Source organism: Magnolia sinica, chromosome 6, assembly GCF_029962835.1.
Source record: "Magnolia sinica isolate HGM2019 chromosome 6, MsV1, whole genome shotgun sequence".
In the NCBI taxonomy this organism is placed as follows: Eukaryota; Viridiplantae; Streptophyta; class Magnoliopsida; order Magnoliales; family Magnoliaceae; genus Magnolia; species Magnolia sinica.
The window spans coordinates 93,301,652-93,373,740 of NC_080578.1; the positions used below are offsets into that span (position 1 = coordinate 93,301,652).

The 72,089-nt window shown below is 40.9% G+C and overlaps 1 protein-coding gene across 1 annotated transcript; it reads right to left on the reverse strand.

The window, feature by feature from the left end:
• Positions 1 to 14,369: 14,369 nt before the first annotated feature.
• On the reverse strand, positions 14,370 to 43,931 carry LOC131249101 (deSI-like protein At4g17486). The gene is made up of 4 exons (XM_058249666.1): positions 43,633 to 43,931; positions 38,411 to 38,672; positions 18,140 to 18,207; positions 14,370 to 14,869 (listed from the first exon to the last, which is right to left on the reverse strand). Exons 1-4 carry the CDS (start codon positions 43,765 to 43,767, stop codon positions 14,576 to 14,578), a joined length of 759 nt encoding a protein of 252 aa, XP_058105649.1. The 5' UTR covers positions 43,768 to 43,931; the 3' UTR covers positions 14,370 to 14,575.
• Between the last annotated feature and the right edge of the window lie 28,158 nt (positions 43,932 to 72,089).

Consider the following 72,089-nt stretch of genomic DNA (forward strand, 5'->3'; position numbering starts at 1 on the left):
GACGGCCCAACCAACGAGACCGCCCTTACTAATCTCAGATTCCTGACCAACCCAGAGAATGGGTTACATTTAATAATATTCTAAGCAACCAAGAGTTCATCTTCAAGTACAATTGGAATAAAGCATACAATACTTCAAAGCATACAATTTCAAGATATTAAAACGAATGCAACTACTCTTGACGGCATAAATTAGACATGTGTGTGCGTGATGTTGGACTACCTAGGAAGCAAAATATCACACATCATCCATAGTGCAAGAATTTTCAATCATGCATACAATGGGGAAGAACATGCAAAGGAAGTTAGATGCAAGAATGAACATGCAATACAAATCTCATGCCCGAACAATTTGAAAAGAAACAACCAAACATCAATTCATCATCTCATGCATGTTGAATATACTTATCATATAGATTGCTAACCAGGTTTTTCTTTAGATTGCGCATGCATATCAATCTAGCATCTAAAATCATTAAATTTATCCTAAAATTGGTACTTGGCCACCTAGGGATAATGGTCTACACCTACGGATCGTCGAGAGCTTACAGAATCGACCTATGGTTGCCAAACTCGTGGGTCGATTTATAGAGATCCTGAGTCAAATGTACTTGCATTTTAAAATACATGCAAGGCCTAACTTAACACAATGGGTTTCTAAAGAAGAAGAGTTGTTACCTATGCAATCGGCGGAGAGTTGTTCTTGTGGTTGTATGTGAGGGATTTCTTAAGGAAGAGAGAAGGAGTTGCAAGACTCTATCTCCCTTGGGCCCCACCTTCAATTACGGCCCACCTTCTCTCCCTTCTTCTCTCTCTCCTTTCTCTCTCTCTTCTCTCTTCACTCTCTCCTCTCCTTAATTACTGAATTTTTTGTGGGAGTGAGTGAGAGAGAGAGTTAGAGGGTTTTATTCCCTAGATTTGGGTCAAATGGCCTTGAGTTATATTATTTCCCCTTAAATGGCCCTATAGGACCCCTTTTTAGCTGTTGGGGCTGATCTGATACCCCCTGGCCATCAAATTTGTAGGGTAGGTGCCCCATAGCCCAATGAAGGGTCGTGCAAAATTTGAAGGCAAACGGATGCGGGGTTTTATCGTATGGTTCCGATTTGTGATCAACGGTCACCGCTCCACTTTCTGGCCGTTAGGGCTGCCCTGATACCCTCCCTGGCCACCAAATTTATAGGATAGGTGCCCCATGGCCCGATGAAGGGCCGTATAAAGTTTGAAGGCAAACAAATGCGGAGTTTTACCTCAATGGGCCAATTTACGATCAACGGTCACCGTTCCTCGATCGGGGTTCAGATTTTGTGGATGGGTGCAAAGAAATGTTTTCGGCCTTCGATGCAAATTTAGAAGAAATCCAATGGCTAAAATGCCTCATTTCTCTGTTTCAACAAATGGTCATTGATTTAAAATCTTAAACTTAAGGCTAAGGCTGGGGCGAGTCTCACTTGGCAAGTGTCAGTAGGACAGCATGGTTCATCCATTTCTGGGCATCCTCTAGGTCTGGCATCCGTGTGGGACCACAAGCCCAGCAAGACCCAGGGCCTGGTAAAGTTTTGGGATTTTTAGTCCTTCCTCGGGCGATACACGGCCCATACAGACAATCGCCAAGTATAGTGGGGCCATCTGGCTCTACGGCCCGTGGTCAGCCCGGTCACAATTTGATTTATTCGTGTCAATGGCTTAATTTGAAATTAATTAATCCATATTAGACCCACACATGTGATCAATTCATTTGGTCTTAGGTCAGTTCGCACGTGAGCGCCACAAGACACTGTTCCCTTTTTGGACGGGGCGTTACAAAAAATCTCTAGAAAATTTTATATACGTGGGAACTTCTCATGAGGTCGAGCTGTGTGGGCCCCACCGTGATGTATGTCGAACATCTACCCCATCAGCTAGATGCACCATTCCATGGTGGGCCTTGGTCTTAAAAATCAATTCAATCCATGACTTGTATGGGCCACACCACAGACAAAAGTTGAGAGGGGTTACTCTCCCATTAAAACATTCATAATCATTTTTTGGGCCCACCGAGATATGGTTCACAAATTCAGCCCATCCATTATGTGTATCCCATTTGGATGAGGGGTCAGACCAAGTTTCAGACGCATCCAAATTTCAGGTGAGCCCCACCAAGTGCTTTTATATGTTTTAGGCATGTCTTCACATGATTTTAGATGGTATGGCCCACTGGAGTTCCGGTTGATTTTTGGCATATCCCATAATTTAAAGGGGACCCATCAAATGCACGGTGTTGATGTTCGACATACATCATGGTGGGTCCCACACAGCTCGACCTCATGGGGAGTTCCCATGAGCTTGATCGGATAGAACCTTTTCCATACACACACACACACACATTGGTGGGGATGCAAGAGAATACAATAGTGAATAGAAAGCTTATATTACACTAATAACAAACGTTATAACTCTTGAGCCCATGTATATGTTCACAATTTCTTTTTTCCAGGGACTCGATTTCCTACCAAAGCCTTCACCCTACCTTTCTGTGAAGCACGTGGGGCCCACTGTTGATGCTTGTAAGAAAACCATCCTGTTGATCTGTTTTGTTTGTGAGAAATCCATCCCGTTCATCTGTTTTGTCGGATCAGTTTACGACATGGTCCCAAAAATGATGCAAATCCAAAATTCAAGTGGGCCGCATGATAGAGGACTGAACTTCCACCATTGAAACATTTGTGGGTCCACATAAGTTTTGGATCAAGCTCATTTTTTTGTTTTCAGTTCATCCCAGTAGGAATGACCTTATGAACGGTATGGATGGCATATAAACATCACAGTGGACCCCATGGAGATTTCAACGGTAGGCATTTACCTACCCATTTTTTTCATGTGGTGCAGCTCACTTAGTTCTGGATTTACGTCAGTTTGGGGCCATGTTCTAACATGATCTGGAAAAATGGACAGACCGGGTAGATTTTTCATAAACATCACGGTGGGCCCCACCTAGTGGCTTTCAAGGAATCCGCCCAATACTCTGGCGGTGTATGATGCTTGGTACGTAGGCACCCAGAAATTATATATATACATAGCATACATTAACCTAGATTCAACCTACAAATTTGTGGGTCCACTGTCGTTTAACTCACAGCCCCAAAATCAGATTTCTTTAACAATTCTAACCTCTGATCCATAGGACATTGTTTGTTGAAACATGGCCGTCGGATTCTTCTCATTTTTACCGTCCAATCAATGTCCACCAATCCAAATGACCAAATCCTCATAAAAAAATTTCATGATACATCTAGACTAGGATCTGTAATTTGGACAGTTAAATTTGAATCATTTGCCACGTGAGTAATTTTAAAGTAATTTCTAGGTGCCTGTGTGTATCATCCATCACACTGCCAGAGTATCAAAGCTTTTCTCTTTCTATTTTATATGATCAGCCCCATGTGAGGGTTTCTTGGGTTTTGCAGCTTCCGTACCACCCCCCATCCACCATGTGTGGCCCACCTGATCACTCTACAAGACCATGAATTTTGTGGAAATTGGAGTGGGCCCCACCCTTTGGGAGTTTGGATGTCAGTAACTCATCTTCAAATAGTCCTAAGCAATTCAAACTAAAACATTGTTCTTATTACATATATAAAGTGGGCCATTCATACATTTTGTCATCATTCTAACTTCAATTTTAGAAAGCTATTATTACTACACATATCTTCCTCTTGTGGAAATACCTTTGGATTTTCCCGGACTTTTTTTCTTTTCAACAGAAATGCTGTTGTGAAGCAAGCAACACGAGTTCTACAACATGCACGTGTGGCGAAACACGGAAGACGATCATGAAAATTGATATGGTGGGCCACCATGTGATGGGACATGGTAGCAAATCATGCAACCATTTTGACAGTTTTGATAATAATTTCATTGTTGTGAAATGTCCATTGAATGTAGAACATTGGACTAGTAGAACTATCCACTTGGGGCCCACCAGGCAAATTCCATGATTTTTGGGACACGCCCAATTCGCAAGATGGCCCACCAAATCAACAGTCCTGATACATCTATACATGTCCCACTCCCATCTAGAAATGAAGATATTCTTGCACAAAAGATCAATGCGAATACAGCCGTCGAAATGATACACGCTTCCCATCTGCTGTCCCACCTGAAGATGATCGACGTGGGAGAACGCCCATCATGCTTCGGACGGTCGTTGATCCAATCAAGCTCCATTTCTTGCAGTGTCGCTTCCCACCGTTGGTTAGGAGATACTGGTAGCTTGAATCAGCATCTGAGCCGACCATTGTAAAAACAAACAGAGAATAGGAGTGTTTTGAGTGTGATAGAAAGATGGATGAATGTGGGCCGTATATTTATACTGTTGAGATGTGTGGGAAGAAGTTTCAAGGAAAATGCATGTGATTGAGATGTAGATGTGATTTGAATTAAAGAAATGAAGGGATTAGATTGGAAGTGGAGAAGGGAGATGGGCCTTTCCCCTCTTCAGGAGACATGACAGGGTGGGGCTGTTTTATGTTCATGCATCTGAAAATCATGCAGCGTATTGTTATAAGGGGACAAAAGATCCGTACTTGAAGATTGTCGGCCGTACCCTTTCAGGGTCACGGAGGGCTGGTTTTAGGGCGTGCAGAGCACGTGTGGGCCAGGTCTGATGATCGGAGCCGTTCGCTGATGTGGGTCCGGTTTATATTGAATGCAGTGCTAGAATTGTGCCAGAGAGGCCACCATGATGTATATGTAGTATATCCAAGCCGTTCATACGTTTTTCCAGCTCATTTTAAAGTTTGAATCCAAAAATGAAGTTGGTATAAATAGAAGGTGGACCACACTATAGGAAACAGTGGTGATTGAACGGCCACCATATATTTTTCCTAGGGCCACTGAAATGTTTATTTTCCATCCAACCTATTGATAAGGTCACAGAGACCTGGATGAAGGGGAAAAACAAATATCAGCTTGATCCAGAACTTTTGTCACCCACAAGAAGTTTTTAATGGTCAATCACCATTGTTTCCTTAGTGTGGTCCACCTGAGATTTGGATCTGCTTCATTTTTTGTGCCATGCCCTAAAATGATATGGAAACAGGGGTTATGGGGCCCACCATAATGTATGTATTATATCCACGCCGTCGGCCAATTTTTTTTCGGATCATTTTAGGCTATGAGGCCAACAATAAGGGAGATCTAAGGATCAAGTGGGCCACACAGTGGGGATTGAACGATCACCGTTAAAAACTTATTGAGAACCGTAGAAGTTTTGATCCAGCTGATATTTTTGTTTTCCCTTCATCTATCATCTATGTAACCTTAGGAACAGTTTGGATGGAAAATAAACATGACGTGGGGCCTAGGAAGGTTTCAACGGTAAGTGTTATTATCACCACTGCTTCCTTTGGTGTAGTACACTTGAGAGTTGGATCTGCCTCATTTTTGTGCCGATAATCTAAGATGATCTGGTAAAATGGATGGACGGTGTGGATAAAATCCATACATTACTGTGGGCCCCACAGAGTCCCTGCCTTACTGAGTCCGTCCAGCGGGGGCAGGACGAAATCCGCTTCCGCACAATTCACAAACCAAAATGGACCGCGTGTGCAAGAAAATTAAGTGAACACGCTAGACATGTACGAACATGGAACGACTCGTGCGAGATCCAAACCATCCATCTAAACTTATGCACTATATGTATTTCATGTTCCAAGAATCAGTTTGATTTACTAATAAATTGGGCTCCAGTTTGTAAAATAAATTTATGGCTCTGTAATAGCTTGGCTGAAGTTTTCTAACCCATCCATCTGTTTTTAATATTGGATCCCAATCTGTCTGTTTCAGATTTTCGTATAAAAAAAAATTTTAAAAGGATGGATTGGATCTTACACCTATATGTCATGCTATCACATACATGAAGTGTACACTAAATCTATTGAACACGCGAGTACGCTTATTAGGTGTCACTCAGTTAACACCAGCGTTACCATTTGGGGCCCACCTTTATGAATTTTATTTTATATCCACGCCGTCCATCAGTTGTTTCAGATCATTTTATTATATGATTCGAAAAATTAAAAAGATCTAAATCTCAGATGGTCCACACCACTGGAAACAGTTGTGAATGACCATTAAAAACTTTTTGTGGGCCACAAGTTTTGGAGAAAGTAGATATTTGTATTTTCCATCCATCCAGTTCTGTTTGATCTTATCAAAAGGTTGGATGGAAAATAAACGTTAAGGTGAAACCTAGGAAGTTTTTACTGGTGGCCGTTCAATCACTTCTATCTCCTGTAGTATGGTACATGAGATTTTTATCTGCTTAATTTTTTGGTATCACGTCTAAAATGGGCTCTAAAAAAGGATGGACGGTGTGGATATACGAAAAATCATACAGGCAGGCCCCACGGTAAGGGTTACACCCACTATAAGGTGTTACTAGCCGAGTAACACCTAATCCACTCCCTTGTTTCTTATATTGTGGCCCACCTGATGAAAAGATCAGATCTGACACGTGTGTTTGCATGTGGATGTACGTGGATGGATGCATGTGGGCTGAGCAATGCTTTACATAAAACTACGTTTCTGTCTTTCTGATGCAGCAGCACATGCTCACGACGTCAAGTTGCTCTTTTCCCAAAGAAAGGGAGGCATCTGATCATGCAGCCAGCCAATGTTGACAGTAGTCACCCTGCCAGGCTCCTCAACACACGTACCATCCACACGTGTCTGCATGCATGCGCACACACGTATGATATACCACGCCAACTTCTCACTTTGACAAGCTCGCCGCTGTTCTGCCTACGGACGGGAAGTTCCTGCGCTGGAAACCTAGGTGGGCCCACCGTGATGTTTGTGAGAAATCTACCCCGTCCATCCATTTTATGAGATCATTTTAGGAGTTGAGACAAAAAATGAGAAGGATCCAAGACTCAAGTGGGCCTCACTAAAGGAAAAAGTGGGTAGGGAAATTCCTACCGATGAAATCTCCCTACTGTCAGTCAATCTGGACCGTTTATCAAGGACCCTACCTCGGACAGAAACAGCACTGGGTAAAGAGTTCATATTTACCTTCTGTAAGTCTGTTAACCAGAAGGTAAGCCCCATTCGTGGTGGTTCTTGCGAGTATGCATTGTGCCACGTGGCAAACATTGGGTGGTGGAAGACTCTTCTGATAGACAAGGCCGATCTAACCGTCCAATTTGTGGGCCCTGCAGTGAATGGGACATAAGCCAATGGTAGATGAGGACCATCTTATGCATCGTGACCATTCATTCGGTGCACAAGGGATGGACCGTAATGCAGAAATTCACATCAATCATACGGTCCAAAAGTCCATTCTGGCCATCTACAGATCCTTGAATTTTTTTTTTTTTTAATTAATTAACTTATAATTTCACGTAATGACCATTAGCAGACAATGTTAGTTCATACACGCGTGATACCAGTGAAGAACCGCACAAGTCTGATTAATCATGTAACGTCCCGTCCAACTAGAACAGTGTACTGAGGCGTCCACGTAGGATTTGCCTCAAGACCGTTCCTTTAAACTGCTCATGGGTTGGTGCCACAACTAAATTAAGTTAGGATTAGCCCATTAGAGTAGACCAGTCAGGTTGTGATTGGGCCAAGTGCGGGCCGTCAAGCCAAATGACCATTTACACTTGGCAGCAGCCCGTGCGGGCTATACCGCGACATGGGAAGGTCAAAAAATTATAAAAATTTAGAAAATCATAGATCTCACTGGGCTTGTGGTACATCGCGGGCCACGAACCCAGTGGACACCCAGAACTGAATTATCCAAACCATTCTCGCGGCACTTGCCAAATGCAACTCACCCAAGGCCATTATGGAAATCTGACACTTGTCAATGGAGCGGGGATTCCAGGCGTATCAGCTGTCGGATTCCTTCCAAATTTACGGTAGAGGTCTAATGTGATTGCCTGGGCCCGCCCACAAAGTTTGGGCCCCAATCGTGGCACGGTAACCGTTGATTGCAAATCGGAACCGTGCGACCAAACCCCATATTCGATCGTCCCCAAATTTTGCATGGCCCTTCAATTGGCCATGGAGCACCTATCCTATAAGTTTCATGCCCAGAGGGCCACCAAAAATGCCCCAATTTTCCAAACGAGATCTACACCGCTCGTTGGTGGGCCACTAGTTTCAAAACTATAAAATAATGCCCGTCTCACTAGGCTTGACGTCCATCGCGGGGATCGGACCTGGGTACCATCCAGAACCGCTTAACTTGAGCCAAAAGATGAGTGCATGAGAAGCGCAAATACCCTAAAGAAAGGAGTTGGAACTTAAGTGAATTGAGTCGTCCACTCTTATGCAAAGTTGAGGATTTCGGACCGTCTGTTTGCGACCAAACTTCGCATGTGGATTAATGATATTTTCTTGCTCATATCCGTATAGCCGTGACCCTGATCGATCATCGGTGACCGTTGAACAAACTTCTAATCATATCCGTCGATTGACGCATCCAAATAGCGGGCCGATTGTGTCTGTGCGTAGATCATCACTAGGGCTACCTATCCAACGATGGGTATCGACTCCTATACCCTATAGTGGGCTCTAGATCTTGAAAAACCCTCCCATAGGTTTAGTATAGTAAAAACCCAACACTTGGGGCCATTTCCACCAAATCTGGCATTATAAAAGGGCCTCATTTGGGCTCTCTCTCTCCCCATACGATTTTGCCCTAGAGAAGGAAAGAGAGAAGAGAGAAAAAGGAGAAGAGAAAGAGGAGAAAAGAGGAGAAAGAGAGAGGAAGAAGAAAGGAAAGGAGTGTGTGGTAGGAGGTAAGGCCCAAGGAAGCTTGGGGCCTTAGAGAAATACCTTTCCTTTCCCATATCCACAACTACAAGCCACTTCTATCCGAATGGGGAGGTAAGCACCCATCATTTTTGGTAATCTTTGGGTTTGAGCTAGGAAATGCATGTAATCCTAACATGCCAGTGCATTGTCTTAAGATTCCAGCCAATCAACATCGAGTTCAGCGCTTCTAGGTCGTTTTCCAATATCTCAACGATCTATAGGTGCAGACTATTATCCTTGGGTGGCCTAGCACCAATTATAGTTGGAGTTTAATGATTTTGTTTGCTTGGTATGTTGTATGGAAGAATCTAGAGGAACCTAGGGATGACATATTGTTGGAATTATATGAATTGCATGTTTATTTCTCTTTGATGTTAATCTTGCTTCTCTCATGATCTAGTGTATGGATGATTACATGCTCATGTTTGGTTGATTTCTTCTTCTCATATGTGTTGCTTCATCTTGTGTATGATTCTTTTGCTCTTATGTATTTGATCCCTTGAGGTGTAGGAAGTGCTTAACTTCCTCACCAACCCACACCACACACATACACCTTATTCATGATATTAATAGTTTGCTTGCTAGAGAAATTTGAATTGTATGTTGGGCAACATGAGAATATGGTGTTGAATATGTTTGATGTTACATTGGTAGTTGGCATGCTATGAATCACTATTCCTACCCTTGGGTTGGTCAGGAACATGAGGAGAGCGAAGGTGGTTCCGTTGGTAGGACCACCTTGAGGCTAAACCCATGGGTTTGGACGAGTACGTGTGGGCGGCAGTAGTTAGGCTACATGGGTCGCTTGTACCCGATGTCGTTCCGCCACATACTTGCCTGGGCTCGTGCGGTTTAGTCCACTGGCTGACCCACCTAGTTTGTTAACCTTGTTTGCTCACATATGTATGGAAACTGGAACACCCTACCACCGTTGTAGCCCATCGATACCGGATGGAATATTGATCCACAGTCTCGTGAGCCGGGCATGGTGGAATGGGACACTGTGTCCGAGCTGTCGGCCTATGCTGGGGTGACGCGCCTCCCCGTAGTGACCGCGAGCGATCCCACATTCAACGCCCCACATGTACTTGAAGTCGGGGATGGGGAAAACCCGACGAGGTCAAGGATCGCGGGGTCGCTTCACACATTGGGGGCTTTGGCCTCGCAACTAGTTCGGGGCATTTGATATGTGGGGTGTATCGGATTCCCAATCTCCTGGATGAATGGACTTAACTAAGAACTCGGTTAACATCATCATTGCACGGCATTAGCTAGGTTGGGGACTCGACAATCGAGGTCGCTCTGAGGGAGTGTTGACATATGCGATCGTTAGACGGAGTCGCCTAGGAGAGTTGTGGTGAGGGCATACATCATATCATCCACCATCCATGTACATTAATAAGATTAGTTAGGTATTTGTGAATGATTGTTTTTCATTAAATTCATATTCTAACTGCTGCTTGATGTAACTTAACATTAATAGCACCCATCGAGTTGATCACTCACTCCCACTGGGATGGTGTTTTAAAACACCAACCAAACCCGCTTCATAGATGCAGTGATACAGATTTCGTAGAGCCTGGTAATGCGAGTCTCGAGGAGGAGGACGAGTTCCCTTATTTCCAGGTTGATGAGCGGGACCCCGTCGGATCAGTAGATGGGTCGTTGGATCGCGGAGCAGCGGCTAGCTCTATTCTTTTTAGACATGCTATTCTTTTGTGATTTTGTTGGGCGTCACCTGGTGCCCGTTTGTATTCTTTTGGTCATGTATATATAAGACAAGGCCGATCTAACCGTCCAATTTGTGGGCCCTGTAGTGAATGGGACATAAGCCAATGGTAGATGAGGACCATCTTATGCATCGTGACCATTCATTCGGTGCACAAGGGATGGACCGTAATGCAGAAATTCACATCAATCATACGGTCCAAAAGTCCATTCTGGCCATCTACAGATCACGGTGAGGGACACGGCTTCGGTGGATCTGGGGAACCACCAAGCTGGGTGGTTCCGGGACTGTGGGGCCCACAGTATGGGATGTCGTTCATCTGTTGGCCCAAAAAATGAAGCAGATCCAAATCTCAAGTGGAACACACTGCAGGAAACGGTGGTTATTAAACTCCTACCATTGAAAACTTCCTGGGGCCCACAAAAGTTTTGGATCAAACTGATATTTGTGTATTCAATTTCGTACGTGTGACCTTACCAACAGGTTGGATGGCAAATAAACATTACGGTGGGACATTAGAATTTTTCAATGGTAGACGTTCAATCATTTGTTTCATGTGGTGTAGTCCATATGAGATCTGGATATGCTTCGTTTTTCCTATAATTTCTTTAAATGATCTGGAAGAATGGATGGACGGCGTGGATATAAAACACATAAATCAAGGTGGGCCATACAGTCCCTGAACCACCGAGCTCCGTGGTTCACCATACGCGGCTTCGGTGTATCCCTGACTGTGGGGCTACCATGATGCAGATTTATAATATCCACGCCGTCCATCCGTTTTTCAAGATCATTTTAATGTATCGAAAAAAAAAAAGGTGAGAAAGATCTAAGTCTCAGGTAGACCACACCACAGGAAAAGGTGATGATTGAACGCTTACCATTGAAAACTTATCGGGAGCAGCAAAAGTTTTCGATTAAGCCGATATTTGTGTTTTCCCTTCATCCAGGTCAAACTTAGGAACAATTTGGATGACTGATATACATTACAGTGGGCCTTAAGAAGTTTTTAATGGTGGGTATTCAATCACGACTGTTTTTTGTTGTGTGGTTCATGTGAGATTTAGATCCGCCCCATCTATAGGATCTAGAAAAACCGGATGGACGGCATAGATATAAGATATATACATCACGATGGGGCCCACAATCAGTGATCCACAGAAGCCGTTCTTCCGGCTTGTGCACCATGGGAGTGAAACGGACGCGAAATGCTGCAACCGCCGAACGCCGGTCGGAAGCTAGGTGGTGTCACCATGATTTTGTGAGAAATCCAACCCGTCCATCCATTTTTCTAGCTCATGTTTGGATACGATTCCAAAAATAAGGTAGATCAAAAACTCAAGTGGGCCACACGACAGGAAAAGGTGGGGGAGGGAAATGCCTACCAATGAAATATTCTTGGAGTCCACTTAATGTTTGTGCGACATCCAAACCGTACATAAGGACATTCCCACTGAGATGAACTGAAACACAAAAATATTATGTTAATGCAAAACTTACGTAGCACACAAATATCTAAATGGTGATGGGCATTCAATTCCCACTTTTCCTATGGGTGTGGCGCAGTTGATTTCTTAGAGAGCTTGAAAACGTATGGACGGGGACCGGGGTTGATATTTTACAAACATGAGGCTTGACGGGGTCAAGTGGAAAGGCCTGACTTCAAGGATAGAAGATGGAGGTGTGTTGGTCCACACGTGCAGGCTTAGCAACCGTCAATTAGCCAGCTGCCAAGAATGGTTGACTCAAATACCAAGACATTTATATTTATAATCCCACCTTCCCTAGGAGCTACGGATATGGCATAGGTGTCCATTATTGCCTACCCTATTGAATAAAAATAAGGGAGAAATACCACCGAATGTCTCCAAGAGCCAGCCAAATCGTTACTTAAAACTAACATATCTGCCTGCCTGTCAAAACTCAATACCAGGGAAACCCACCTCTCGATTCCTTGAACCACACCCCGTACACAGGTTTGGCCCCATCGCCTTGTGGGGTCCAGATATATTTCTACTTGTGAAATTTTTTCTACGACTTGTGTTGTGTTTGTGAAATCTATTCCATCTGTCATTTGAGTGAGCTAAGGTATGTGTTTTATCCAACGCGGTCCATCCATTTGTATGAGCCCAATAAATAAGGCAGATTCAAATCTAATGTGGACCACACCACAGGAGACAGCTGTGATTGGAAAGTTTTGGGATGAAGCTGATATTTGTGTTTTCTGTTCAAGCCCTTCTAGTACACCCATTGTCGGTTCACACTTTCACTGTTAGCCACCCCCACTAAGAATCGATCCAAGACTTCAAGTGTTGAAACGAGGCATCGTTCACTCAGTCTACCACTTGAGCTATGGATCAGGGTGTAGTAGGCCCGAGGTTTTTTTTAATGACAGGACGTTCAATCACAACCGTTTTCTTGTCATGTGGTCATCTGTCTCATTTTTAAGATCATGCTCTAAAATGATCTGGAAAAATAGATGGACGGCATGGATAAAACACATACATCAGGATGGGACCCATAGAGCAATGTCCCCATCCAAGCTGTCGTAGAAAATGTCCCCCGGAGGAAATCATCATCAATAAAATTCCGCGACTGGCGCACGAGCGGGGATTGGGTACGACCCCCACCAGGACGAAGCTATATACAGACGGTCCTACATGGGGCTCTGTGGGGCCCACCATAAATGCATGTGTTTTATCCAGGCCGTTCGTTCATTTTTACAAATCATTGTAGGTGATGTGCCCAAAAACGAGACAGATCAAATACTCAAGTGGACCACACCACAGGAGATAGTGGGGAATGAATGCCAACCACTGAAAACTCCTGGGGGCCACAAGTTTTGGATCAAGCTAATGTTTATATTTTCACTTCGTCTAGTTCTATGCGATCATATGAACACGTTGGATCGCAAATAAACATCAACATGGGCCCTAGGAAGGTTTCAACAGTGCGGTCATTATCACCACTGCTTCATGTGGTGTGGCCCACTCAAGCCTTCGATATCAGCCTCCTTTTTAGGATCATGCAGCTTGGATAAAAGACATCATGATGGGCCCCACAGCCCCTGACAGGAATGTCCGTCTTAGCTAAGTCCTGGTGGAGGTAGTACCCAAACCACACGCACGAGCCACCCACCTGGGATCCAGCTGTACAATTTGGGCCCCCAACCCAAAACCATTGCAGCGTCACGCATTACCTCATCCACAAGACCAGTAACCACAAGAACCAAGAACCCCACAGCATCCAAGACCGACCCCCCCATGAATAAACCCACGGCCACACAGACAAACAAAACAGGCCAGCAACAAGCAGCAGGAATCAAGTCTCGTGTCTCTTTAACTAAACCAGAGCCATGGAACTGTCCTGGACTCAGCCTCCCACAACTCGTTTCAGTCGACGGAATCTTTCTCACAGTCAGACAGCTTTGCTGGCATGTCTCCCCACTTGCATAACCCCATCCGATTTCCTTTCCCTCTCCAAATCAGCCCTCGGATTATAATAATCGGCTTCTGCTTTTTACGAGCTTGCTATAAATAAACCCCGAACTGAAAACCAAAGCCATGTCTAAGCACTCATCATTTCACAACACTGATCAAGGGCTTCACCTGCATTTCATCAGCATAATGAGCAACAACAAGGTCGGCACCATCCCCGTCCCCACCGCAGCTGCCTTCCGTGAAGGAATTCTAGGAAGCAGAAGACCTCCGCCAAAGAGAGGGCAGATTAAGTCCAGAATAGCAGCCAATGCATTCCACTCCATCGTCTCCATGCTTTCTAGAGCCGCGTCGCAGAAGCCACGTTCCAATAGGAAACCATATTCAAGGGAGACGATAGACACAAGACACTCTCGATTCAGATGAAATGTAATATGATAACAATCATTTCCATGTAACTATTTGCACATTTTAGTTTGTATGGAAAGATGTTATGCAGAACTGAAATTTTACAGTGCACCGAATGAATAGCATGTTGATGGCAATGCAGAGTTTTCATGACTAGTACACAGTGTGGCGAGAAGGCTGCCGCAGCTCTTCGGTCCTCAAAGAACATGTTGTGAACCATTGGGATGTTGTTCTGTAGATTGTTGTCGTTGTTGTTGTTGTTGCTGTTGTTGTTGAAGAGTCTCCTCGGGCTGGTCAGGATGGTCTGAACTGCTCGATGGTTTGGCACCAACGGAAATGAAGTTTTTGAACCACGCGCCTTGGTATCTGGGCGAGCCGCCTCTGTTGGAATTGCTTGGAGACTCCGGATTGGCAGAGTTGGAGGTCACTCCCAAGATAAATCGATACGCTACCTTGCTGGCAGTTACGATTTCTGTCTTAGCTTGTCTAAACTGCAAACACAAAAGGTGAAACTGCAGCAATTAAAAAGCTGGGTGCAGAAACCCAGGGAAACTGGTGGTTGCAGGAAAGAAAATGACTTGGTTCCCAAGCTGCTGAACTTATACAGAAAATCCCAGACATTGTGCAAGGCTGTGTTTGGCTGCACAATCGAACTGAATTGCAATTATTAGTTGAGTAGAAAGTGGAAATGACAAAATTGCAACCACATCCCTTAGTGTAGTCATATTGAGGGGCTATGCTCCAATTCGCAATTACATTGCTTTCAATGTGGACTGATAAGGCTACCTGCTCATTATGATTACGAAGAACAGTAACTGCAATCTGAAGAGTCCATTTCACTTTAACTATTCAAATCAACGGCGCAACCAAACGGACCCAAATTTCTAATTGCACAAATTTCCCCTCAGTATTATGCATGTATTTCTATTATGAAGCACTGGATCATAATCCCATCCAACCAACTTGGATGTAGACAAACTCAGTGCCACCTCTCTTGAAATTTGCATCTCATATTTCTGTGTTCTGGCAACTTCGGGTTTACAGATCCCATCCTGGCCTAAAAGAAAGAAGAATATATAAGAAAGCTAGTCTCCAATATTTTCAATGAATATTTCATCATGCATCTTTGTGTTCAATTTCAATCATGGAATGAGATCACAGAATTTTGAATCACGCTCATGCTCATCTTCCAGTATTTTGCCATAAACATTCTAACATATTCAATTCTCTCAAGGCATTGCTATGAATCACGCTCATGCTCGTCTTCCAGTATTTTGCCATAAACACTCTTAACATATTCAATTCTCTTAAGACGTTGCTATTGTTGTCCTCCCTTGTTTTCTTGTGATATTCACAACCTAGTTTTTAATTTTTTTTACACCAGTGACCTTGAGGTGTCAGAAATAATGGGTTGTAGTTCTTAATTTTTTACACTGGTGATTTTAAGGTGTCAGAAATAATAGGTTTTCCCATATAATGATATGCTTTCATGGGTTCATTATGGTGGAAACACAAATTAAAGGATCCAACTGCGAAATATCCCAACAGAAACAGTAATTTCAATTGAACTCTTTGAAGAGTATCTCTTAAAACCCAACAGTTGTAGAAGCACTAATATGGTTCACCATGTACAAAAAGCACCTAGGTGTGAAACATTTGACATCACCTGTCACTTGCAAAAGTTTCAAGTTCGACAAAGCCAAGGCCCTGTTTAGATCATCCCCAAAAAAGATATGGCAATAGCCACACACTGTAAATCCGTATATTGTGGGAGAAGGACCATTTGTCTCATTCCACAAAATGAGGATGTCAGGATGCATTAAAAGCTCCCATCCACAAGAAATGGCTCCAAAATGAGAATGGTTATGATCGCATCCTCATTTGAGCAGAAGTGGGCCTATCCTCATTTTGGGGTAACATCCAAACAGGCCCTTAGCTGATGTGAACGCTAATCTTTCCAATGCTCATTTTTTTGGCGTACATGAACACAAGCCATGTACCCCATAGTTCAGGAAGAGCCAGGGCTGCCACAACTGCCAACTAGATACTGCACACTCATGAAAGAAAACTAGAAAGCAAATTCATACCACAAACTATCAAGAATTTCATATGATATTTAGTTCAGAAATTATTGTTAGTTTTCATTTATGCCCTTGAACAGAGCAACCTATTTACGTCTAAGAACTGACTGGTGCCGTTGGGCTCAGAAAGATCATTGGAGAGGTTGCCACCTATCTCACAATAATGGTTTGGTCCTTGTCACAGCAATCTCATCCTTTGACAAAACTTAGTATGGCTTAAGTTGTTTATTTATTCTCTGTTGTCTAGAAATCCAAATTTGATTGTAGTCAGAAAATAGTTGTTTAGTCCAAACAGGAGAGTCTGTATGCATCTTTATAAACACAACTATGAGCTATATACGTACTACAGTCTATCTACAAAATCTTTAAAAGACAAAGTGCTTTGACTGACTCCTACAGTAAAGTATTTGTCTAGACAGGTGGACTACGGGCCTCCAGTAGTAGTGGACTAGAGGCATCCAGTCCATAGACTACGGGCCTCCAGTAGTAGTGGACTAGAGGCATCCAGTCCATAGTCCATCAACATCAGATATCTTTTTTTTTATATAGAAAGTTCTGCTGCTATTCTAGGTGTTTGTGCTGACAGTTTCTAGTTTCATCTTGCTTTCAGTTTTATCATGTAGGATTTTTCCTAAGATTCAATTCATGTAAGAGACCTCATAATGCCTTCAAATTGACTTGCTTGCAGCTTATACACATACTAGCAAACCTAATAGGAAGTAACTATGATATCAATAGGGGTGAAAGTCAAAAAAATAGTGCTTGGGTTAATGTTCAAAAGGTCAAGAAATTAAAACAAATTTCTGACTCTATGAGTGTCCAAGTCAAGATTAATAAAGACTTGATCATGGTATATATTAGGTTTTTCATGGGAGATTGATGGTCTTCGCGCTGACAATTCTATGGTCTTGATCAAGTTACCTTCAAATCTGGTCATGAAAGACACATTCTTTTTTTTTTTTGAAGACACAGGGTGTCCCTGCCTCTTTTTTGAAGTGAGACTAATCCCTGCAGATACACACAATCACCCACAGCCACGTGTATCGGGTAAAGCCAAGGAGGGGAATCGAACCCTCACCTATAGGGAGCAAACCTATGGTGAAGACCATTCGCCCAAACCTCTTTGGGTTAAACTGTCCCTAGGATAAATGTGTCTTTCATATGTGAAGACCCTCACATATGAAAGACACATTCTTGTCCCTAGAATTTTTAAACTGTCTATGATAAATGTTGGGCAATCATTGTAAACTTACTATTCGTTATGATAACACCATTATTGCTAATTGATTTTAAAAAACAAATCCAGAATGTACAAGTAATAGCAACTTCTAATTCATGTGAGGCCAAGATTTACTCGGGGCTGAAACATAGCTTGTGAGATGCTCTGGAATTCAGAATGTGCATGCTATAAGCAAAAACTTCCAAGATCCTTACACAAGGAGGTTAAGAAATTGGATCCAATTTCTGAAGGTCTGGATCCCAGTAAAATTAAATACTTGAAAAGTGAAGAACACACAAAAATGTGGTATTGTCAATTACACATTTCAATACATATATCCGGAAATTAAGTGTTTCAAGAATATGACCTGTCGAACATTAATCAACTGATAGAGAAAAAAAAAAATCAGGAAAAATAGAAAACAATAAGTGCACTGAACAATAAAAGCAAGTGTGTCTCACTCGTAATGCCGTATTTCCAGCAACTTCCATGGCAGCATCACCAGCATTGGCAAACCGGTTAACCCAAGCTGTGAAAGACACAAGATTATACAAAATATAGTGCTTATAAAAATGTGATCATCCCATGTTCTATCTCCAAAGAACAATCTAAAGAGATAATTTTCATTTAAAAAACAATCTACAGGGAAAAACAAATTAGAGGACAATACATGCATGTTAGTTCAGATTTCTAAACAGATTCATTTTCCATTATTCCCTTAACAAACAATCTAAAAGTTCCAGAGAAGGTTGTCAATGGGCCAGGCCGGGCTACATGCTGCCCAATCCCAGCCAAAAATCCTCTAGGCTAGCTACAACCCGCCCGTGTCTGAAAGAAAATCCAAACGTTTGCCCATGCCCAACCCATTTGACGGTCTATTTGCCCCATGACCAGCCCCGCCCAGCCCATGAACACGTGCACATGCCAAATGTGAAAATAACATGAAAATTTTAAGTTATTTCAGTCCAAGTAAAATGAAGAAGTCACAATTACAATTAAAGTGAATAACTAAGTCACAATTACAATTAAAGTGAATAACTAAAGCATGCATCTCATATCACTCATGTACATTACCTGCAAGACCCAAAAGGCCAAATTTTCATTCAAGAGGCTTCAGCAAGTGCTTCCAGCAGACTCTGTCTGCTAGGATGGGCCCCACCATGATGTGTTTCTGAATCCACTCTAACAATGAGATGTCCACAAAGGTTCCAAAACAGTAACAGTGGCCGTAATGGCCACCACCATTGCCGTTATGATATGAGCCGTAACAGCTGTTAAGGCCCCCTTATCGGCCGTTATGGCCGTTTCGACCCGGTAACGCGTAACAGTTATGACCAATACTGTTACGTAACGACCGTTACATAACCGATTTTGAATACCTTGCCATTGATTTTTTATAGGACCCACGGTGATGATTATGATAAATACACTCAAACCATTAGATGCCAAACAAAAATTAAGGCCTGGGGCCCAAAAATCAGGCTCATCTGTGATCCAGGTGGGCTACACCAAGGGAAACAGTTTGGAGGGTGGACGTGACCCTGTACACTGTTTGCAATCGTGTGGTCCACTTGAATCGTGGATGGGGCTGCTTTTTGAACCCTATGGCGAACAGTTGGTCACACATCTGATGGCCAGAGTAGATTCCAGAAACACATCACTGCGGAGCCTACCGTGGCCACCCACCCCTTTGCTTGCAGGTAAGCCATTTACATTTGGGTCACGACATCGCAGGAGACCATATATATATGGGCACAGACCAGGGATACTCCAAGCTGAGCCCAAAAAAATTCAGGCTTTTATACTTGGCCCAAGCCTGTTCCATGGGCCAAAGGCATGCCCAAACCCGGCCCAAATGCCTACCCAGACCAAAAGCCCATGGGCCAGGCTGGCCCATTGACAGTCGTAGTTCTATATACATCAAGTTCTGTTGAAAGAAGAGTAAAAGAACAAACCAAAACAGCAAATACTGAGAGCTTGTCCCAAATGTCATTGAAAGTCAACAGACACATTGACACGTGCAACTAAGTCTAAAGCACCTATATGTGAGGAAAAAAATAGTCACTTCCCTAAATAAACTTTTCTAACAAATACAGAATTTGTAAACTTTCTAATAGTCATTTATGCTGGGGAGGTAAAGTTGGGAACTCTGTAGTTGGTTAAATGTGTATCTAGCCACTCCTGGGTGACTCCTATCAATTGCATCAATGTATGGGACATCGTTCTTTTTCCTGTTTTTAGCAAATCATCGTTGCCTAATGCCCTATAAAAAGAGACATTTATGAATCCCATGTGCAACATATTTTCCATAAGGTGATTAATAAGCACATGGCCTTGGAAGTCCTATTGTGTCTCTGCAAAGCACAAGTATTCTGGCATCTTTACACAACTTCAACTTTCTGACATCTGTACAAAACTATGTACCCCTTGCCTGACGTCATCAGCATTACGGGGTCATAAATCAACCCTTGACTTTGGAAATATTTGTCCAGCACACGATAGACAGTCATCAATGATAGGGTGCAATGTGTCTTCGGAGATCAATGAGAAATTGTGGCAAGCAGTCATTACGAGATGTGCCCCCAAAACAAGGAATAACAATCCCCAGGAAGCTCTATTTGCAACTCAAGTTAAAACAACAGTGGGGGACAGTAACCAGCCGCCACCAAAAAACAAGGGCCTGGCACAAGGCAGCATTCAATATATCCTATGTTTCAGCCTATATATCAACCGATGTTTTTGGTATCACAGGTCAGCGAAGTGAAACCATCAAGGAATACAAGAACTCCCATGCATCGACAACAACACACGCCAATATATCCGGATATTTGCAATATTTCGCAAATACCATGTGATATTTGCGATATTTTGCCAACATATCATTGATATTTGCTCAATATTTGCCATATTTGCGATGTATCTATTGAAATCAGTTTTCTATTAAAATCAATAAATATAGAAAAGATATTTTTGAAAAAAAAAAAATTGGTAATTCAATGTGTTTTAATAACTCCACCTTAGTTGCTTTTAAAATAATAATAATAATAATAATAATAATAATAATAACTCCGCCTTGGTCATTTTGCATCAAAACACGAATTTGGTGGAGAAATCATTATTGGGGAGGGATTGCACAGCATTCTTTTGTCTGCTGGCACATTATTTTGCCCCCTAAACAATGGCAAATTATCATGCATCGTTTTTTTTCTTTCTTTCTTTTTTTGTATTGTTTTTAGCTCCAAGAGTGCAATCATGTTCTCCTGAAGTTTCACTGAAAAATTCCACGAGTTTTCCCAATGTTTCCCCCAAACTGTGATACATTTACGTAAAGTATGTAATGTTTCACGATGTTCCCACGATATTTCCCCTATCCAATGGTGCAATAATAGTGCAATGCCAATACTTTAGACGCTAGCTCAAGATCCCATACCTACAAGTCAGCTTGGAACAAACCATGGGGTGTCAATGAGATGTGAATCTCTTGCCAAAAACACAGGGGTCACATAACGCAGTTGCAGAGTTATGAACCATGTTTTAAAAAAAAATTTGAAAAAAAAAAAAAAAAAAAAAAAGGCTAGAGCATTGTATCATGGCCCAAGTGCTTACCCCAAGCATAGACTGTGCACCATTCAACTCACAGTCTCATCCTAAATGAGTCAACCCAGCCCCCAAGTGCAAACACCAATTGTTGTTTGCTAAACCCACTAGGATGCAAGAGAGAGACGAGATATATGGAATAATGATTCTACAGCACTTGAGCTCCAAAGCTTACAACCCTTTGAGGTTGGTTACAAATAAGGACTCCTCTCCTTGTATAGACCTATAAACATTCTAGACCCCTTACATCATGTCGCACCCCCATAAAGATAATGTCGCCAAATCTTTAATGCGAACACTATTGCAGCCAACTCCAAATCATGCGCGAGGTAGTTTTGCTAGTGGATCTTCAATTGGCGAGAGGCAAATGCTATAAAGTTCTCATTTTGCATTAGTACACAGCCTAAACGAGTCAGTGAGGCATCGGTATACACCACAAACCCTTCATTAAACTGGAGCGAATATCAACTCATCCTTCAGCTCTACAAACGCCTTCTCACAAGCCTTGCTCCAAACAAAAGATGTTCCCTTCCTAGTCAGTTTGGCAAGCGGGGCGGCTATACGAGAGAAATTTTAAATAAATCACCGATAATACCTTGTCAACCCAAGAAAGCTCCTGATCTCAGTAACATTAGTGGGCTGCTTCCATTTCAATATGGCCTTGACTTTTGAAAGACCAATTGCTACTCCGTCCTTCGAGATAACGTGACCAAGAAACTTAACTTCCTCCTACCAGAACTCGCACTTTTCCAACTTTGCATATAACTGGTGATCGCGCAAGGTTTGCAAGGCTACTCGAAGATGATGCTCATGCTCCTCTCAGGTGCGAGAATATACTAGAATGTTGTCTATGAAAACTATTACAAACTGGTCAAGGTAGGGGCGGAATACTTCATTCATCAATTGCATGAATACGGCCGAGCCATTAGTTAGCCCAAAGGACATTACTAGGAACTCAAAGTGGCCATAACGGGTGAGAAAAGTTATCTTACGGATGTCCTCACAGACTTGGACCTGGTGGTATACTGATCATAGGTCGATCTTTGAGAAGAATTGCGCCTCTATGAGCTGGTCGAATAAGTCATCGATCATCGGCAGTGGATGCTTATTCTTGATAGTCACCTTATTCAGCTCTCGATAGTCCACATTGAATCTCAACGACCTGTCCTTCTTCTTAACAAACAGCACGAGCGCTCCCCGCGGTGATTTGCTAGGGCAAATCAAGCCCAAAGCACACAACTCCTCCAACTGGGCCTGCAACTCCCTTAGTTCGATAGGTGCCATTCAGTATAGCGCCTTTGAAATTGGCACGGTGCCAGGCATTAAATCTATACATAACTCGACTGGCCTTCGAGGAGGCAGACCCAAAATATCTTGGAATACATCCGGGTATTCACATACGATCGGGACTTGCTCGACCACTCTTTTGGACACCTCTTCTCCCAATAGGCAGGCTACCAATGCCTTCAATGGTTTCTCCTTCTGCGAGACTCTATATTGGAATTGCGGTTGGCCGGGTATAAAGAAGGTGATTGTCTTTTCAAAACAGTCTAGAGTAGAATGATACGCGGCCAACCAATCCATGCCCAGAATAACCTCTTGCTCCGACATTTTCATCACAAACAAGTCGGCAGGCAAGGTACGATCTCCAATACTATTGGGCAGCCTTTCCACATCAGTCCTAAGATAGAATGTTCCCCTAAAGGTGTGGCTACGGTCAATTCTTTCACTAACTGTTCAGGCTCTGACCGCAACGCGTCTACACATGTTGATGAGATAAAAGAGTGTGATGCGCCAGAGTCAAACAATGCACGTGTAGGATAAGAAAAGATAATAAGTGTACCCTCGACTACTGCTCCTGACGACTGTGGGTCCACCTGCTGAAGACCGTATATGCGCAGCTGTGCTATTGGAGCAGGTCCTCTCTGCTAATGCTGGGGCAGTCGCTAGGGTGGTCATTGGGGAGGTTGTGGCAACTAAGGGCGGTCTCTATGTTGTTGCAATTGGTGAGGAGGTGGCTATTGATGCTGAGGTTGGTGTGCTAGAGGTCTTAGAGGGTAAGGGCAGGTCTGTTGCTGCAGTCGGTAGGGAGGCCTTTGCTGCAGGTGTTGTCGATCGATAAAGACTTCCAGTGGGTTGGGGCAAGATTTAACTTGATGTCCCACTCCACCACACCGATAACACTGTCCCCTAAATAACTACCTCTATGCTTCTCTCTGGAATTGTTAAGCAACGGGTCCTTGCCTCGCTGGTCGTTTTGCAGCATGCATCTGACCATTAGGGGCTAGCTACCTTCCACTTGCCATTATGCTTCATTCTCCGATGCGGCTGCTCTCTGCCCTTGCTCTCCTCTTTCAAATCAACCTCAACAATCTTGGCCCAGTCCACAACTTCTTCAAATATGGGAAGACGATGGGGTAATACTTTGTTGCGCAGAATCCCATGTAGCCCTTTCTCGAACTTCCTCGCCTTCTTACTCGAACTCCTGTCCAAATAGGGGGCAAAGCGAGACAGCTCTACGAACTTGGCCTCGTACTAGATCACTGTCATCATTCCCTGCTCTAAGGATTGGAAGAGGCCATCATCTCTCGGACACTTTCGGGAAAATACTTTTGTTCGAATCGCTCAATAAAAGTGTCCCGAGTCCAAACGATATTCGGCCCACCCTCTCTCTTTACTGACTACCACCATAAATTTGCTTCTCCTTCAAACATAAAGGTGGCTAATGTCACTCGCTGCTCATTGGGACAACCCATGGCATCTAGGATCTTTACCTGTGCCCGCCACCTATTTGCTTCTAACGGGTCGGGTTGGCCCATGAATCGCAGTGGTCCTAAGGCTCGAAACTCACGTAGCAAGCTACTCTGATCAGTCGTAGTCAATGCCTCTGTCGATCTCCTTTCCCGTTGCTCCATCATTGTCACCATGGATCGAAGAATATCATGAATAGAGGTCGTGTCACCGGGTGTAGCTGGTGTCTGGGGCCACAGCTCCTCGTATGAATCTCGATCCTCTGTTGGCCTAGCCCTAGTCCTTCTCTTGGGTGCCATGATCTACAGTAGGAAATGGATGATGCTATTAGTTAAGCTTTTCACATGACGCATTAGGGTTCTAAGTTCTCCTAATTCATCATAATAAGGGGACCTTACTGGTTGGTCAAGTCCTTGATCGAGGGATCCCTCGGTGTAAGGTTCTATTTTCTTTTTGGGGATCCTTTGCCCTTCTAAGTTGTTAAGTCAGGATCCTAACTCCAATTTCTAAGTTCTCTTCTCCTTTTTCTCTGTTGCTTGTCCACAGGTAATCCCTATCTCATGCTTTGATACCACCTCTATCGCGCCCCAAATCTGGCATCTTGTACTAGTACTACAGAGTCTCAGACCAGACACGCGACGGGTTGAGCTCCGAGTACAGCACTCGACGTCCATGCATCAAATCCCGAGCTTGATGCCCGACTATAAATTTCAGGGGTATATTTTTTTTGTAGTATCACAACAAAGACAAGCATCCACTATATACAAAGTAAAGTTTCCATTACACATTCATTACGTACGTTTTCAACTCACATACATCACATACACATCTAAAAACCCCATAATACAATTCCATAAAGAAAACAAGATGCCCATGATCTATTCATAATCCTTCAATCTTCTAGTCTTTCTTCACGTCCATACCTGGTAAAAAGAAACGAAGATTAAGGCTTATAAAGCCCAATGAGTACACGTGTGTGCAGTGTGTCCTACATGCAACCCAATGAATATACCATGAATGAGTCATGCGAGATGGGAAGCATGTAGTATATATAAGGTATGATATCAATATCAATGCAATACAATGCACGTACGCCATAATCATGTTTTGGAGCAATGATATAATCACTACCAGACCAGACTACTACGGGTTGTCATAGCCACATCATCATCATTATCATGTTATTGTACCACATCAGGATAACTATATAAATAACTCGGGAAACACTATGGTTGACACCCATGCATACCGGGCAACAGTAATCGACCTCGCATACCTGTCCTGCTTAAATGGGAATTGCAACTTAGGCACAAAAGTGGTCCAAGCTATGTTGGAGGGTGCATACTTATATAGATAAGGGTGATTAAGGAGGTAGTTTCTAGAGTTGGCATAGGTGGATGGTCGTCCTTATTTCAAGGAGAGTTTGTCCCACTTAAGCATGTTTAAAAGGCCCTAATGACCCGTTTAAGTGAGAGCCAACTTTCTAGAAAAGTTGAAGACAAAATGCTAGGCTCTCCTGATGCAGGACAATTAATCACTTGCTATAAAAGCTCGAACTGTTAGAGTATGGCGAATTAATCCATTTATCTCATACAACAGGCCCCACATCGCATGGGTTAGGACCTCGGCCGAACCCCCTTCAAGGGCCCCAAATCACATAGACCGCCCACCCCGAGTGTCCTCGCATCCCACGGGCTACCCCACTTGAGCCCGATGTGAAATGCCCCAACATTAATCACCCCCGGTGAGGAGTCTCGAACACAAGACCTCCCCCGTGGGCCCCAAATCACATAGGTCACCCACCCCAAGTGTGTCCCTGCATCCCACAGGCGACCCCACTCGAGCCCGGTGTGAAAATACCCCTGCATTATCTCCTTAATTTAAAGAGATATTAATGACTTTGGTTGCATGGAACTTTATTAGTTGAGCAATAATCACTTTTTAGGCTAATTTATTGTGTTTGGTGGCCCTTAATGGTGTTTAGAAAGTACCTAATAATTTCTAGAAGAGGATGAGGTGTCCTCTCTCCCCTTAATTTAAGGAAAATGTTGGCTTTCATAAAAAGTGTGATGTTACCTTAATAAAGTCACTTTAATTAGGTTTTAAGGCCATGTTAGGATATAAATTATGAGGATTTGATTAGTTTAATGACTTGCTTAGAAAACTTTCCATGGTATCATGAAGGACACCGTGCGCATGAGCATTGTTCAGTTCTTCACGCGATATCTCGCGATCGAGAGCTCGTATCGGCACGCAAAGGGTACCAATTGGTTCGTGGCGACGGCGCAGTCGTGCTGACGTAGATTTTGAGTTCGCGGGGTTCCGTTCACTCGAATGTCTACTTGCGTGCTAGGTTAGGGTCTTGTCAGGAAGGTTTGAGGACCACAAAGGGTATCAAAATGTACAGTTCGGATACTACTAGGTTGTGGGTATTACAGGTATCTATTCTCCCAGAGCGAGCTGAATCTGACGCAGAGGCGATGGTTAGAATTATTGACGGACTACGAATTTTCCTTACAATACCACCCAGGCAAGGCAAACGTGGTAGCAGACACCCTTAACCGCCAGCCCCGAGGAGTTATCACCCAGCTTATGGTTCAGGAATGGCAAATGTTGGAAGTGGCACGAGATTATGACTTTGAGCTAGATCTCCAATCAGCTACCGCTCAATTAGCAAACCTATCGATCCAGTCAATTCTAATATCTCGAATTATAGAGGCTCAACAATTTGACCCAAAGCTTATGGCTTGTCGCAAGGACATCCCAGATGATGGTCCATGAGATTGGCAAGTTGGAGCTGACGGTGGGCTATGTTTCAAGGAGAGATTGTGTGCCAAATGACCCAAAGCTTAGGCGAGATATATTAATTGAGGCGCACCGATCTAGATTCACCATCCACCCGGGCTAGACGAAGATATATCAAGACATTAAGAGGCAGTATTGGTGGCGAGGGATGAAGCGCCACACAATGTGACACCTGCGAGAGGGTCAAAGCAAAAACATCAACGACCCTCAGGTCCCTTGCAGCCTTTAGAGATCCCACAATGGAAGTGGGAGCACGTGACAACCGACTTTATCATGGGATTGCCTAGGACTTGGCACAGCCACGATGCCATATGGGTTATTGTTGACCGCTTGACGAAGTCAACACATTTTTTATCAATCCGCACTACCTACTCGATTGATAGACTCACTCGATTATATGTGGATGAGATCGTCAAGCTGCATGGGGTCCCAATTTCCATAGTGTCCGACCAAGACTCGAGATTCAAATCTCAGTTTTGGAGGAGCTTTCAACGAGCTTTAGGGACGACCTTGTAGTACAGCACAACATATCACCCTTAGACAAATGGGCAGATTGAGAGGGTCAACCAGATCCTCGAGGACATGATCAGAGCTTGTGTATTAGATTTCGGAGGGAGCTTGGATGAGCACCTGTGTCTTGCTGAATTCGTGTCCAATAATAGTTTACAGGCGACTATTGGCATGGCCCCTTTTGAGGCACTATATAGTTGACCTTGCAGATCACCCAACTGTTGGGTAGAAGTGGGGGAACGAAGTTTGCTTGGGCCCGAGATAGTTCAGCAAACCTCAGAGAAGATTGACCTCATTAGGAGGAGAATGCGTACAACCCAGAGCCGGCAAAAGAGTTACACTAACCGTCAGCGGAGGGAGTTGGAATTTGAGGTCGAGAGCCATGTTTATCTCAAGGTTCGGCCGATGAAGGGCGTAGTGCGATTTGGAAAACATGGGAACCTTGCCCCACGCTACTTAGGACCTTTTGAGATAGTAGAGAGGATTGGACCCATGAAGGGTGTTCATGACGTATTCCATGTATCCATGCTTCGGAAGTGTGAGCCGCATATGGAGCGAGTTATTGACTAGCAGCCGATAAAGGTTCGTGAGGACACGTTGTATGTAAAGCATCAAGTCTGCATTTTGGATCGAAAAGAACAAGTCCTCCAAACCAAAACCATTCCACTAGTTAAGGTGTAGTGGGGACATCATAGCAAAAAAGAAGCCTCACGGGAATGAGAGGATGATATACGTGAGAGATACCCTCATTTGTTCGCTTGATACTTGTATATGACGTACAAAGAGTGTTTAGTGAATATCGTCGATGTACGTTTTCTTTGTCGAAATAAAACAGTCCGTATAATTTCTCACCTTCGAGTTGTGTTACTCAATTTCAACCCTAGAACAAGAAAATTTTGAGGACGAAATTTTTGTGAAGGGGGTTTTCGTTGATGTACGTTTTCTTTGTCGAAATAAAACAATCTGTATAATTTCTCACCTTCGAGTTGTGTTACTCAATTTCAACCCTAGAACATGAAAATTTTGAGGACGAAATTTTTGTAAAGGGGGTAGACTTGTAATACCCACAACCTAGTAGTATCCGAACCATACATTTCGATACCCTCTGCGGTCCTCGGACGTTCCCGACAGGACCCGAACCTAGCACGCAAGTAGAAATCCGAGTGAACAGAACCCCGCGAACTCAAAACCTACATTAGCACGACCGCATCGTCGCGACGAACCCATCGGTACCCTTCGCGTGCCGATACGAGCGCCCGATCGCGAGATATCACGTGAAGAACCGAACAATGCTCATATGCAAGGTGTCCTTCATGATACCATGGAAAGTTTTCCAAGTAACTCATTAAACTAATCAAATCCTCATAATTTATAACCTAACATGGCCTTGAAACTCAATTAAAGTGACTTTATTAAGGTAACATCACACTTTTTATGAAAGCCAATATTTTCCTTAAATTAAGGGGAGGTAGGACACCTCACCCTCTTCTAGAAATTATTAGGTACTTCTCAAACACCTTTAAGGGCCACCAAACACAATAAATTAGTCTAAAGAGTAATTATTGCTCCATTAATAAAGTTTCATGCAACCAAAGTCATAAATATCTCCTTGAATTAAGGAGAGCCTAGCATTTTGTCTCCAACTTTTCTAGAAAGTTGGCTCTAACCTAATCAAGGGTCATTAGGGCCCTTTAAACATGTTTAAGTGGGACAAACTCTCCTTGAAATAAGGACGACAATCCACTTATGCCAACTCTAGAAACTACCTCCTTAATCACCCTTATCTATATAAAGATGCACCCCCAACACAACTTGGACCACTTTTGTGCCTAAGTTGCAATCCCCATTTAAGCTAAGAGAGGGAGAGGGAGGGGGGAGGAGGAGGTGGGACACACATCGAGGCCTTACATGAAGCCCATCCAACACCATTTAGGAGATCCATACCATCAATCATGTGAGTACACACCCCTTTCACTTGGCCTTTGATTTTCTTTATGTTGTGAATGATGATTATTATAATCTTGATGTAATGGTGGTAATGATGGTGAGGGACCGACCGATGGTGTGCCCCACCATGATGTTTGGATGCAAACCAAACCTATCATGGCCCTACATGTACATGGACAAAGAGGATTAAAAAAAAAATCTGTTTAAAACGTAACTTAGGTGGGAACCATTGATCATGGACCCCAACATTATGTTAATTAGCGATCCAAACCGTTCATAAGGTCACCGGGACTTGGATGAAGGGACCATACAAATTTCAGCATGATTTAAGGAGCCACTATAATCTTTAATTGTCATCTAAACCACCCATTTGTTGGGACCCACTCGAGTGGCCAGCCCCTCACACACGTTTACCCCTACCCACCAACCACACACACCTATACACATGTAATATAATAGTAATAAAAAAAATTAAGAAAAATTAAAAAAATAAAAGAAGAAGAAAGAAGCTTGGAGGAGGTGACGCCCTCTGAATGTTGCACGTCCAGAGAGGGACGTCCCTGTCCTCCTTTGGGGCCATCACACTATAGGGCTCAACATGGCTACACCATGATGCATGCGCTAAATCCACACCATCCATCCGTCATCTCAGCCCCAGCTATTGTATGGGCTTAAAAATTAAGCCGATCACAAGCTCAAGTGGACCATACCACTTGGACAGTGGGATTTGAGCATTTATTGCTTAAATTATTTCAGGGCCCATCTTGATGATGTGAGGTAAATCCATGTCGTCCATTCATTTCGCCAACATATTTTATGCCATGGGCCGAAAAACGAAGCCGATCCAGGTCCCTGGTGGACCACGCCATAGAAAACAATGGCGATAATGACACTTACTCCTGAAACCTTTTATGGCCCACCATGATGTTTCTGTACATCCAACTTATCGAATATAGGGCTCATTAGGCCACCATGAGTTAGAGAACCCGATAGACAGAGTAGATCGTCCTCATGTGGGCCCCACCCATGAAAAAAAAAAAACATTTTTTTCCAGTGGAGGCTGCTTGTATGCTTGTGGAGGCAAAATGTGTGGGACCCATAGTCAACCCCACCATGATGAATGTATCTAATCCACACTGCCCACTAGCTTCAACAGATCATTTTAGGCCATGGGCCGACATATGAGACAGATCAGATCTTAGAGTAGGCCGCACGAAGGGAAATAATTCATAGATGTTGAAACATTCCAAGGCCCATCACGGGCTCCATGTTCATCCAAACCAGTTCCAGTCAGATCCTATTGGACCCCATTCGAGCTGGCCAAGATAGTGGACGGAGTAGATCATCCGCTTGACGCCCAGCTTTATATCGTGTGCAAACGAAATAAAATAAAATAATAATAAAATAGATCAGTATTGTGGCATGAACTAGGCCCTACTCATGGGACCCATCATGATGTATAGGTTTAATCTACACCGTCCATCTGTTTCTTCGGATCATTTTAGGCCATTAGCCCAAAAATAAGACAGATCCAGATCTCAGGTGGACTACACCACAGAAAATAGTGACTTCCACCATTAGGACATGCTCAGGGCCCACTACAATGTTTATTTTCCATCTAACCTGTCCATGAGGACACAGATCGGGGTAAAGAGAAAACATGGATATCAGTTGGATTCAGAACATATAGGAGGCACGTTGTCCCAGTTGTGGCCCATTTTGTGGACCCATCATGTGTACCACCATAATGTACATGTAAGATCCAAACCATCTGTCTAATTTTCCCGATTAAATTAGGGTATAAGCCGGAGACTAAGGTGGATCCAGATATTGGGTGGACCGCACGACATAACACAATGTTAACTTATTAACACTGTCGAAACTCCCATGGACTTGCCGTGATACACTTAGTATGTGACCACATTGCCCGTCCACCCTAAACACCCACTAGTATAGAACCATGTCGAGCCAGAGTCGCTAATGAAATATCCATCCCGCAAAGAATGAGGTGTAATTGTGAATGCAAACAATGCTCGTTATGGATGATATTAATGATCTTAGTAATTATGGTTAATAGAAGTATGCAATTTAATGTCTTCATTAACATTTCTCTACTTTCTAGCATGCTAAATTCATTTACCTAACCATGTTGATATTAATCATACTCATGCACCATGGAATGTTGGTACGTACAAGTGTACCTCAATACATTTGTTCATGGGTAAGATATGTCCTTTACAGTTTAGTCACATGACCGTGGATTGTTATAGTTGATAGTGGCACATGACGATTATATATAATTTTTCTGGCCTAAAGGTTAAGCGGACCCTAAACTCATGACATTACACGCATAATACATGCACTTGAACGTATGCCTTAGCATAATTGCTTGAATTCATGCATAATCGTGACATACACAATGATGGAAATACCATAGTCGGGCTGTATAACATGAGTTGGATCTTAACGGCAAAATGTGCATCTATGATGATGCCTTGGGTTATCCCTAAAAGGGACGGGACACCGGAAGTGCTTAATAGTAGGGGTATATAGAAATCCCTTGGGTTGAAAGTCCCTAAACCCCAATGCTAGCTAGGGATGCCTCACCATCGGGCCGAGTGGATACATGGGCCATGGATTTTACTCCCACTGACAAAACCGGGTTGAGAAGAGGTGGGTCCAACCTACTTAAGGGCTGAGGTGCAAATAGGGATCGATCTGACTCACTGGCGAGGATTCTATCATTGTTCTAAAACATTATTATGGCATACGTGCACTGTATTGCATTCATATTGATACCATACCTTTTATATACTACATGCTTACCATCTCGCATGACTCATTCATGGTATATTCATTGGATTGCATGTAGGACACACCACACACATGTGTACTCATTGGGCTTTATAAGCCTAAACTTTCCTTTCTTTTTACCAGGTATGGACATGAAGAAAGACTAGAAGAATGAAGGGTTATGAATAGATCATGGGCATCTTCTTTTCTTTATGGAATTGTATTATGGGGTTTTTGGATGTGTATGTGATGTATGTGAGCTGAATACGTATGTTATGAATATGTGTAATGGAAACGTTACTTTGTGTACAGTGGATGCTTGTCTTTGTTGTGATACTACAAAGACAATATACCCCTAAATTTTATAGTCGGGCACCCAGCTCGGAATTTGATGTATAGACGTCGAGTGCCGAAATCAGAGCTCGACCCGTCACGTGTCAGGTCTGGGACTGTGTAGTAGTAGTATAAGACGCTAGATTTGGGGCACGACACATCAATAGTTAGGATGGCACTATGTGGCTGTCATCCAACAACCAAGAATTCTCTATAATCTTTCAAGAATGACCTGCACTCTCTAGAATACTCTACCAAAGAACCCTAGAACATTTTAGAGACTTTTTTTTTTGAAACGCTAGAATATTTTAGAGATCTCTACTATACTCCACACATTCCTACCTTCTCTAGAATTATCTACACACTTTTAGCCTACTCTAGAAGTCCATCCAACCATCCACTTGAATATTTGGACATATTGGGGTCCAAATTGATTTCTTGAAAGATCAGGACTAGGCAACACCTTAAACAGCCTTAAAGAGTTTTCTACACAAATCAATAGTCTAATGGACTTGTGAGGCCTATATAATCAATTTGATGGCTAGATGTACCAACTAGATATGAGATATGGACTTGAATACCGAACAATTGTTATGGAATGGGCAAGGGCCGTTAAATTTGTGGATCAATTCCCAAATTGTTGGCAGTTTTTTTTTAGTTTTGGATTGTATAATTGGATATGGTGGCTTCGGGATTTTTAAATAAAATTGTTTATGTTCAAAAAAAAAATTTATCCATTCCCTTGCATTCTTATCTATTTTTACCTTTGCAATAGAAGATTTGTCACAATTCGAGATGGATCTAGAGCTACAAATTGGTAAACAGTCAATATCATATTCAAGTGATTCCCATTTCCATATTTTTGGGAATTACACCTCCCTTTACTCCTTTTAGTTTCCCTCCAAATGCCAAAACCCTAAATACTAACCCTAGCCCCTAACCCCAAATTTCCCAGAGTTTAGTAATAGGCACCGTGACCATCAGCGTTGAGGTCTTGGGTTTTTTTTTTTTCGAAGAGTAACAATAACTTTATTAAGAAGCGGGGAGATGGTGCACCGTGCATGAATTACAAACGAAGAAGAAAAGCAAAATTACAATCTTCAAATAATTTTATACAAGACACCCATTCCACAACAAAGAGATTTTCCTTAGAGAAAACCTCCTACACCTTGGATGATTCGTCACGGAAAGACCTTCTATTCCTTTCCCCCCAAATAGCTCACAACACGGCCAACAATACCAATCTCCAAATAGCATTAAATTTCTTTCCTAACCCCACTCTGTGCCATAAGCGGAATAAATCCCCAATCAAGTTTGGCATCACCCAAGTCATTTCGAAGAGGCGTACGGACTCCATCTCGTTTCGGCGTCCTCCATACACATCACACATATATTCAAAAGCATCATGGATCTCATTTGGAGGATGTTGATGGTGAGGATCCTGCCGGGGGGGGGGGGCCGCATTGCCCATGTCCGCGAACACACCACCTTTATCCGATAATCTAAGGAACTTTAAAAGGAATTGACTGAGAAGCTCCTCAATTTGTCCTCCAGCCATATCATTCGATCTCTTTCATCCCTTGTCGGTATGCAATGGTCAAGGCAATTAAGAAGCCTCACGAACTCCGCAACTTCCTCATCCTGCAGGTTTCTTCAACAAGGTGAGGTCCAAACGACATCATTTCAAACAAAGGAGAAGCATTTATAGACCAAGATATTGTTTTAGAAAGAGAGTAGAGCAATTCTCGAGTACGCCAACTGGAGGGGTAATTCTCCAATCCACATGTCCTCCCAAAATCGGACCCTCTCCCCATTACCAATAAAGAATCCAACCCCCTCACTAAACTTGGCCTTAAGGTTAGATATCCCCCTCCACACCCATGAAGCTCAACAGAGAGACAATCCTTAACCCCCCACCCTCCTTAAGGCCCATACTTGCATCCTCCTGTAGCTCGAATCACCATAGCCATTTTCCCATAATAGCTAAATTCATCGTGCCAAAATCCCTAGTGCCCGCCCATCCCTCCTCATACAAAGTACACACTTCTTTCCACCCCAAAGACGAAATCTTTTCCTGTCGTCTGACCCCCACCGCCACAGGCAATGTTTTAAATACCTTTATCGCATAATGTATCACACCCTTGGGATACGGATAAATATCGGTTATCGCATGGGATATATCGGTTGTATCACATAATGTATCATTGTTGTTGGGAAACATGGGAACATTGGGAAATTGGTCAAATTTTTCAATGAAACTTTAGGGATTGTTGAAAAAAAACATCAATACACACAGAAATCAAAACACTACAAAAAAAAAAAAAAAAGTGCACATAATAGGGGTTCCATTTGTATGGGGTCCCAATATATGTGCTTTCCAACTAAACTGATGCAAGTATATTCAAAGTTTATTCATATAATTTATAAACGTAAGAAGACATGTATGGAAACACAAGCAATACATTCAAAAGCAAAAGAAGAATCACTAGATCAGGTTACATATATGTTTAATTTTGTGTTTGGATACAAAGATTGCAACTAATTTCTGAGAAATTGAGAAATTTTGCTTTTTCTCAATTTTCGCAACTTGACCCATCTCCCCAAAATCTCAAAATCGAAGTTCAAAATCCATAAATTTTCATGGAAAACATGAAGAATCATAGATTTGTAACCATTTAACTCTGGTTTAACGTGATTTACAACAAAAACATTGATCGAAAATTGAAAATGCTCATTAGATCGAATAGGTGGGATATATCGGCACTACCTGTGCATTTCATATCGCACAGGTGGGATACAAGATATATCATGGGATATATTGGCTGATATCGTCGATATTTAAAACACTGGCCACAGAAAGTCACGACACAACTTTTCTAATATTGCCAACACTAACTTCGGACATTCGAAAAAGGGCATAGAGTATAATGGGAGAATGGAGAGGGCTGCTTTGATGAGAGTGATCCGACTGCCTAAGGATAGATATCGGCTTCTCCACTTTAATAACTTTCTTTCAAATCTTTCCACAACAACATCCCAAATAATAAAAATCCTGATTTTCCGAAGTCCATGAACCAAACCCTGAATCCCTACCCTTAATACCCAGCTGCAACTTGTTACCCCAATAATTAACCTGCAAAATCCTTTTGTTATAACAGTCCACATCCAACCTAGTTTTTGAGAACCTAACCCTATTTAAAGCCCAGATTTATATCAATCCATAAATCCTCCAGTATATTTTCGTAATCAGCCCCAAAACTGATTCACGCAGCCCCAGCCCCAATACAACCTAGTTTGAACACCCTAACTCTATTTATAGCCCAGATCCATATCCAGCTGTAAATCCTCCGACATACTTTATAATCAGACCAAAAACTGAATCTTGCAGCCCCAACCGCCAAACCAAACTACTTTCAACCCCAAAATCTTCCCATTCATCTCAGTCCAAAAACTATCCATAATCTATCCCTTTCCAACCCAAAAACTTGTCCCAATTCCCAAGTCTTTGCCCAAACTAAACAAAGGCCATTTTTGGGTGCCAACTAAATCAGGTTTGATTAGTTCTCTAACAAGTGTGACAGGTGGTGTCAACACCCATCAGAACCTGTACCAACAGTTAGGATGCTTAATGCGAGCATGACCAAGGTATTCCATAACAGTAACGGTGGCTGTAATGGCCACCATCATTACTGTTACGATACAGGTCGTTATGGCCTTTTTTATGTTTTTGAAAGAAAAAAAACCTGTTTCGAGGTCGTTACGGACCATTATGGAGCCGTTATGTGCAGTTTTCTTCTGTAACGCCCGTTTAGGCCCCATAATGCGCAACAGTTATGGCCATTTCGGCCCCATAACGCCTAACAATTATGGCCGTTACCGTTACGTAATGGTCATTGCGTAACCATTTTTGTATACCATGAGCATGAGCCTCCACCAACATTCTAGATGGGGCGGATGTTTGGGGCATCAGACTCCCACAGGTAGGCATTACACGTGAACAGTTTGGATGCTGCACATGTCACCACTTGAAAAGTGCAGGATGACGGAGAAAGATATATTTCCCAAAAAAAAAACTTTTAGCACCAAGATCAAACTATTTTCCTGATATATGATGGAAGGCCGGCACCATTAAAAACTAAATGAGAAGTGGGTGGCAGCCAAATGGACCCTAAATGTCCATTTTTTTTATATGTCCACACTCCACAGTTAACCCCTCAAATATATATGAACCTAAGCAGAGCCTCAAACGATCTCCCAATTCTCTAGAAACTGTTCATATTCTACCTATTCTAGCCCATCTTATGAACCTTATAACAATCCAAAACCGGCCGCCCTAACTTTTAACCTAATATGTCCACAAACCATTAACTGAAACTTGTCCTTAAACCAAGCCCTAAGGGCCTCTTCAGTAACCAGCCAAGCGTCATTGATAAGCTTGCCCACCATTGCGGCACAATCCATGGTTTGTCAAATACACTTTTTTATTGGTGGTTTATCAAATACACCTGAGCACATATTTCCATAAAAATAATGACAGATATATTCAAATAATGACAGATATATTCAGAAATATGACCATGAGCACTATATGATATTCTTCTTTTTTTTCTTTTCTTTTCTTTTTTCTTTCTTTTTTTGGGTGTACTTAGCAAGGTACTACAAGGTAAGACAACTAGGGATCAAACCTTAGATCTCTCACACACACCACACTATCTACCAGCTCTATTAACAAACCGGAGACGTATTATAGGCTATTCTTTGATAAGTTGTTTTATGTCTATCCTCGATAAGGTACACTGGAATATATTTTTGTACACATGCATGTCACATGTGCTGCATATGAGACCAACCATCTTCAAACACCATGCATGTGCCACATCCAACCTTCAAGCACCCCACATGTACCATGTGTCAATGTCCCATGTGCCAATGTACCCGTGTGTACACACATACATGTCATATATGCTAGATGTGAGAGCCATAGCTTCAAGCATCATGCATGTGTCACATCCAACCTTCAAGCACCCCACAGGTATTGTGTCGATGTGTCCATGTGCATATTTGCCACATCCAACCTTCAAGCACCCCACATGCAACAAGTCTAGTACACACCCTGCATGTCACATGCATAGATCTGCCAGTGTGCACAGGTGCCACGACCCACGAGTGCTTGTATATCCATCCATATTCCATATTTGAAGGTATTGACAGCCAAAGAACCATTACAGCAGAATAGTCCATCTCTTTATTTCAGTTTCCTTGTCTAAGCATTCGAGTTGGATTAGGCATTTATCATTATGGACCAATCGGAAATATGCATAGAATACTATAGAGATTTCTTTCCAATTATTCTAGATGGAATATGAAGCCTATTTTAAGGCAAGTGGCCATACTTAGGACACAATAAATGAATGCCCAATCCTTTGCATATCAATTGAAAGAAATTAATTTCCTGAAATGTGATCCTAGTATAGGCTGCACAGCCCCTAGGAGAGTGATTCTTCTAGAATCTAGACGTGCAATGCCTCTAAATCCCGTAGGTGAAAAGTTCTGTTCGGCATAGCTCCACCTTTTTCCTCTATTCCAATCTACTTTATCCTTCCAGTAAAGAGATCACCATGTTTCTGGCATAATCTAAAAGGTTTTGATCTTCTAATTGCCAAGTAATCTTCCTGGACTAATTCTTTCGAGTTGTGCAGCATCTGATGGTCAGAAGTAATCCAACATTTAGGAAACAAAATGTCTATCAACGGTACCTTTTAAATTCAGTGTAATGTTGTATCTAAGAAAAGGAAATTTCCCTAGCCTAGACTAGATAAGTATCACATTGCATATTCATGGTGTAGGGGAACTAATCCCTATTGCTGTGATGACTTGGACAAGTTATCCAGATAAGCTTCGTACACGAGTTTTTGCAGCACAAAGTAGAGATTCTTCAAATCATATGAAGTCTGCTATCTATAATTCAAAATAAATAACAAGAAACAGCATTTCACCTGGAAGTTTTGGCACACCAAGCCTTTCACAGAACTCATCGCAAAAGTGGTTGCAGTTTTTCGACAACAGGTCATACGAGTTTCCAGGCCACTCTCTGCTAAGCTCCCTCAGAATCTGATTTACCTTGAAGATTGAAGAGTTCGTCTTGCCAAGGACGATGCTTTCACGAAAGGAATACATAGGGTTTTTGCCTGGAGGACAGCTAAAAACCCCAGTGCCAATTTCACAAAATCCAAATGACCACTCCTCATCTCCATAAACCTGACAAAATTGCATACTACCACTCAACATAATTTGAAGAACAAAAACTCATAACAGAAAAGTCAACATTGTTCATTGAGAAATGAAAGATTGAAGCATCATGGGAAACGAAAGAAGCAAATGCAACCCATCTCTCATTCACTGATCACATGATTTTTGCCAACAGAAAAAGATGACATGGAAAAAAAAAATAGTTTCCCTAATCATCTTTATTGAAGTCATCTGCACATCAATTCAAAATAATGCAGGTCGAAGATTGTGCAAGTAGAGCACTTTGCCTGAGATAACTTTAAACATCTCCTAAAGCTTGAGGGTCCCTTCTTCTTCAAATCGATAGATCAATATTCTAATACTCCTCAAGAATCATGATAAGAATTAGAAGGAAAAAAAAAAAACTAATTTAAAATTTTTTGAAAATATTTGCATAAATAAGAAAAAAAAAAAAAGCCCCAAATCTTCAATAAATCAGTAGATCCATACTCCTCAAGCATCATAACAAGAATCATTCAAAAAACTAATTTAATTTTTTTCTAAATTTTTCAGAAAATATCTATGTAAATCAAAAAAAAAAAAAATGGCAAAATCCCCAAATCTTCAACAAATCAGTAGATCCAGTCATCTAATACTCCTCAAGCATCATAACAAAAATTAGTAAAAAAAATAATAATTTAAAACTTTTTTTAAAAACATTTCAAAAAAAAATACCTGCATAAATTATTATTTTTTAAATAAAGTAAAACACCCCAAATCTAGATCGAATCAACCAAGATCTGACCAAAATAGTTTATATTATTGTTGCGATGGGATTCCAGATCGAAACAGCAAAAAACTTTTTTTTTACCTTTTTCATTTTTGTAAAATTGGACCCAGGAGCTTCGATTCTTCGATTTGATGCGAAAAACAAGTTTAGATCTTCGAATCTAATCTAGATCTAGTCAGAAATGCCTTTAAAACAATCCCTCTTTGTAAAGAAATTAAAATAAGAAGAGAAAATTGAAAAAAAAAAAAAAAAAACCATATCAGTTGAAACTTGAAACCAATACGACTACAAAATATCAATGCCGATTCAGGCAGATAAGGTACCCTTTTTCATAACGGGCCGATATGGACACATATCGCATATCGTATCCGGCCAATATGGATACGATATGGCCATATCGGCCAATACAATACCAATATTCTGATCTATGATCTGCGGTCCCTACAATATTTTGAAAAAAATTCTCATCCATATTCAAATTGGTACTAGCCTTAGTCATATTGGAGAATCCAAGCGCTTTCGTCATGAATAGATAGACTTTAGATAGCATGTTACTTGCAAATGAGTGTATTGATACGAGACACAAGGAAAAAGAGGTTTGGTTTGCAAACTAGACATCGAGAACGCCTAAGATCATGTAGATTGAGGGTTCTTTGAATATATGTTGAAAAGAATTGATTGCGGTAACAAATGGATTCTTTGGATACGTGAATGCTTCTCATTGGCTTCGTTTCACCAAAAGGCTTTTTAGTGCTTTGTGAGGCTTAAGGCAAAGAGACCCCCCTCTCCTTTTCTGTTCGTGGTGGTAGCGGAAGCTTTAAGCAAAATGTTAGAGAGAGGTCAACAAGCAGGTCTTATAGATGGCGTCAACAAAGTACAAGATGGGGGAAACTTCCTCACTTACAAATTGTGGACGATACTATCATTTTTTGTGGGGCAAATATAGTATTGGTGGACAAGTTGGGGAAAATTTTGGGGTGCATCGAAGAGGTATCAGTAATAAAAATCGATGTGCAAAAAAAAATAAAGGGAAATGTTAGGCATTGGGATCTCCAAAGAAGAGATAAATACCCTTGCAAAGGTATTCGCATGTGGGGTCGGGGATTTTCCTTCTACTTACTTGAGGCTCTCATTATGCATAGGAAAACCAACAAAACACTTGTGGAGTAAAGTGATTGAAAGATTTTAAAGAAAGCAAACCAAATGAAAAGGTCATCAATTATCATTAGCAGGTCGTATAATGCTTATTAAAGCGGCTCTTTCCAACCTACCACTCTACTTCATGTCTCTTTTTAGATGCCCGAAGTCAGTTTTAGACAGTTGAGAGATGCTGAGGCGCGACTTTCTATGGCAAGGGGGAGAGAAGAGGCATAAGTTCCACTTGCTTAGGTAGGAAGAAGTATGTAAACCACTATCAAAAAGTGGTGCAAGCGTTAGGGTGTTGGAAGACATGAACATGGCACTCCTAGGAAAATGGTTATGAAGGTTTGGATCTAAACCCAGCAAGTTGTGGAGAGAAGTTCTTGCATCCAAATATGGCCTCCAGGAAGGGGGTTGGGAGGTTAAAGCAACATCATATTATCGAGCCTCGGGCATTTGGAAAGCCATTAATTCAGTGCTCATTTGTTCAAGCCTGATGTGGCTTTCTCTCTCGATGATGGGGCTCACATACGTTTTTGGGGGATTCTTGGTGTGGAGAAAGGCCTCTGATGGTAGATTTTCCATCACTGGTAAGGTTAGCACCCAAGAGGAATATTTCAGTGTCCGATTGTTATTTTAATATAGGTGGGGGTGTATGGTGCCCCCCTTGTTGAAGAGCCTTAACAGATGAGGAGGCGCTAGACTTAGCATTACTTTTGGAAAGGCACGACGATATTCATCCTTCTTCGACTCTTGAAGACCGGAAAGGCCTCTGATGATAGATTTTCCATCACTGGTAAGGTTAGCACCCAAGAGGAATATTTCAGTGTCCGATTGTTATTTTAATATAGGTGGGGGTGTATGGTGCCCCCCTTGTTGAAGAGCCTTAACAGATGAGGAGGCGCTAGACTTAGCATTACTTTTGGAAAGGCACGACGATATTCATCCTTCTTCGACTCTTGAAGACCGCTTGGCATGGAAGATGTCACCTAATGGGAAATTTTCAGTTAAATACTTCTATAAGTTGCTTAGGGAGCCAGCAACTTCGAGTTCTTTGGGTGGATTCTTGGTGTGGAGAAAGGCCTCTGATGATAGATTTTCCATCCCCGGTAAGGTTAGCACCCAAGAGGAATATTTCAATGCCCGATTGTTATTCTCATATAGGTGTGGGTGGCGTATGGTGCCCCCCTTGTTGAAGAGCCTTAACAGATGAGGAGGCGCCAGACTTAGCATTACCTTTGGAAAGGCTCGCCTTCTTCGACTCTTGAAGACCGCTTGGCATGGAAGATGTCACCTAATGGGAAATTTTCAGTTAAATACTTCTATAAGTTGCTTAGGGAGCCAGCAACTTCGAGTTCTTTGGGTGGATTCTTGGTGTGGAGAAAGGCCTCTGATGATAGATTTTCCATCCCTGGTAAGGTTAGCACCCAAGAGGAATATTTCAATGCCCGATTGTTATTCTCATATAGGTGTGGGTGGTGTATGGTGCCCCCCTTGTTGAAGAGCCTTAACAGATGAGGAGGCGCCAGACTTAGCATTACCTTTGGAAAGGCTCGCCTTCTTCGACTCTTGAAGACCGCTTGGCATGGAAGATGTCACCTAATGGGAAATTTTCAGTTAAATACTTCTATAAGTTGCTTAGGGAGCCAGCAACTTCGAGTTCTTTAGAATTCTTCCATGCATTCTAGTTCCATGGGGCGCCCCCTAAGGTGGCATCTTTTGCTTGGTTAGTAAGCTGGAAAAGAATCTTAACAATAGATAATCTTCAGAAGAGATCAATGGTTCTTCCTAACACACACCCATTGTACATGAGCAATGCAGAATCTATAGATCACATCTTTATTCATTGCTCATTTGCACATCATATCTGGTGTGTGTTCCTCCAACTTTTGATATTCAGTGAGCTATGCCTCAATCAGTTATCAAATTATTTCCGGCGTGGCATGGAAGCCCAATTCCTCAGTCTTCGCTTATGTCGTAGCATCTCATCTTGCTAGCAGTCCTATGGAATATTTGGAGATGGAATATTTGGAGAGAGCACAACAATCGATGTTTTTGCAATAACCGTCGACCATGGGAAGAGATAGCAGGGCAATCCAAGAGGGATGTTTTAGAATGGTTTTCTGCTTTGTCTAGGGATTTTGATGTAAATGCTCATGAAATTTCGTCTATGTTTGGGCTGTGAGTCTTCACTGTAATCTGGTTGTTTCTAGGTGTATTCTTTTTTGCTTTGTTATTTGTCAAAGCAGTTTATCAATAAAAACAGCTAATATTACCCAACAAAAATTTTCCTGCATTTGTGACACGCATTACTGTAACTGGGGTAGACGAGACTGTGAGTCAGACAAATGTAAGGTAACTTTAGCAAGAAACCCACAGTGCACGTAGCATAGGCATACATCAATCCAGACCTTGTTTTTATCTCAATCTCAAGTTACATTGTGGATAGAGCATAGGGCAAAAATTAAACTAACCAGATATCCTACCCATCCAAATGGTGGCTGTAAAATGGAAGTTGAACACAGAAACTTTAACAATCAAAATGTAAAACCCTGGCAGTCTCAATCAGTGAAGTTTCTGGGACATGCCCCATCCACAGAGGGGCCCATGATTCTGATAGTCTGGATTGATGCACATGCATGCCATGCATACTGTATAATGGAATATCTCCCTCATTCTCTTTTTAGTAGTGATTCCCACATCCATCTTACACTGAACAGTGTGAAACCCCTTGGTTTTGAGTTCTCCAAAAGTTGATATTGAGAAGAAAAAGAAAAAGAACAGATTTTTCAATCCAAAACTATCACATCTGCATTTTTCCATGAATTAAAGAACTTAAACAGACCAAACCATGGAAAAGATGAAACTGTTCAAAGTTTCAAGATCAAAACCCTAGAAGACGAGATATCCAAGCCCTAGCTCACGCATGCAGCAACCGAAACCATGCCGATTGAAACAAAAAACCTAACGCTCGCCGAACACAGAATCCTAACCATTCAGCGACTAAAAATCCATCAAAAATTCCCCAAAAAAAATAAAGAAATTGGAGAAAAATCGGACCTGGACAGCGCTGTGAAAGATCCCGCCCAGTCCGATTCCGTCTTTGAAGATCTTGTTGATTTGAACTATGGTGTTGTTGGTTTTGGGAGAAGCGCTGTTCGTCACGTCGTATACATGGAGAATCACCTCGTTCATCTTCTTCTTCTCTCTCTCTCAGTCTCTCTCTCTTCTTCTTCCACTCTCTTATGTTGCAAGCGGGAAATAACGTAAGGGCATAAAAGAGGAGACATTTACGAAAATGCCATCAGGAATTTCATCATGTCACCGACACCTTCTCCGCTGGCGTCTATCGCCTGTCTTCCTCTTTTTCTCGTTTCTTTTCCCGGTTTTCCAGAAATGTTCACTGAGGTTCGCTCGTTCCACGCGCATGTGTATCCGTACACATCCACACGCGGGGAGGCGTGCGAATATGAGACACGTGTGTGAAATCTAACCTTTTCATGGGTTGGAAATCATTTTTAGATCCTCTGGATAAAATTAGATAATTTTACCCTTCAGGTGGGCCACAGTGTACTAAGTAAATTGACGGTCCGAAGTTCTTTTCTAACCGTTCTTTTTTTGACATATATGTGGCCCACCTAAGGTGTGACATGTAAAAAGAAATTGTAAAAATATGACACATGGAAATATCAGATCTTACACATACATCACATTATTGAAAGTGATCCGCGAGTGGACAACTACAATTCCCACACGCGTGTGGAATTAGCAAGCCACTTATTCACCTCCAGCGTGTATGTAAACTTTTAACTATCCAATGTCTATTTTTTGCGGATGTGTCATTCCGTAGAAAATCCGGTCCGTGGAAATGGTGGATCATACCATGGTAATCATACACTCCAAATTTTGGAAAACTCTACTTATCAAATGATCCACACAATCAGAACATCGTTTTTCCATTCATTTCAGCAACATAGCCTTCCTGAATAATAGACCATTCTGATTTTTCGGCTCAGTGATATTTATGGTGCGGCCCACATATTGCGTGGATCGGATGATATACATAGACTACACGTCATCAGAAAATTTAAAAAAAACGTTCATTTCTATTTTTAGTTTTTTATTGATATTTCTTTAACGAGCTCGAGTTTGGTGTACCCTGCCATATGGGGATTAAGGAGATGAGAGACGGATCCCCGGATCCGACAAGGTCGGTGGATCCCTAACCGTAGTGCCTACTGTGATGTACGTGACTTACATCCACACCGTCCATCCATTTTAGCAGCTTATTTTAGAACATGATCCTAAAAATAAAGAAAAATCAAATCTTTAGTGTACCATACCATAAGAAATAATTGTGATAAAATCCTCATTATTGGAAAACTTCGTGCGCCACCCGAATATTTATTTTTCATCCAAACTATTGATAAGGTCACAAAAAACATGTACGAAGAGATCATAAAAATATAATCTTGATTCAAAACTTCTATGGCTCATGAGAAGTTTTTAACGGCTGATTATTATTGTTTTTATATTATGGTACACCTGAGATTTGGATCTGCTTCATTTTCTGAATCATACCCTAAATTGAATCTCCATCAGTTTTCAAAATGGATGGATGGCATGTCCATCAGTTTTCAAAATGGATGGATGGCATGGATATGAGGCACATTGATCAAGGTGGGCCCTACAGTAGTGGATCACACCCACCTCCGTGGATCCCAGAATCCACAAAAGCCACGCCATGAGAGATGGAAGAGCATACCGGCATCACACGTGTGAAAGATCCAGCATGTTTAGAATTGGACAAGTGAACATGAAATATCCCCACGATAGATGGAAGAGCATACTGGCGTCACACGTGTGAGAGATCCGGTGCATTCAGAATTGAACAAGTAAACATGAAATATCCCCGTGAGAGATGGAAGAGCACATTCACGTTGGCATCACACGTGTGAGAGATCCGGCGCGTCCAGAATTGGACAAGTAAACATGAAATATCCCCGGAATCGGGCTCTGTTCATCGCACGGGTCATACGTGCGAGATGAAAGTTGCCGTTAGCAGACTGTGCAGTAACTCAGGCAGAATAATCTCCAGGCAGAATAAACTCTGTGGGGCTATCGTGGATCTATGTGTACTATTCACGTCATTTATCAATTTTTATATATCATTTTAAGGCATTAACTTAAAATTAAAGTATATTCAAATCTCAAAGCTCAGGTGGGCCACACATCAAGAGAGAGTGAGATAATGATATCCACCCTACGGGGATGTGTATTTGTCATCCAACCTGTTTACGAGGTTACATAATTATGGAGGAAGGAAAAACAAAACTATTAGCTTAAACGAAAACTTCTGTGGCCTCTAAAAGTTTTGAACGGTATACATTCAATTCACACTGTTTCCGGTGGTGTGGTCCACTTTAGCTTTGGATATACTTAAATTTAAATTTATTAATATAAAATGAGCTGGTGAAATGGATGGACGGTATGGATGAGACATATGAATCCTAGTGGGCCTCACAAAGTTTACTATGCTATTGTGCACTTAGAAAATCCAAGGAAGTACTTGCTGAGTAAATCTACCATGTAATAGCTTATTCATAATAGCACACTTGATGGCTAATCAGAATCTCCTGCGAGTGGCTGCCAGGTCATTTGCGGTGAATCAATGAGGTATGCTTTTATGCAATGGTGCACTCCTCGACTGGGATTGGATTGGCTACTCCCCATGCCACCTGCCAATGGCCGGTGGTCGTTGCTCTGTAGGTCCCACAATGATGTATGTGTTTCATTTATGCCGTCCATCTATTATTCTATATCATTTCATGATATGATACCAAAAATTAAGTATCATTCCATATCATCTCACGGTTTTTCTGAGCTGTAATAACCGTATAAACGGTTTGGATGGCATATAAACATCATGGTCAGCTCCACGAAAGTTTCAACGGCGCATGTTTCCTTTCCCACTGTCTCGTTTGGTGTGTCCACCTCCTTAGTTTTAGATCTACCTCATTTTTTACCATCCAAACTTACTGTGGTCTTGCAAAACTGATGGACCGAGTGGATTTGATACGGGAATCAATGTGGGCCCCACACAGCTTCAGACATCAGGGGCACAGGTAATCCAATCCGCGACCGTTGAGATTGTAGACTATATATTTCATTTATTTAATTCGAAAAAGAAAACTTTAACCTCTGGCAGCGAGAGACACGTGGAATCGCACGGTAGAGCTTCCACTTTTGGCAGCAAGAATAACAATGCCAACCGTACACGAACGAGGCCAAAACCTTCGGCACCCACGGAATGTTTCGGCCGTAGTCATTTTCATCCTCACATTTTCTAGTCCCGTGGCCCACTTAAGTATTCAATCTGCCTCGGTTTTTGCATCGTGTCTTAACATGAGCTGGAAAAACGGATAAATGGACTGGATTTCACACAAACATCACGGTGGGCCCCACCTAGCACAATATATGAATAATCTCCTCAAGCCAATGTGGGCCCACTCGATGAATGTGGGTACTATTATGGACCGTTCATCTGCAAGTTGCCATTCTTTAAAGAAAGATTAACTAATATTTCATTAACAATAGTCGAACATACACAAAAGGTATATATTAACATCTGGTGAGTATCTTATACAGTTGTCGCATGTATTCGGCAACTATATATATATATATATATATATATATATATATATATATATATATATATATATATATATATATATATATATATATATAGTTGTGGGCCACGTCCATGTGGGATTTTTACCTTAATCCCTTAAACTTTATAAAATATGATAAGTATGGAATTTCGAAATTTCAAGAGTCAACTTTCGGATGACTAGAAACTTCCATGTGACCAGGGTATGAACCTGACTGTAGGGGCCCACCTCAATACATGCATCATATATAGACGCCATTCTTTTAGGGCATGTTTGGCCCAGGGAATTGGATTGGATTACATGGGATGGAATTACGGCTATCCCATTATTTATTACTTGTAGTGGTTTGAAGTAGGATAGTGGTAAAGAAGTCTATCCCATGACCAATCGTGAGCGGTTTGGCTTTTTAGGGGACGCTACCATCCCAAGGGATATCTTTAGTGGGCTTGTTTGGATTTCTCATGGAATGCAAATCGATTTTGGATTGGGCGTTATGTACTGCTACAGTCAAATGTGGCCAACAACAAACTCAAGGATGCAAATGGTATATTAAGGTGGCCCCACAACACCTAACACTTCACGTACATCAAATAGTCCAACGCTACCCATTCGGATTCTGCTTGGAGTGAGCGTTATCCCCTCAATAGCACCAGCCACTTATGGCACGTGATGACTTATGTTATGGACAATCCAACCCACGCAAATCCACTCCACCAGATTGTCACTACTTCATATGGTTAGATCAGCCATTATGTGATATTCATCCACATCATTCAACATTTCCGAGTACCTAGTAGCTGTGTGTTTGGCAAATTTTCTTCTTTGTGAAAAAAATCCAGCCCTTTGTTCTACATTGGTAGGATTACAGCCCTGGAAATGGAGGTTAATATATGTCCAACATCAAAGATATATTATATTGAAGGAATTGATGCTATCACCAATATATATGTCAAACTCAAGGATTAAGTTACATGCTCAAATCATATCAATTCTTAAATAATTCATACAAAATTCTGTCACTTCCATCGCGGTGCTCTTTTCTCCCCTACAAGTCAATGACAATGTCTGTGTTCATCTAATAATTCTGAAAGATTAAGCCACCTCACGGAGCGTAAATCAGGGCCATGAATTGTTGTCTGCAAAAACGATACGAAAATAAATTCAAATTACTATTTCATATTCATGCATCATGAACAAAGTTCGTAAAATATTGAATGGGATCTTTCGGACCATTCTCTATAACTTAAACATGCCTTCGTGAATCAAGTCCTTGAGTTTGAGTTAGGTCTGCGTGGTTGTTTGGTGCATGACCTTATTGTAGAAGAAGGTAGAATCAAGGTAATCAATCCTAAATAGTTTATTAAATCCATTAGGCCTAAACTACGAATATGTAGAAATTTGGTGGGACACATCATACCTCAAGAACGAGAATAAATGGTGACAGATTTAAAGCAAAGTACAATAACCCAATAAAATGCTTCATATTCTTCTACCAAGTGTGAGTACTACCTGTGCATACCAGAAGATGTCATTATGCGATGACTTGTAATGTAAAATAGAAAAGGATAATCATACCAATATAACACACGATCCTCCGTTGATCTGACAGTTATCCTCCATGTAATCAACTCCTAAAGCTACATGGGTTTTCACATATTAGATAGACTTATACATTAATTGACAGGGTTTCAACGCACCATACCTGGCAGTGTAAAATTGCCTTCAGTTCGCAGGTCGGAAATACTGTGAACTCCATATTCATGGACAATACAGGGTGATGGTTAAAAGAATGGAATGCATGCAGGAAATAAAATTTGATTTTATATTCACCTGGAATAGATCAGCTACTAATAAGTACATGCAGATTTAAAGTGTTGTTAAAGCATATTCACATCCCTTGGTTATACATGTCATTCAAAAAAGGTATGGGAATCAAATCAAATATATATAAATGTATGTCAAACGATGGTAACAAACATGTCATTTTGCATCATTGCAGCACGTTGGATTTCAAACACAACTATCTGATGTTTATCAAAATATGTGTGAGAATAAGTGGTGGAATACTGATATTAAAACTTAATGAATATATATAATATTATAACGTTTTGGATTTTCACTGTTTTGGATTTCCAAAAAAAATCCTTAAATTTTTTTATATAACTAACTTATATTAACACTTATTGACCATTAATACTCAGTATTAGTTTATACATGGGTGGTACCAGTAAAGAACTGCACAAATTCAATAAATCAACCGTAGAAAGCCGATGAACCCACCCGATCACTAAGTATCAAGTTTAGCCTCGTGATTTATTCACATAGGTCCAAAATCTAATCAACCTACCACTGATTAAAAACAGCCACTGTACCGCAGTACATACACCATACTCAACTTAGAGATGAAACGGATACATTTAGGAGGACCCAGGGGGTCTCACAGACCGAAAACACAAACCCCAGGGGAGTAACCACCACCAAATGGCGGCACACCACTGAAGGCTCCAGACGGCTCAACCATGTGGGTCCCTCCCACTTGCGGGGGTCCCCTCTACACGACTATACACTCCCTTTTACCCCTTTCTAACTCATTTTCACTCCCCATAAACCCTCTTTCACTCTTATATCTACCCGAAGCCGAGTCAGATAAGGCTCGGATCTTGACTAATAGACCAAATCAACCCCGTTACTCTTTTAGCCTAAAACCGATGGTTACAGCAATCATGACCAAATCTCTACTTTCACTAATCATAAATAGGTCACACTATTAATATAGTTAATCCAAACCCTAATCATTATCCACGTGATATCTCGATACCTAATTCACTCCAGAAATGCCACGATTTTTTAAACAAACTCTATACCGCTCGTTAGTGGGTCACTAGTTCCGAAACTATAAAATAATGTCCGTCTCACTAGGCTTGACGCCCATCGTGGGTGGTGAATCAAGAAAGTGCCTAGAACGGCTTAACTTGAGCTGGAAGCTAAGTGCTTACAACACGCGAATCTCCTATGCCAAAATCTGAAACTTGAGTGAATTAGACATTTCGCTCTTTCGTGAAGTTGTGGCTTTCCGATCGTTAGATCATAACCAAACTTGAGGAATGAGTTAATGATATTTCTCTGCTCATATCCGTATAGTCGCGGCCTCGATCGACCATCGATGACTGTTAAAACAGACTTCTAATCATATCCGTTGATTGACGCATTCAAATGGCGGGCCGATCATATCCATACGTAGATCATCATTAGAGCTAACTATCCTACGGTGTATATCAACATGTACACCTCATAGTGGGCCCTAAAGGTTAGAAAAATCCTCTAATAGGGCTAGTATAGTAAAAACCTAGCCCTTGGGGCCATTTACACCAAATATGACACTATATAAGGGCTTCATTTAGGCACCCCATCTCTCCATATGACTTTGTATTTTCTAAAGGAGATAAAGAGAGAAAGAAAAAGAGAAAGAAGAAGAAGAAGAAGAAGAAGAAGAAGAGTGGGAGTAGGTGTGGAAAGTTTTGGTGCTTCATTTCATCGGTCTCCTCCAACTAAGGCCCTAGCCTCGATCATTTTCCTCCACCGAATCCATCCTACTTGCGATTGGGAGGTAAGAAACAAATCTTACTTCATAACCTAGGTTTTCTAAAATGAATTGCATAAATCTCATGTAGTTCTTGGTGTTTATATAAGAATTTGTGATTTTCCTCAAATCCTTAACCCTAGGAGCTCAAAATTGGATATTCCTTCTTAAGGTGCGGACCATTATTTATATGTTTCCATTTATTGACCCTTGAGGGTTTCAGTTAATGATTAAATGCTCGTAGATGAATTTGTGCATGTTAATATATTGATATTTTGATTTTTCTATAATATATATTATTGGTAGCATATGGATGCTTACGTGTTTAATAAAATGTTTAGGTAATTAAATGTGTTGTTTCATGAATGCTCATATGCTTGATTGAATGTCCAATTTAATGTGTTATTTTGTTGATGCTCATATGTTCGATGAAATGCTTGAGTGATTGTGTAGTAAAACTCATGCTATAATTGTGTGATGTAATGTTTAGTCCGTAGCGATACTTAGGATTTCTATGATGTTGAGTCAGTTGGCTAACTGCTCGAACTAAAGGAGTGACCCGAGTTAGGGCGGACACCCTAGGCTTGTTCGATCGACCCAGGTTGAATATGGACAACCGATAGTAGTTGGACTACACGGGATGCTTGCACCTAATGCCAATTGCGTCGTGGTTCTCCCAGGTTAATCAAATTAGCCCACTAGCCGACTGATCATGTACGTTCACAATGTATGACACGACTAAATGGAATCTAGGATACCTTGTTCCCAATGGATGTGTCCATTCATAACTGTTAGTGCGATATGATCCACTAAGACTCATGAGATGGGCATGGTAGTATGAGACTCCGTGTTCGAGCTGTCGGCCTACGTTGGGGTGACGAGCCTCCCCGTAGTGACCAGTGAGCAACTAAGACTCATGAGCTGGGCATGGTGGTATGGGACACCGTGTCTGACCTATTGGCCTATGCTGGGGTGACGAGTCTCCCCATAGTGACTAGTGAGCACTGATGGAGGTGATAGACCATTGTTCGAATAGCCTCCGTCAAATTACCTGGCCGATGGTTTTCTGCCAAAGTACCGTTCGAACGACCCGACGTAAATGGAATTGGGTGATGAGTCATTTCCTTTGTATTGATTTGATTTAATGTGATAAGCCCACACCTCTGTAACACCCTAACCACTGTTCATCTGGGCTGTGGTCCGAGCATGGGTTGTCATCCTGGTCCATGTGTGGGATCGGTCAAGCTTTGAAAATAGTGCTCCAGTCTGTCGAGCAGCGTGCTGTGGGCTGTTACAACCTCGGAACTGAATGATCATACTCGGTTTGGGTAACAACCCATACCGGGTTGATCCTCATACGTTTAGGTACCACATCGTATCTTTGAAATTATTAATTTGTGATATAAACGAGTGGTACCTAAATTTAGATCAAGGGACACTGGTAAGGAGCCATTATATGCGACAATGAGCCACGTGATCCGGATAAGAACTCGTGATATAACATCGGTATCCTAGCTTTAGTAATGTGTTGGATGAATTGAACTTATTGATTACTCAGCTAACATGATCATTCACTGCATTACATTAACTTAGAATGTGGCGAACAAGCGTGATTGTCGCGTGATGAAGAAGTGTTGTCATTTGCGGAACAGGTGGTTGAAGTCGCGTGTGAGGGAGTGTTGTTTGGAAAGGGCATGCATCATGTCATATCTTCATATGCACATTTAATAAGAGTATTTAGGAAATGTTTAATTTCTTATTTTATCATTATCTGCGCTGATTGTGTCAACAACATATGTAACTTAGAACTAATGGAACCACTGAGTTAGATACTCACTCCTACCTAGGACGGTGTTTTAAAATACCAACCAGGCATATCATTGATGCAGGTACTAGTGAAACCTCAAATAGGTAAGCTTATATCGGGTTATGCCAACGCCATCACGTTTTGGAGAATTGGGAGTAAACTGAAAGCTTTACACTTTAATAATCTTTGGTATGTATATTGTGGCTTGTATAATCCCATTTTGGGCAATCATCACAATTGAAATTGTATCTTTAACTCTTAACCCTATATTTCTGAATCTATTGTCGTCTCTGCCTCGCTTTGGATCGCTAATTCAAATTACGCTACTTTGATTATCTGTATGTGAAATGAATTTGAATCTAAATAAGGACACATGTGTGTTTTCATTTGGTTAACACCTGTGAACTCGGGATCGGAGTCTATGTACTCAGGTGCCGATTTTCGGGGCGTTACAAATATGAAGAATGTAACCAAGATGCTAATTACTAATGCAGCCACTTTTTCCCCGTCATACATAGGGGTATCATATGTTTGGGTACTCCTGCACACCATGGATCCCTGAACATGTTGGATTGAATTAGTGACTAAAGTAGGTGAATCAACCTCACCACAACTCTGAGTCACTAACCCACTACTCGTACATGCATGGTTAGAATTCCACCATGCAATCATATCATGGATTGATTTGAAGGATCGATGTCTGGCACTGTTGTATCCTTTTACATGCAACCGTGCCTCATTCCAAGACATATATATGCCAAGTCGATGACCATTGAGTATGACGTAATATTTACTTGAAATCATCTGCATTCACATAAACGACAAAAGGTTCAAAAAAATGCATGTTATACAAATCAAATATATGAAAGCATATAAAGCTAATGGCACCTGAAATTTAAATGGCATTCCAGTAGGACCCAAAACATACTGTCATGCATGTGGTATATTATATGAAGATAAAGTCATGAAATATGGACGATCACCAAAATCAACACAAATAAGTGTATAGTTATTACATATCCTTTAATCATATTATCCAAAATGTAGCGTAAATAAGGTTGTTGTATCCATCAATTAGAACCCCCACCAACATTACCATTCAAATTAGACAATATTTTTTTTCAACCAATCAACCCTCCGCTCTGGTCGAAGACTTACGAAAAAAGAAGCTAGCTTCTCATCTCTGCTCAGGAGTTGACCAACTTCAATGAACTCAACGTTAGTCAGTCCCTGAACCTCTTCAAGGATGTCCAAGACTTTGCTTGTGCAATTGACTTCTTTTCTAAGTCCAAAATTATGCATTGCCTCTGCCACACCATTTAAAGACATGCCAAGGACATCACAGGGACGAGATGGTCGCATCCGTTTCGTTATCGTACTCCCACCATGACTAGACTCAGATTTAGTCGCTCGGGTGGGAGTGTTGCGGAATGAACGATTTTCTGTAGCCCGATGACTGTCATTCGGAAAATGAAAATTTTCAGTCGAATCTCCGATATTTTCCTCGAAAATATCGATAGATGCATCGGTGTCATCATCCAGGTCCGTCCAAGCTTCATTCAAATCTCGTCGAATACGAGATGAAGAGGTGGCCATATTCCTGCTTCCTTGGGCATAGCGGCCTGTTGCATGGTCTAAACCTACGATCGTCGCTAAATCGTCCATTTGTTCTATCTACTTGCCACGTAATCTTTCTGCTCTCGGATGCGACTACATACAATGAAGGGATTTAGTAAGTAGATGCTACTTGTATACATATAAGTAAGAGAGATATATTATGTCAAATGAACTTCAACGTACTTAAAAGGGGGTTGTGAGCGATCCTTACCCTGAGGTACTCTTCCTAAATCTCGTCTGGTGCCGTGATAACCATACGCACACTATCTCACCCAAAACCACTTGTGGCCAACATGTCCTTTACATCGTTGTACTCTCTCTTGTAATACCGCAATCGGTTTTGCACATTTTGCCAGTTTATAAAAATTTCAATCCTCCTAAACACCTCTTCAGCGGCCACATGATATGCTTCTCTCTTAAATCCATTATCCGCCTTTCGGCCTAAAGCTATTTGCTCAAGTTGTTGAGATGTAGAGTTAAATCTGGGTTGCGCCGTCGACCAGTCGAGTGGACTGCTCGACCGGTCGAGGGGCCCACTCAACCAGTCATGGACCGGCTCGACTCGTTTTCCAGTGAGTTGGGATTTTGGATTTTCGAGGTGCTCGACCAGTCGTGGGATGTGCTCGACCGGTCGAATTTGCTGCTCGACTGGTTGAGGACTCTGCGCGACCAGTCGAGCTTACACAGTTTTGAGTCCAGATCTTATACGGACTGCGAAAATTTGAGTCAATTTTCGCATAGGTGTGAAAGGGAAGTTGCCTAAACTATAAATAGGGGTTCCTGAGGCTTTTCTAGGTATTATGAGAGTTATTCCAAGGTGTGGGCAAAGGATTTTCTATGTACTTCCAAGGGAGAGGTTAGTATATTGCCTTGTAATCTTCATTTTTCTTCATAGTGGAAGTTTGCATCCGTGGTTTTTTACCCATGTTTGGGGTTTTTCCACGTATATCTTATCTTGTGGTTTGTTTGGAATGCTTTGATTATTCTTCTAGTCTATATTTCTTTCTATTTATTATTTATGGGTGAGACCAGAGATTGGATCTCGGTTCACTGCGTTGTTGGCGTGCTGCGCAACAACTGGTATCAAATCTATTGGTTTAGTTCTATTGGAAGCGATAATTGAAGAAGGGAAGACTAGAATTGAGAAGTTTGATGGTTTAAACTTTGCCTTCTGGAAGATGCATATGGAGGATTATCTGTATCAGAAAGACCTCTATATTCCTCTAGGAGGACAAGAGAAGAAACTAGAAAAAATGACAGATGATGAATGATTTTTATTGGATCGAAAGGCTCTAGGAAAGATCCGACTCTCTTTGTTTAAGAGCATTTCCTTCAATATATCTAAGATGAAAACTATAAAAGAATTAATGGAAGCCTTAACCACCATGTATAAAAAACCCTCAGCATCCAACAAGGTTCATCTTCTGAAACAGCTATTCGACATGAAGATGTCAGATGGTGGGAGCGTGGCTGAACATCTAAACGAATATAATACAGTCACGAGCCAGTTAGAATCCGTTAGCATTGTTTTTGAGGATGAGGTCAGGGCGTTATTGATCTTGTCCAGTTTGCCAAACAGTTGGGATGGTTTGGTGATTGCTGCGAGCAATTCTTCAGGGTCGACAAAGCTGAAATTTGATAATGTGACTGATTTAATTCTCAACGAAGAATCTAAAAGAAAGGTATCAGGAGTTTTAGGGAAATCAGGGAATGCTCTAAACATTGAAGGAAGATGAAAATCACTGAATAAAGGAGGCAATAAACCTGGACGTTCTAAGTCGAGGAAGAAGTCTAAGGGACCGAAAGACAAAAATGGGTGTTGGTATTGAGGGAAGAAGGGGCACATGAAACGCGATTGCAGGGCGCTCAAGAAACAAGAAGGAAGCTCTTAAGGCGGGAAGGATTCAGTGAATCTGAGGAGAGTGACACAGAAGCGTTGATCTTGTCTCTTGATGCAAGGAATGAGTCTTGGGTCAGAGACTCAGGTGCTTCATTTCATGCCACTTCATGTAAGGAAGTTCTGCGTGATTATGTGTCAGGTGACTTCGGGAGCATCTACCTGGGTGATGATGAGTCACGCAGTATTGTTGGAAAGGGAGATGTTCATATAAATCAGAAAGACGGAACAACTTTGAAATTGAAAGATATTAGACATGTACCAAGTTTGAGACAAAACTTGATCTCAATGGGGCAGTTGGTCGATACCGGTTATGTGACGACATTCACCAGTGATTCCTGAAAGATCACAAAAGGGGCCTTGGTGATATCTTGAGGCAAGAAGGAAGGTACTTTGTACGTGACTTTAGGATCGTATAGTTCACTTGCAGTCGCATCAACTGGAGTGAATGGGCAGTTATGGCATCAGAGGCTGAGACATATTAGTGAGAAGGGGATGAAAGTGCTATTGTCAAAAGGGAATCTACTAGGGCTGAAGTCTATTGACTTGGAATTCTGCGAGGACTGCGTGTATGGTAAGCAAAATAGGGTAAGTTTCAAGAAGACAGGGCGTGCTCTAAAGACACATCTATTGGAGCTTGGACACACTGATGTGTGGGGACCGGCACAGGTATTATCTCTTGGTGGCTCACGTTATTTTGTTTCTTTTATTGATGATGCTAGTAGAAAACTGTGGGTTTATTTCTTAAAGCACAAATTTGATATATTTGATGTATTTAAAAAGTGAAAAGTAATGGTAAAAAATGAGACAGGTAAAACAGTAAAATGTCTCAGATCTAATAAAAGAGGAGAATACTATGATAAGAAATTTAAGGAGTATTGTGCAACAAATAGAATCAAACATCAGAAAACGATTTCAAGGACACTGCAACAGAATAGTGTGGTTGAGCACATTAACAAGACCATCTTTGAGCGCGCTAGGAGCATGAGGTTATATGCAGGGTTGCCTAAGACGTTTTAGGCAGATGCTGTCAATACTACCGCATATCTCATCAATAGAAGTCCCTCAACACCATTGGATGATGGGCTACCAGAAGAAACGTGGATTGAAAAAGAAGTGAACCTTACACATCTTAGAGTGTTCGGTTGCACTTCATATGTTCACATTGATGCAGAGCACAGAAACAAGCTGGATGCGAAGTCTATGAGGTGCACATTTGTAGGCTACGAGTAGCACGCTTTTGGCTATAGGTTTTGGGATACAGAAAACATGAAAATCATCAGAAGCAAAGATGTAGTCTTCAATGAAAAAGTGATGCATAAGAACAATATGCAGGAAATATAAGGCCAATGAGAAAGAATTCGTAGAGTTGGAAGAGTTACCGGACACGGGTGTTACATTGCCATAGGATGATCATGTACAGGAGCATTATGAGGCAAAGCCACAGACATCGGTTGTGAAGAGGTCTACTTGGGAGAGGAGACCCACGGTCCGATACTCGCCCTCCTTAGGGCGTGTTTGGGGCATAACATTAGGAAGGATTAGGTGGGATGGGATTAAAAAAAAAATTATTACCCATGGAAGGGATTGTTCCCTCTTGCCATGGGATAAGCTTAATTCCATGCTTTGTTGGTAATACAGTAGTACATTGAATGGATATACCCACCATCATTTGAAACTATTGAGAATAACACACATGTGTTATATCTAAACCATTCATTTATTTTGTAACCTCATTTTATGGCATGGGCTTAAAAATGAGGTAGATCCAAAACTTATGTGGCTCCAAAGAAGTTTTCAACGGTAAGTATTCAATCCCCGTTGCTTTCGATGGTGGGGTCCACTTGAGCTTTAGATCTGCCTGATTTTTTGGCCCATGCTCTAAAATGATCTCGAAAAATGGGTGGACGGTGTGAATATAGCCCACACATCATGGTGGGACCTACACTGCTAATATTGAGTAAAATTGGCACAGAACCCAATGCAATTTCATCTGATCTAACTCCAGGCTTTTCCATTCTTCCCAAACATGGAGTGGAATTGGCACAAGACTAGATGTAATTCCATCCCACCTAAGCCCATCTAATACCATGCCTCAAACACGCTCGTACATTATCTACTGCTGACAGATAATGGTGAACCAGAATGTTTAAAGAAGCATTATAGTCAGATACACGAGTTAAGTGGGAGCAGGCCATGGATGATGAGATGGACTGTCTTAAGTCTAATCGTACATGGGAGCTAGTCACTCTACCTAAGGGTAAAAAATCTCTTCATAACAATGGGTTTACATATTGAAGGAGGAGCACGATGGTTCGAAACGCTACAAGGTTAGATTGGTTGTGAAAGGGTTTCAACAAAAGGCAAGTATCGATTTCACTGAAATATTTTCACCTGTGGTGAAAATGTCTATGATTCGCATGGTCTTGAGTATAGTAGTTATAGAAGACTTACATCTAAAGTAACTAGATGTTAAGACAGTCTTTCTTCATGGGGACCTTGAAGAAGAAATATATATGTATTAGCCGACATGATATGTGACACCAGGAAAGGAGAACAAGGTGTGTAGATTGAAGAAGAGTATATATGGCGTGAAGTAGGCCCCGATGCAGTGGTACAAGAAGTTCGATAGTTTCATGTCGAGAAACAGTTTTGGGAGATGTTATGCAGACCACTGTCGTTATTTGAAAAAGTTTGATACATCGTACATCATCATTCATCTATACGTCGATGATATGCTTATGGCTGGTTCAAGCATGAAGGACATCTCAGATCTCAAAAGACAACTATCTAGAGAATTTGTCATGAAGGATTTAGGAGCTGCAAAACAAATCTTAGGCATGAGGATAAAGCATAACAGGGAAAACAAGAAACTGGTTTTGTCACAGGCAGAGTACATAGCCAAGATACTTGATCGGTTTAATATGGGAGGTGCTAAGCCGATTATCACTCCATTAGCCAAACACTTTAAGCTTTCTAAGGAGCAAGGTGCAAAGACGCATGAGGAACAGGACTACATGGCTAAAGTTCCATACGCTTCAGCTATTGGGAGTCTCATGTATACTATGGTGAGCACAAGGCCAGACATTGCTCAAGTAGTATGAGTTGTTAGCAGGTTCATGAACAACCCCGGGAAGGAACATTGGGAAGCTGTGAAATGGATCCTCAGATACCCGGTAGGTACTGTGGATATATGGTTGTATTATGGTGGATCGAAAATCAAGCTACAAGGCTACGTAGATTCAGATTTGACAGGAAACATCGACAACAGAAGAAGCACTACATGTTATGTCTTTACTCTGGGTAGTGCTGCAGTTAGTTGGGTCTCTCAGTTACAGAAGATAGTATCTATCAGTACGATGAAAATAGAATATGTTGCGGCTACAGAAGCATGCAAGGAGATGGTATAGATGCAAAGTTTTACGGAAGAGTTGGGTAAGAAGTAAGCAGATTGCAAGTTGTACAATGACAGTAAGAGTGCAATACACTTAGCTAAGAATTCAGCCTTTTATTCAAGGACCAAGCACATTAATATCAAATATCACTTCATTCGTTCGTTACTGGAAGATGGATCGATTGTTCTAGAGAAGATTCATACAAGTGAGAATCCTGTGGATATGCTGACCAAGGTGGTCACACGGGAGAAGCTGAAGCTCTGTTCAGCTTTGATTGGTCTTCAGGCTTGAAGACGGGGATGTGGTGCACTCCAGATGTCGAAGACGAAGGTTTATGGCAATGTGTCTCTAAGTGAGAGATTGTTGAGATGTGGAGTCACATCTGGGCTGCGCCACTTGACCAGTCGAGTGGGCTGCTCGACCAGTCGAGGGGCCCACTCGACCGATCGTGGACTGGCTCGACTCGTCTTCCAGCGAGTTGGGGTTTTGGATTTCTAAGGTGCTCGACCGGTCGAGAGTGCCGCTCGACTGGTTGAGGACTCTGTACAACCAGTCGAGCTTACGCAGTTTTAAGTCCGGATCTTATGCGAACTGCGAAAATTTGAATCAGTTTTCGCATAGATGCGAAAGAGAAGTTGCCTAAACTATAAATAGGGGTTCCTAGGGCTTTTCTAGGTATTATGAGAGTTATTCCAAGGTGTGGGCAAAGGGTTTTTTCTGTACTTCCAAGGGAGAGGTTAGTATATTGCCTTGTAATCTTTGTTTTTCTTCACAGTAGAAGTTTGCATCCGTGGTTTTTTACCTTTGTTTAGAGTTTTTTCACATATATCTTGTCTTCTGGTTTGTTTAGAATGCTTTGATTCTTCTTCTAGTCTATATTTCTTTTTGTTTATAGTTTGTGGGTGAGACCGAAGATTGGATCTCAGTTCACTGCGTTGTTGGCGTGCTGTGCAACACAAACAAGGTGTCGAACAAGATCTGATCCATTCTTCTGCTCCACTTGATTTTTGCGGCTCACGATAGAGGCTCAGTAAGCGATTTCACAAACTTTTCATGTGGCAAAAAATGCGTCGGTAGAACCGAAGTTCTCACCCAGGACTGCATCAGTGTTGGTGTACTACTTATCCAATTGTCAGACATCCCACCTAATTATACATGGACAAACAATTATAATCCTAAAATAGAATAAAGTGTACAGTTCTACTAGCTAATATGATCGATATGAAGGCTAAATAATCCTATCAAGCGAATATATAATATCAAAATGACAGTCTTCAGCTCGACCATAATTTCTCATACATGTATGTAAAGTGGTTTAACTGTCTATCTCATCAGTCAAAGTATTTTTAAAATAAAATATGTCTATCTATTCCTACTATTTATTTGGGCGTCTGCCTACATGCGCTCCGCAATCTGATCACGAGTTCTAATCCAGGCAACATTCTTCCGTTGTGTCACTTAAACTAGCTACTGTCACTCATCCATTATTGATACATCATTTAGTGTACGATTACTCTCTACTTCCCCCAAGGGTATACCAACATCCTGTAATTTTTGGTTAGTTTCATCTTCCCGATGAATGAAATTATGTAGCACACAACATGCGATTACAATCTTGACTTGTGTTTCGAATGGATATTGCGTGACAGTCTTTAAAATAGGAAATCTGCCATTTATTAGGCCAAAACAACGCTTAATTGTGTTTCGCAATTACACATGCCGGTAGTTGAATAACTCCTTCATATTCATGGGTATTCTCCCGGTTCGATACCCTTACAAGTGGTATCGAATACCGCGATAAGGCACCATGAATCTAGGTGAATGAGCATATCCCACGTCGACAATGCAATATTTTCCTACATTGTGTAAGAGTTATGGTTTTGATATTAGTGTGTTGAGTATAATGTTATAGTGGAAAACATTGCCAGATTTTGGTGAAATTCGATTATTGTGTGGGACGATTAGTGGATCATCACTTCACGTCAAACCGTTATGTAGGACCTTTGCATTGAAAGCAGAAGCCTCCCACTCGGCTAGCACGTATAATAATGTCATGTCAAACAAACAAGTAACAAGTACATTTTGAGACACAATACCCTTCCTGTTGCAAAAGCTTGGGTGTTGGGATGCTTCCACATAAGCGAGAATATGCGTCCCGTTAATTGCATCAACAAAATTCTATTCGGCATTTTATCGAATTTCATTTATAAGATAATATGAAAAATGTTAATTTATTTCAAAATAATAAAGAAAGAGCCCTACGTCGAAAATGGTACCTGGAAGTAAGTGGTCCAATAAGGATTTGATTGAATCTCGGCGGGGGTGTTAGTACCAGCCTGCTGAACAAATTCAGGGTATAAAGACACTATTGCGTCTATCACACGATAAAAGTGATGACTTACGATTTCACTTGATCGGATAAACCTGTCTCCTATCACGCGATTACGCACGTTATGTCTAATTGTATGTAGGAAGATGACTAGTTGTTCCTCAAGACTAACGTTATGAGTATCGCGTAGTTGCGTCTTCTCACGCAATATGTTAGATAATTGGAAGAAACTTTCTCGTTTCATCCTCAACTGAGTAACACAGTCCCTGTCACTTGAACAAACAATAGAGTTGATAAATCTTGCCCGCTCGTCATTCCCTTGACGTGCCGGTTGTCTCAACATATAATGACGACAATATTCCCCAACTACGGCAACGCATGCGGCCATCACGAGAACAACAACGGACTCGGCCATCTCTTCATCATCCTCGTTATCCATCACCTAAACCTCACCTACACTTGTGGATACAAAATACTATAACATCACCTGTGAAAGCCCTACTTAAATCTTCAGGTTAAGCATATAGATCTCTATGTCGCCCCATAGAGTTTAGTGAAAACATTTTACATATATAGTATATGTATTTGGAAATCACACAAAACAAGCTAAACATTTTGTCATAGTAAATATTACATATACACAGTTACCCAATGGATTTGAGATCTTCTTTTTAACTGTCAGCATGTAAGAAATAAAAACCAGCGGATCGATAATGTATTAGATCAGCTCATTATATTTACTTTTTTTCACCATGACAATTAGATAAGAGTTGTATCTTATCCAAAGTGTTGTTTCAATAGGAATAGTGAACTATAATTCAACTATGTATGCACACGTCCACATAGCAGATGTACATGCTTAAATTTCTTGAGATATTGTGAAATTTGCACCAATTAGATGATCCAGCGGACTGACAATGTGTTCGATCAACTCACCATATTTGCTTTTTATTTTTTACTATGAAAATTAGATAAGAGTTGTAGCTTATCCAAAGTGTTGTTTCAAGAGGAATAGTGAATTATAATCTAGCTATGTATGCACAAGTCTGCAAAAGCAAATGTACATGCTCAAATTTCTTGAGATATCATAAAATTTGGACCAATTAGACTGATTAATCATGAAATATTATGATATCTGATGCAACTAAATACATCATTAACAAATTTCATGTACAAATATTATTTATGAAAATATCTGTTGCAGTTACTGACAGATAACTTTCCAGGTTTTTTTACGTAATTTGGTTGCAATGAATTTATTGAGATATCATAAAATTTACACCAATTAGACTGACCAATCATGAAATATCATGATATCTAATGCAACCAAATACAACTTTAAAAATTTTCATATACAACTATTATTTATAGAAGTATTAAAACAAAAACTGACGAAAATGAGAGTCGACCAACCCAGAAATTTCGATATAAAGCTTTGAAATCCATAAAGATCAAAACTACATATTTAGCAATTAAAAGTAAAACACATTACAAAATATCCAATAATATATATAATATATAGATAAAGAAACAATTTCAATTTAACAACATTTAAAGCAAACCACCGAAACCATCCAAAATAACCCCAAATCAGTGACAAGAAAATAGTGGAAAAGCAAACAAAATAGAACAACTATAAAAAGCACAAGCAAACAAACTGACATTACTACATTCTCTACATTACAACAACATTAAACAAACTCCAGATGAAAAATGAAACGAAAAAGAAACAATGCAACTCAACCACGCCTTCACACCTGACTGTAGCAATTCAGCGTATCCAAGAAGATGAGAGAAAATCCTCCAAAGATATTATAATAAGCAATTCCATCCGCTGCAAACCATGACAGAAAAAAAGAAAAAAAATCGACCTAACTCTCTTACCCACACCATTTCGATATAAATCACTGGCATCTACATAGATGAAAACCACAAATTTAGCAAGTGAAAGTAAAAAAACATAGTAAAACATCAAAAAATATGGTAAACCAAACCATTTCATTTTAATAATGTTTAAAGCAAACCATTGAAAAATGATTCTATAAGGTTGAAAAGAACATTAAATCGTTAACAGTACAGATGTGGAAATGCAAACAAAATGGAACAAGAAGAAAAAGCAGAAGTAACCAAACTAGCATGTCTACATTTTCCACGCTACAACTACATCAAACAAACCCCAAATGAAAAACCAAAACAGATACAAAATGCAAATAAAGCAAACCATCATACCTGATAGTATAATTTCAACCTACCCAACAAGATGATAAAAAACCCTTCAAAGACAGCTTCTCATGCACTATGTTCCATTTGCTGTAAACTGCAAATGAACAAGCCAAAAGACAAAATAAAAAAATATAAAACAGAATCAAACAAAGCAAAAGAACCATTAAAAAACAGCCAAACTACAATCCACTGTCATTTCCTACAACAACAGCCATCCAACAAGATAAGGAAAAACCATTCAAAGTCAGCTTTTTTCGCCTAAAAGATTTATATATATATATATATATATATATATATATATATATATATATATATATATATATATAATAGAAAAAAACGGACGAAACAAGAGAACCATTAAAAAACAGTCAAACTACAATCCATTGCCATTTCTTGCCACAGCAGCCATCCAGCAAGATGAGAAAAAACTCTTCAAATAAATTTATTTTCGTATTTTCACCTGCTAAAAATCATGATCGAACAAAAAAAAAACATCTTTCCTCACATTTGTCATCTGTGTTCATACCTGACAATATCAAATAACAGATTACATAACTCAAGCAAGGTGCCAACTCCTAATTACCAGGTGCCCCTAAAATAAAAAACCAAAATCCACATTGTCATTTATCAATACTTCACACAAAAGGTTAGATGATATCATGTTACGGAATGTGTAGGGAAATACACGGTCATCAGAGCCCATGCAACAATTCATACCTTCGATTCCGGGATGAAGTCCGAAAGTTCGAGGAGGATACCTCTTCCAATCCAACCCACGCACTATTCCTTCAAGATGTGCAATATCTAAAAGAACCCACATGCATTTACGAATACTCCTGAAGAGAAGAGTATTAGATGAGAATAACTGGAGTAAGAAAGATGTGAGATTAGGATACCCAAAACCAACCTTTCAATAGAATGGGTGCCTATTTACAGAGATCGATTCCACCCTCTTCTACCACGACGGTTCGAGCTCTGGGGGATAAATAATGCAACATTTCCTTCCACTTCCGTCCCAAATCCTACCATTACAATCGATTGGATGTGAGAATGCATTGTTGATCTCCAGTCCGTACAGTAGTGCTGAGAAGAAGAAATAAAATTTCAAATAAGAGAATGGGTGACGTTTTTGGGAAGAGAAGGTGTTGGGCTCGAGGCTAGAATTAGAGTAGAAGGAGTATCTCAGTGGGAAATCTCTATCCCACCGACTCCATCCCACGTGCTACATGGTTGCAAATACACCGAAAGTATACAGCCATCCAAACACACCCTTTTCCGTCACATCAGGGATTAGAGAATACAAACCACTGTAAAACTCCTTAAGCCAGATACCCAAACTAGCCCTTATTTTTCCAACTTATTTTAGCACATGGTTCCAAAACTAAAGTAGATTCAAATTTCAGGTGGACCACACCACATGAGATACTAGTTATTGACCATTAAAAATTATTTCTGGCTCACGAAAGTTTTTTTTAATCAAGTTGATATTTGTTACTACCTATTTGGAGCGTGGATTTGGAACCCCCTGGATTCGGAACCCTGAGGATTAGAAACCCCTTAGATTTGCAATCCTCCTAGTGTGTTTGGCACCCTGGAGTGTGAATCAACTTTAATAAAAAAGTACCTATCCATGGTATATTTACAAGGGTTTGAATTTAATTACTAAATCAACTTTAATATCTCTAATTAGTGAGACATGTAATTTTTGACACAATGGTTGTGATAAGCCCCTTGAAATATATGCTTTGCTCGAAAATGATGAAATTCCAAGTCTTGGATGGGCCACAAGCACAAGATCATGTCTAAGTGACTAACCAATGATTTTTAATCATTGATTTGCATGGACAATGTTTGGACGGTGCTGGACAATGTTTGGATCGTACTGATTTACATGGACAATGCTTGGATGGCGTTGATCATCATTAGTGGGCCATGTGCCCAATAAAGTGAGTGTATAGTGACACACATGTTACACTTGCAACTATTGAAATGATTTTGGGTGTAATCCAAGCTCTCACCTTGGATTACAAACCCCCTCGAAGAGGGGATTGGAAACCCCCTGAATTTGAAACCCCTGATTACTTTATGTTGCCAAACAACCAGGGGATTTGAAACACCCTCAAACCCTCTCCAATCCCCTCCAATCCATGGTGCCGAACGACCCCTTATATTGTCCTTTCATCTAAATTTGTATGACCTAATCCATAGGTTGTGTAATGACCCGGAAAATTTTGTGCCAAGACCCGAGTACTACCTCTATTTTTCTTAGAAGCTTATTGTGGGGTAATTAGCGCTAAACTCAATTGCTTGTGAAATTTACATCAATCACTTTAGATTTGATTTGGATGACTCAAAACCTGTAGAATCATTAGTGCTATGTTACTCTAAAATCTGGGATTCATCGCTAAATCCAGTTGCTCTTGAGAATTTTTGAAAGTTCGGGATCGGACCTGGACCGCGCGTCGAAAGTCCGATAGCGATGATCTTAGACAGTTATGGTCACCATGCTGGACTTGGCCATCACCTCAAAAATCAAGTCCAGATGATGTCCTGGGTCGATTTGATTAAGTCCGGAGTGAAGAGTGTGAGAACGGTGAGAAATTAAATGTGATTTTATGAAATCTGAGTCGTGTCGCTTGCGCGACGATTTTAAGCAATCTGAACTTTGGATTCTGACCCAATTTCACCCTCTGATCAGGGAAGATGGCCCAGGCATGTCCTTGTGCTTATGAACCTGATCGAGTTTCGGTGACCGTTGAATTGAGTGTGGTCCGCCACGGCTGATCTGTAGATCCAATCGGTACGAAAACTCAGTCTGACCTAGATCTATGGTCAATGAGCTTAAGTCCAACCGCACATGGAAAAAGTCCCACCGGAAGTGTTCCGTTGGATCGAGAGAGGCATGTTTCGGTTATAACCTAAGTATACCTTGGCCCTGGGGCTATTTTCATCAATGTTAGGCCTATATATACACCTTAAAACCTTAACGCTCTTTTCCATACGAATTTCCTAACCCTAGCTAAGAAAGAGAGAGGAAAAGAGAGAGAAAGTGAGAGAGAAGTTGGTGAATCATCTTAGATTCTTTCCTGTTACTCTACATCCTTAAACCATCACCTTTGAATTATTATTTCGGCGATTCTAAGTTCATACTTGGGTAAGTTAACCTAACCCTAATCTGTTTTAGAGCTTAGAAGAGTCTATGTGTTGTTGTAGCTCATTCCTATTCTTGCTTTAAGTTATCTTGTCGCCGTTGACGAAGACTTATCGTCTGAATCAGTTCGATGTGTTATTTCTGGTTTAAGGTGCGGACTTTAATCGTATATGTTATGGTTTTCAAGGCTTTCAATTCCAGCGAATGGTTTATTCTTATTGTGGATGAGATTTCACATGCTAAATGCTATATTTATTTTACATTCCTGATATGCATGTGTTATATTGAGATTTGTGTATTCTATGTATGTGTAGGAAGTACCGTATACGTATAAAACATGAACATGTGATTGCCATGATTAACTGTCATGTACTTATGCTAGTCGTATGTGTGACAACTCCTTGACAAAGGAATTGTTCAAATGTGTGTATTACAACATACGTCATGTATGTTGAACTATGTAGTCTAAGCGTTTATAGAAATGTCTGAATGATCTAAAGTGTAATATAGTATCCTATTTGTGGGCGTTGAGAAGCGATTCTCAACTCTCTTCTTGGTGTGTATGATTTCCTACGTGTATGTCACATTCTTTGTTGTTTAACTTCAAGTATTACCTATGTTTAAATCCATGTTAAGTTGATATTCTTCAAATGCTCACATACTACATGATTTGAATCATTGTTCCATTACTATTCTACATTCTATATGAATATCTGTTGTAGTGGAATGTGTTTGAGACTATGAAATAGTCCAGGAGATCGGTAATCGGCCTTGAGTTCGTGGCTGAGGTTGCTTTCGCCACAAAGGATGCGATTTGACGAACCCGAGTCGATTAGAGTTGTCGGCAGTGGTTTGGCCACACGGAGTGTTTGCGCACTCTATGTCATTTAACCCAACGTGCGCTCGTGCTAATCGAGTTCGTCAAGTAACCCGATTGTCTGATGTATGTTCACCATGTATGGACGCTATTGTATGAATCTAGGGTACCAAACTTACCAGTGCAAATCTTATTAACCATAGTACCTTGATCCGCTAAGACTCATGAGCCGGACATGGTGGTATGGGACACCGTGGTCGAGCTGTCGGCCTACGCTGGGGTGACGAGCCTCCCCGTAGTGACCAGTGAGCAACCAGACTCGTGAGCCGATTATGGTAGTATGGGATACTATATTCATGTTGTCGGCCTACATTGATTGGTGACGAGCCCTTTGTAGTGGCCTCGAGCATACCTGGATACCGCATTGAGGTGACGAGCCTTATTGTAGTAACGAAGGTATGATAGGCGTGCATTGATTGGTGACGAGCCCTTTGCAATAACCTAAAACCATATGATCGTATGAGATTGTCTAGGACTGACAACCCTAGAATGGATCACTGTTTGAAAATTGATATGAGGAAGGTACCTTAGCTTCCCAATCCTTCTGTATGAAAAGGACTAATAACAACTTGGAAATCATGTTCATGCACTGCATTGCATGTGCCTGGAAGAGGTGGAGCACTTGAGGTGATGTTATGCGTAACGTAAGATGAAGATGCTGAGGGTGTAAAGCGAGGGCACGCATCATTCTACATACATCCTTGCACTAACAAGAGTAATTAGGACATGTTTGATTGTTCTGCTTTATCATTACTGCTTGATTGAATTGATAACATGTTAACCTTTGCCATATTGTTCTACTGAGTTGATCACTCACTCCCACGTTCTGGGGCAGTGTTAAACACCCACTAGACTCTATCTTAGATGCAGATTTTGATGCGACCCCTGAGGCAGAGCAGGAGTTCGAGGATGATGAGGCTGCATTTTCTTTCATGCAGTTTTCAGGCGGGTTCTAGTGAGCCATGTCCTGATGCGTGGGAATTCTGAGATTTCTTTTTGGGAATAGATGATGTCATCTGATACTTGTAATTTTGATAGTAACACTTGTAAGTATGACCTGGTATGTATATGTATTTCAGGGATTTGCACATGTACACATATATTTCTTTAAGTCTTCCGCTTGCGTTCTTCACTTATCCCTGAATTATGTTTGCAGTTTGGCTTAATCTATTCCATGTTTTATGCACTCATACAGACAACATACATCCATCATTCAATATGTTGCATAAGTGATGTTTTGAAACTCGGGAGCTGAGTTATGCTCGACCCCTGAATTTCAGGGCGTTACAGGTTGGATGTTCATAAACATTATGTTGGAGGTCATGAGCTTTTTAATGGTGAGCATTCAATGGTCATTATTTTCGTAATATCATTTACCTGAAATTTGTATCTATTTTGTTATATCTATATATATATATATATATATATATATATATATATATATATATATATATATATATATATATATATATATATATATATATATATATATATAATATCCTAAAATAAGCTAGAAAAACACGTGGACAATATGGATATATCATGAATACATTGAGGTAAGCCCTATGATCAATGTCTCACCCGAATTGGTTATAAAGTTGTAGCCAAGTTGTACTCTAAGGCAACATTTACCAACAACAAAAGACAAATATTGATGACATCCACACATGTCATTATATTAATAAAATAAGTGTTAATGCCATCACTATCATCGAAGGTGCCCTTTGATAAAACTTGTTTTCATAACTTGTCACTTACTTTAAACATTCGTAAGATTTTCATGGCTTGGAAAATTTAAATTATTAAATTCTTAAATTAAGACTCAATGAAAATATAAGTTTCTTTTCAGCTCCTTTCCCTAAATGATTGATGAATGCTCAATGTAAAAAGTGGTGGTGCATTAAATTTTTTTTTCAATTTTGACTAAAATATCTCTAAAATTATTTCAATGGTATTGTGAACGTTGCCATTCTCACCCTTCGCGTAGGCCTTCACATATGTTTATCAATTACATAGATGGGGTACGGAATTAACTCAGATATAAAAATGCATTTGATTTTTAAAGTTGTCATTAGGTAACTGAAGTTTTGAATTTACGACCGGTTAGAAACCATAAAATTGCTTAAAGGTTGAGGAATTATAAAACTACCCAACTCAAGTACTTACATGGCTAGTCTACAACTATGGATTCTAAATATGGGCCTCAGTTATGGAAAATGAAGGGGTTAGGCACCCTTATTTTGCATGCATGATGTGCGGTCTTTACTTTACATGATTTTATATTTTTTTGGGGATTTAGAATAATTTCGTCATTATTTCATCTAGCCATGCTTCGTATAATTCAAAACTACAGGCATGCAAAAATAAAAAATAAATAATACCTAGCCTTACTATGTAGGATTTAAGACCCCAGGTAGGTAAAATAAAATTAAAAAAATGATGGATAAAAAAGAAAGTTACAGAATAAAGATAAAGAAAGTATGTGTGTGTGTGTGTGTACATGTGTGCTTTTGATATGTCTATGATGTGTGGACTAAAATGCAAATTAATTTGAGACATGAGAAAGAAAATGGGAGACATAGCGCCCTTTTTTGCAAAAGCGATGGTCGGACAACCCCGATCTCAACCCTACTCTTAGACTTTGGCTAGCTTCTTTCATGTGTTGTTTTCTCTGGCGTCAGTTTTCTGAGTTAGGCAAGGCCTCAACGTCAGTCGAGAATCCCTGAAGTCTTCAGAGAAGGACCCACCCGTTGTTACTTTCTCTATCCTTCGCTCTCTTTATCTCTTTCTTATTCCCTTGAATGTCAGCAATTTGAGCTGCATTTATGGATGAAAACCATCAGGTTGTGGTTGGCCGACAGTAGACACTTGGTAAAAAAATTTTATGTACGATTTGTCAGAGAGCATCTAACTCTCAGGTTGGTGAAAAATGGATGATAAGTGTTTGTCGACTAGCGATTGACCAACAGTCCATGTGGCACTTTAAAATGGATCCCTTAACTACTATAGGAGCGAAAAACAATAGCATGAATGATGACATCATCGTAGGCTTGCCACTATCCTGTAGTTTTATTTTATCGATTTGGTCCGTTAGTTGCATCCAAAAGGTGCTGGGAACCCTTAATGTGTGGCCTGTTGAATTCATGACGTTTTTCGAGTCAAATAAAGATAATTTTAGGGTATTAACCTAGGTTTCCAAAGCATTTGAAGAGTAGTTTAATTTCATTTTAGGTGAAGTGTTTACAAGTATAAATTCAACACTATTGAATTTGTAGTACTTAATTTTTAACGTTTATCAAAGGGTACTTAAGCCTTATCTATTCGTTATTCAATTAAACACAAGGCCACACGTGTTAATAAAGGCATGTATTCAGTCAAACGTGTGTAATTAAGATAGTGTGGGCTTGCTGGAGCCATACTTGACTTGAATTCAATCGAATACTTGCAACCCTAGGTGCCAAATCTGTCCATAGGATTAGACTTGTGAGAGTTGACCTGACTATCCAACCACCAATGTCGTAATGATTATACAATTTATAAGGGGGGGTGAATATTTCTGAATGAGAACCTTTTGCCGTGTAATAAGGATTTTTCATGCAACTGTGATCATAAGCATTGTATTTCTCAATAACACATAAATGGATAGAAAATATTAAAAGCTAAAGACTAAAATACTAATTTTATTGATTTATATTTGAAGCTCAATACAATCAGCGTGAATACTAAAATAAGTAGAGAAATAAATAGATAAATAGTTGTGATCGCTTGTATGGACCAATATTCGAGGATGATGGTTAACAGGATGTGACCAGGGTGTGATCTTTCAAGTAAGGACTCGGTCGATCGGGGATCCAATGATAGTAGGTAGTCGATATTTATACCACTCCTATGAGTATTGCAGCGATGGTACCGGAAAATAACGTTTTTAAGCAATCTTAAACCCTAGACGTTCTACAACATGGATGGATAG

Excerpts from the sequence above, each read along its gene's own strand:
- LOC131249101 (XM_058249666.1), bottom strand. The coding sequence starts at position 43,767 with ATGAACGAGGTGATTCTCCATGTATACGACGTGACGAACAGCGCTTCT. Across the intron at positions 38,673-43,632 it reads TCTTTCACAGCGCTGTCCAG|GTTTATGGAGATGAGGAGTG; the intron begins GTCCGATTTTTC and ends CAATTTTGTCAG. Across the intron at positions 18,208-38,410 it reads TGGTGTGCCAAAACTTCCAG|CTTGGGTTAACCGGTTTGCC; the intron begins GTGAAATGCTGT and ends TGTCTTTCACAG.